Source organism: Egretta garzetta, unplaced genomic scaffold, assembly GCF_000687185.1.
Source record: "Egretta garzetta isolate BGI_Z169 unplaced genomic scaffold, ASM68718v1 scaffold656, whole genome shotgun sequence".
NCBI classification, from domain to species: Eukaryota; Metazoa; Chordata; class Aves; order Pelecaniformes; family Ardeidae; genus Egretta; species Egretta garzetta.
The window spans coordinates 469,294-522,610 of NW_009259968.1; the positions used below are offsets into that span (position 1 = coordinate 469,294).

The 53,317-nt window shown below is 39.3% G+C and overlaps 1 protein-coding gene across 2 annotated transcripts; it reads left to right on the plus strand.

Moving 5' to 3' along the window:
• The first annotated feature begins 8,175 nt into the window (after window positions 1-8,175).
• Window positions 8,176-34,122, plus strand: GXYLT1 (glucoside xylosyltransferase 1). Of its 2 annotated transcripts, XM_009640270.2 has the most exons (7): window positions 8,176-8,261; window positions 19,689-19,863; window positions 20,855-20,980; window positions 21,843-22,094; window positions 30,167-30,290; window positions 30,593-30,765; window positions 32,296-34,122. In XM_009640270.2, the coding sequence occupies exons 1-7, from the start codon at window positions 8,209-8,211 to the stop codon at window positions 32,455-32,457; spliced, it is 1,065 nt and encodes a 354-aa protein (XP_009638565.1). In that variant the 5' UTR covers window positions 8,176-8,208; the 3' UTR covers window positions 32,458-34,122. The 2 variants fall into 2 exon arrangements, with proteins under 2 accessions (XP_009638565.1, XP_035751704.1); XM_035895811.1 differs by lacking the exon at window positions 20,855-20,980 and having other exon boundaries at window positions 8,177-8,261.
• The last annotated feature ends 19,195 nt before the right edge of the window (window positions 34,123-53,317 follow it).

Below are 53,317 nucleotides of genomic sequence, written 5' to 3' on the forward strand. Positions count from 1 at the left end.
CAGCCCCGGGGAGCGGCCCGCGGCCCTGCGCCCGCCCTGTTAAAATCGGGCCGCTTTCTTCTCCCCGTCGCTCGGCGAAGCGAGGAGGGTGCGCGTTCTCCTTCCGAGGCGAGATGCTTTCAGGGTGTGACTCGGTTCTGAACCTTGCTACCTTCACGGCTGTCAAATACAACTTTTATTTACGCAAAAATATTTATTATGGGGTACTTTCAAGAAAGCCAGGCTCCTCAGAGTGAACCGTGAGTTCAGTTCCACAGTTGCAAGTGGTGTAAATCCTGCAGCTCATGCTCTACGTAGCTGCGTTTTTCTGTTGCTTGCCTCCTGTCAGCAGAAATTTTTGTGTGGTGAAGCAGTGAGTGAGATTATGGAATGAAAAAGCCCTAGTTTTCCCCTAGGTTCGTTTCACAATCCTGTTCACCTGTGGCTACCAGAATGCCAATGCCAGGAAAAGAGGGGTGACAAGAACTTGGTTACTAAAACTGGAGGAGAAATCGGGACCGGGCCTTTCTGGGCCAGCCTACCTCTCTCACTCTGCTTAGATCCCACGGCAGATTAACGCAATGTAAGTTTGGTTGGGTGGCTGCCCCTGCGGGTGTTTGGGCAGTCCCCACACCTGACACTGCTTGTGCCCCTCTGGCCAGGCGGGCGAGGTGACCTGGCGTGCTGACCTGCCTGAGGACCGCGAGCACTTGGCCAGCCCGGCGCTCGGAAGGGGCTCCTCACGTAATTACGACAGAGTTGGTGCAAAGGAGTTATGGAGGGTGGCACGACGACAAGAAGCTCTGACTTTAATCATCATAAAATACCATGAAATAGCATTCTGAGTTGCTAGGGGTGGAGTCAGCTGAAACGTGAAACCCAACTTTTGACTGGTTTAACTACTTCAGAGAATGTTTTGGGTCCGCCCCCACCCCCCCATGCTTTTGCTTTAGTTCACATTAATACGTAAAGCTTGTGACTTGAAAAAACGTGGGAATGCTTGTTCCTCACTTGTAGTTCGTGATTAAAAACTCATTGTGAGAAGTTGAAATCTACCAGTTTTAAAGAGCGTGGTAACTGCAATAAGGGAGTTAACAGGTTTATGTAAGATTTCATTGGTTTAAGAAATCAGTTTTAAACAGAAACATGAGGAAAAAGTCATATGTATGGTATTTGTTTTACCAAAGAAAATACGCAATTTACATGAAGCAGATTTGTTGGGTAAAAGATGATAATTAAATAATTTTTATTAGTAAACATTATTAAATGTTAGTAAACAAAAATTACTTTCAGGTGCATCATGTGCCTGATTAGCAAAAGAAGACCCAAGTTTATTTTAAAAGCTGTACTTTTTTCTATTTTAGTATTTGTACTAAAGCATGGGGTTTAAGTCAAAGATACTGGTGGGGGAGAGCCCCAACAAGGTGCAAGAAGCCTCTTGCTTGCTGGAGTGAGGTGGAATGAGAGATAAATCTGCCCTGTGTTGCAATGTGGAAAAGCTTTACAAACTGAGAAAGTTATTTTCCAAAGGTCTTAAGTGCTGTGAATAATTCCTTGTGCCTAATTCCTTGTGCATACAGTTTCATGGAGGCATATCTCCTTGCAAAATCAGTGTCTGTTTGACACCTATGGGGGAATTCTTTGCCTATAAGCTGCTGTCAGGCTGAAGGCTTGGGATGAACATCATCCTGCTGTAAATTACTGAAGTTTTGTATGCTGGTTTGTACAAACAGTCCCTTAGAACAGCCCCTAAAGGGCTTTTGTTGAAGGAAAAAATCTGTCCTGTGGCAGTTCAGAAATGCCCTGCTGAATGTTCCTTTAGATGCATGTTTCAGTTATTCTCAGGTATTAAATGGTGTTACGTTCACTCGCGTAACTGATACACACACCTGGCTGAGTGTTTCGGTGGTTTTCAGTTTTTATACTCCAGCTGTTTCTTTGCTGGAGGCTGAGCGTGACAGCCACATGGCCCTTTTACACCCGCTTCTGACTGCCTCATGATCGTGTAATATCCTAAAGGGTTCATAACCCTACAGAGTAAATTGTGTTCCGATAACCTTCTAATTCCTTTTGAAGTTTAACATTTTGTGGGCGTTAGTAGGAACTTGCAGCAGTGAGTTGCTTCAGCTGTTTTCACTGGTAGCTTTAAAATGTAGTTTGGCAAAGCAAATGTAACTGCCGTCTGAAGGCGTTTACGTGCTCAGCAGTGATTTCCACTTCTCTTTAGCCAAGAAAGGTTTTCTTTGCCTGAATAATCTAGTTTAGTATACATAAGGGCAAGAAGATATCAGTCGTACTCTGTGATGGGAGAGGGGCGGGAAGTCAAGATTTTCGGTAGTTTTCAGAAGCATGCAAACATGAAAACTGCAAGCTTTGAATCAAGCTTAATCATACCGCACCTGGAAGAATTTTGCAATAGGGATGATGCTTTTAAGTAGAAAATCCTTAATTAAATAGGAAGTACCATATTGAAACTAGAATTACAGGTTGAGGCAAGATCCTCCAATAAACATAATAATTCAGGGGAGCCTGTTGAGTAATCGCTTTGGTAAGGAGTTGTTTGTTGCAAAGGCTACAGTAGCCTGAGGAACAAGATGACTAGAAACTAAAGGCTTGTATCTTGAAACTTGATATAAATAGCTGACAAACATTTGAAGAGTTTATTCGCTAAATCCTAAGGTTGGGTTTTAGCTGTGAAGAAAGATTAACACTGAAGGGAAATTGTCCTCCTGCTTATTCATTCCAGTGAGAATAGTAGTAATGAATAGTCAGTACTGTCATATGTTAAGAGCTAAATGAACAGTGGATCTGAACTTGAAAAAAAAAAGAAAATATTGAGGTGCCTAATTCCAGAAGATACAAAGTCAGTCAAAAGCCAGTATATGTAGTCAGCCTTTTTGCCTTTGCTAGTGTTATTTATGGATGGGTAAGGCGGCTGTGAAAAAATGAAAAAAAAAAACAAAACAAAAACAACCCCACAGTGTATTTGCTATTTGTATGAAATGTAATAGTTATATTATTATCTATAACATATATTAATATATTACATATGTATAATCTGTTTGTGGAGTATCTTTTCAAGTCAGTCTTTTCTCCCCATGCTTTCAGATCAGTTAATTAGCAGACTGTGCTTATGAGTAGTGAATCTTCCATTAATTTTATCAATATTGCCATTTCACTTAGGAGATAATGTTCATCTTTTCTATTCAGGTCCAGAAGAATACTATCCTAATAGCAAGGTTGAGAAGTAGGGCAGGAATCAGTCAGTTCCGTGAATTCAATGAGGTCAAGGAGTTTGACCCTGTTAAAATGAAACATTTTTCCATCACGCTGTAGTTCAGCATTTCCATGCAGCCAGCCATGCTGTTTTGTTATGTGTGATGCTGATGCCTGACTGTACCTGTCTTCCTTTCTAACTGTCCTGGCAAAGGGAGGGTTAAGTGGATTATAGTGCATGGAAAACTGTAGGAAGTACACCCACAAGCTCAGGCAGCAGGGGAGGGTGGTTGTAACAGGTAGTTTGTTCTTGCCTTGCACTGTGCGCAGCTGCTGTCGTCTGTGCCAGAACTTAACCAGTAGTTGCACCAGTATGCCTCTCGGCTACTCTTGTGCCTTAAGCAATTAATTGGTCTAGAAACTGTCTAAGCATTTCAAAATACGAGTAAAACTTTTAAAGGGATGAAACATTGAACAATTTGAAGTTGAAACTTCATGTAAAAAAAAAAACCTGCTAATTTGTCAAGCAGTTACGTTGACTAGCAAATGTTATTTTACATAGAAATGTTGTAAATTATTGAATCATTATCAAGATTTTTTCCAGTTAAAGAGTTTGTCCTGGGTCAGACATCGAACATGACATCCGCTGTCTCCTAGCTAATAAAACCATTGCTTCTCTGACAAAATACATAGTAACAAATTTGTGGTAGGGCTGCAAATGTTCAGGAGAAGCTATTCAGAAGAGTTGGAAATTCTCAGGACATTTGGGAGTTGAACTGAGCATCTCTTCTCTTCCCAAATTTTTACTCCTGTGATTATGAGCAGGAGGGAACTAAAAACCATGTCCTTCCTGTTTCACTGCTCATTGTGGGTTATGCAGTAGGAGAGACAGCACTCTATCTCTGTTGCTTGATTCACACTGTTGATTAGATGTTGGTTGCTATTGCCTTCCTGTCAGTATTGCACTACTCATGACTGCAACCCTCACTGTTTGGACATACTCCTAATTTGCTGTGAAGTTACAGTAGTAAAAAAGATGCCACACGGACCAAAAATTATACTTGAAAACTGTGATTTCCATTAGTAGTACTTAACAACAGGACTTTTTTTTTTAACCACTGATTGTTGAGGGATTCCTTATAGAATTCCTTGACTTGCCTGACATGAATGTAACTTGTGCATTGCTGTGTATTTTGCACACGAATTTAAAATTGTCCTTTAATTCTGAAAAGTATTCTTTTCAGGTCGCAATATAGACACCTTTGCTATGTCTGCAAGACTAACATTTTTACTATCGAGTGGTCTTGAAGCTAAATTACCTGATAATGATGAAATGGCTGGTTGCCTAAGGGAGAAAGATCTTGAACTGGCAAGCATCTTTGAGAATGCTTCTCTGTGATACCAATGATTTTAAAAACTTTGTATTTCTTTGTTTTCATATTTTTGACAGTGATCGGTGTTAGGAGTTGTCCAACCTAGTAGTGTGATCGAGGCAAGGTGCTGCAGCTCCGTGTCCCTGGGTCCAGCCAGTAGCAAAGCTGAGCATTTATTCCAAGCGGGCACATGTGGCCACAGTGCATACGTACGTGGCTAGCCACAGAGATCAACGCAGAGCAAACAGCGCTTGCACAACCACAAACAACACAAGCGGCCTGATCCTGTTCCCTTCTCTGGCTGATCAGGGTGAAAGGCTTTTAGTGAAAAATACATTAATGTATGGATCCCTCCAGTAACTGGCCTTAGACACTCAGTCTATCCAGGAACTGGCTTCTGATCCTCTGGTCTCCCTTGTTGCTGGCCTGGGTGTGCAAACCCATGAGGCTCACAGCCCCAGTTGAGTTGCTGGTACTCAGACCCTCTTGGACATGCACACACACGCACAGATGAATACGATATGGATGCTTCTAGTTAGTGGCCGTAGCCTTGTGGCAGCTGGCCACGGGAATGCCTCCTGCAAATGGGTCTTGCGGAGAGCTGGCCCAGACCTATGGCCTTAACGTTAGCCAGCCCTCAAACCCCTTAGGCTTAGGCCTTCTGGTCCTTCCAGTAGCCATCCCTCAGATGTGAGGATCTCTTGTGGCTAGATTGAGAGAGGTTCTGTCAGTAACTCAGACCCTGTGATCTCTGCAGAGTCTGGCCCAGCCTTGTGGCCTGTCTGATACCTGGCTCCCAAGCCTCTTGCTCTACTTGCAGGCTTACGTGGCTTGATGCTTGCTAGTGATTATGTGCACCAACATGCACACCCACATGCTGTGTGCACACGTGTCTCTGGTTTCTGGCACTGCAGGCTCATGGGCCCCTATGATCTGTGGCCACCTTTTAATTTGCTGGCAATCTGACCTCTGTGCATCCACGTGTACATGGGCTGGAGCCCCCTGTCACCCAGGAAAACAGAAATTGAGTTTAATGAGGAGACTGGTGATCAGGCACATAACATGGCCAATCATACTGACTGGCAACCTGTTTACATGTGACCAGACCCTCTTACCATCTTCTGTCAGTTTTTGCATTCCTATTCCTCCCCAGTCCACCTTGATCCCACAGTTAGCCCCTCACCCCTGTAGGCAGTCAGTGACGTGGTCTGGAGAGCCTCTCCTGTTGTCCCACCTGGTGGATCTTCTGCCTGGCCTGTGGGCTGACTGCTCTCCTGCACTGGGACTGGGTCAGAGTGCTCCATGTGCCTGGGTGAGATTGCTGGGATCCCTTCATCTGTCATCACTTTCTGCTTTCTGTTTGTGGAGACTGGCCTTTAATCACGTAACCTATAATAGATGTGAGCAAAGTGTCCCTCCCTAATGCTGAAGGTGACCATTCCTGTCTGACTAGTAACCTCGCTCAGGTAACAATGACTATGCCTGTTTGATGAACAGATGCAGTGCATCTCCCTAGCTTTGTAAAGCACTTCTGGCATGTATTTGTAGTCTAAGCTTTCCTCAAGTTTTATTTCAAGTAAAAAAAAAAATTATCTTTGCAGGTGGCATTTTGAATGATCTCATCGGGAATAACAAGAAGGAAATGCTGTCCAGTGATTCCAATCTCTTAATCCTTTGTATGCGAAAGCTTTATGGAATATGGTAGCATGTGGTCAGTTGAGAGAGACTTCTGTTGGCAGGAAAAAAGTCTTAGTCTACCATTAGGTAAATTACATACATATGTATCCTAGTAACATTTTTTTGTTTCAAACGTGAAATTTATAAATCAAATCTAAGGCTGACAACCTTGTCATCATGCTTAATGGGATATTAGAAAGGCCTAATGTGTTGGAGAAATGATTTAGGCATTAATTCAAGCTTGTCTTTTGCCTTGGTAATCTGGATAGGGTAGTAGCTCAAGGCAGCTAAGAAAACACAGCTCTTGACAGCTGGAAGAGGAATTCCCTGAAGAATAAGATGATGATAATTTTCCAAACCAGAAAACTGTTTTTGAGAGAGAGTCAGTTTATCCTAAAAGTAGTGAGAGTGAGTTACTTCAGAAAGGTACACAGTGGAGATCGTAAAGATTGTTCTTCAGATAAGCACAAGGTCTTAGTGTGCCTTGAAGTTTTTAAGAAACTTCAAAAGCCGCAAAGATTAATGTAAGAAAGAATCTGCCAGAGAGAACTTGTTTTTTTTCATCATTTAGATTTCTCAGAGGAGTGCAGATATCCCAGTCACAATCTACGTTATCCTTTTTTGTACCTGGATATTTATTTGTGGAGACCATTGTTAAGTCATAAGATAGAATTACTTGACTAATTCTTGCAAACACGTATATCTACAGGATATGAGGATTTCCTGCGATCTCTACCAAAGAACTGTTCCACCCCCCCAACGCTTACTGAGGCTTTGTGGAGCATTGTGTTTATCAGGTTATTTTTCTCAGTGTTGAATAAAGAAGAAATTATACAGCTTGCCATTTTTGGTGCTACATTAGTCTATTAAATCTGGGATTCACAAAACATTGGCCTTTACAGATACCAGATAACCCTACCAAGACAATGCTGATTCATTTCAAACTTGGAAAGCCAACTTCCAGTAGAGTTCTGAGCTGTGGTTCTTAAATACCTTTTGCCCATCAAGCTTTTGTATGGGTTTTCTTCTTGCATGTGTCTTTCATTCACAGATACCAGCTTTGAAAAGAGCCACTGAAACAATGCCATTGGCCTTGTGTCACCAGGGCAGGAAGAGGGAACAGAGGAGGCCACTCAAGAGTATACCCCTTGCTTTGCAATATTCTACTTGCTCGTTTAAGATTTTAAATCTTGATGTTGATTTCCTCACCAGAGCCTTTGAAAATACACTTCTGTTGCTCTTTTAAAATATTTCCTATATTACTGTTGCATAAAATGTAGTGGTAGACTAGTAAAACCTGCTTTTTTAGTTGTTAGTGTAGTGCAAGTCAGTAAGTTATTAGTCTTGTCATCAGTATGGAGAAGGAAAACTTGCCAGACGTGGTGATTATTTCTGTACTGCATTAACCTTTTGTTAATTTTGGAATTAGTTGGTGCTGCAAAGCCCTGTTTTTTGTTAAAAATCAGCTTTGCACCTAATAGTCATGGATGAATAGGGATTGCGTTTAAATGGACAATGTAACTTTGAAAATGAAATGTTCTACTTGCTCCTCTGCTTGAAGTAGGCAAAGGTGTTGCAAAGGTGAAAGAGTTCTTTCCAGCAGTAAGTGTTGCCATTCTCTCTGTTACCTATGGACTTACACTAAACCAAGAACATAGAATGACTGTCAAAAATCCCTGTTTTTCTCACTCTGAAAATATATGGAGGGGAAAAGCTAAAGGATGGGGACTATTCTTCCTTAAAAGAATCTTCCTCGTTGGCACCTAATACCTCCTCTTTTGTATTATCCAAGTTCCATTACATAGCCAGTCTTCTGCCAGGTAATTAACTGTTCAAGTTATGTTTGAGCTAGAAAATAACCCGTTTAACTTTGTCGTAAAATCAGTAACATTTATATAGGTTATTTTTGTCTTATCCTGTTAGGTGTAAGAATTTGTCTGTATCTTTCTGGAATTCCTATTGGATGCTGCCCTCTGATGTTTGTGGAATGAACTGCTTTTGGGAAGCTGCTTTTAGGTAGGATCTATTATTAAATAGTACTTTATTGTTTGATTGCAGACAGGTGTAGCCGATAAGTATTTTTGCCTAGTTAGTAAGGTGACAAAGCAAAATATTTTGATTGCTTCACATGCATTTCACCTGCTTATATTATGGCTGCTTTTAGCTGGGCTTTCTCCTGTTTTATTATGGTTTTAAAATTCTAAACTCAAGTGTTATTACAAAGAGTAGATTTTTTTTCAGTTATGTTGCTTCATTAGAGACTTGCTAACATTGGTAAACTGTCTATCTGAATATAGCCGGAAAAGTTACTGATGAATTAATTATTTTTGATAAATAAAACTTGCTGCACAGTAATATCCATGATGTAATCTGCAATAAAAATTGACAGATAAGTTTAGCAGTTAAGTTTGGAGGTTTTTTTATTCAACTGACATGTTTTACAGAATTTGAGGAGGGTACTGCATCCAAAAGCACTGAAACAACCATTTTAGAATGTGCTTTAAGGTACAGTCTGTTAAAGCGTACACAGTCTTTAAAGTTGCATCTTTAACTTTAAAGTTTAAATGTTTTGATGTGGTTGTTCAGACGCTTTAGGCTGCCAGATTACGGAAATAGTTTGAAAAGAAATGGAAGAAGCCTTAAGCTACTTGACAGATATGTTCTCTAACCTGCATAGTTCTCTTCAGTATATAGCTAAAGCTGTAAGTCAATTTTTTTTGTATTTAAAATTTTACTGATCATCCTTTAATATGGTTATCTCTTAGTCTGAAGCTTGAATATTTCTAGGGAAGCAAAGAAAAAAAAAGTTTAGCTTCACAAGACTTAATGTATTTTTGAAAATTATGATTGTGGGAAAGACTTTAGGTCTGCCCTCTATTCCTCTCTGCTTGCATGCTGTCAGTGCTTTTTAAGCTCATCAGTTGCCAAGAAGTTACTTAAAGAGATAGCTTAGATTGGTTTTTAGTCTGTTGGTGAACTTCACCTGTAATTTGGGTCTGCTGAGTTTCTTGCTGCCCTTGGTAGCCACTGTGTCAGTCCACAGGGATTCATCTGACTTTCCCTTTGGCGGATTTACCTGTCTGAACGGACTCAATTAACTTTTTTTTTTTTTCCCCTTAAAGGTCAGCTTTTGGGGGTTTAGCTTTATGAAGTTCAGTGCAGGGGCATAAACCAAAGCACGTCAGTGCTGTTGCGGTGAAGGACGTAGGGGCTTTAGCCTGAGCTTAGTGGAGGGACAGGATGTGACTGCAAGCTTCATTCACCCCTGGACATCTGAGCCAGTTGCGTAGTGCTGAGAGAGGAGAGGGTCTTGCTGTCTTCTGATCCCATTGACCATGATGATGTCCATGAAGTCTCCACAATACAATGTAAAGCACTTAAGGAGAAAACTTCCTTTCTGGATTTTCTGCCAGGCTTAAGGCAAGTGGGGCCTTGGAACCAGAAGCAGAGAAACCCCGTGCAGTTCTGTGCACATACCTTAAGCTGTAGCTTGTATTATTCTGTTAAGGATGCAGTATGTGGCTGTGAAGACAAGTCTGTTGAAGCATGCATTGATTATGACATTTACTGGGTGAGTGCAGCTTCTTTCATGGTGAACCCCTAATATTTGCAAAATTTAATGTTTATACATTTTGAAACAGAAAGAAAAAAAGCTGCTTAAATGTGTAAAGGGGATGTGGTTCAAATTAATCATTTCAGGTTGAGCTTGATTATCAATATATTACTATTAAACTAATCCCCGTATGTTCTGCTGACTCTGGTGCTTGTTGAATTCCTCGGTGAGGTGCTCTAACTTCAGAAAGGGCCCCCTTGCCAACCCCAAACTTGGTTTATTTCTTGCTCTGTTTAATAAGTTCAGTTGGTTTCAGAGAGATGCAGTGAGTGTGTAAGAGAAAAGGTGGGGAAGATGGCAGAGAGGAGGAGAAAGCACTCCCTCTTTGGATAGCAGCAAGCAATTACAGTGGCTCAGCATCTCAACCTGCTACCTAAGCCTATTTTCTTTGTATGTGCTGGAATAACACAGAAGATAGTTGCAGTTTGGTTTCAGCTTTGGATATGAGTTAAAATTTTGTTTAACTCTCAAAAAAAATATGTGCACTGAGAAACTGAAGGGTTTACACCTTTGATATCATCTTATGCTTTGAACGTGATACTTGGTAGTTGTTCTGAGGCTGCAGTCAGATTTTTGGAGGAAGAGGAAGGAACTGAATTCCATGGAATTTTATTAACCACAGCAAATGAAGACTAGCATTCTTGTTTTCTGAGGTTGTATGTGTAGGGCCACTTCAAGATTCTTCATGAAGATAAAGCCTCTTGAAAGGTTGTTCTGTAAAGAGGCAACATCATGCTTCTGAATTTGGGATCTTGAAATAGAAAGGAGGGAGTTCTACCATAGTGTCTTATTCCAAATAATTTGATCCTGTGTTGACTAAGCCTTTGTGTTCTTGCTAAGTGCAGTTGTTTTAGTGAGGTGCAGAATAAAGCTGGACTGGGACAGGGAGAGAGATATGAGAAAAACCTAAGAGTTACAAATCTGACTAAAATCTTAGGATAGCTAACTCCACTGCCTGTAGATGTGCCAACAAAATAATGGGAAATCCAGTGAGTTTGCCCTTAATAGAAATGTCAGTTTGGTCATAGAACTGCACTAACACTTATTTTGAATCTTCTATTGGGCCTGGTTTAATTCATAAAAAGAGAGCAACACTATTTATCCAGATCATAAATCAGTTTGGGAATGGAGATTCTGGTGTTCTCTTCTTGCTGTTTCAATAAACTAACCAAATGAGTTTGTTCAGAGGAGCAGAGCATATAGCCAGAATTTCTTTGCCAATAGTAGATTAAAGTAGATAAAATTTAACTCAATGTTAGGATGTCTATTTTTTCCCTTTACCTGTGAAGTTTTTCAAACACTGAAATGTAGTCCTTCAGCTCTGGGGTTTTTAAGTCTTTTATTTGAAATAACTTAGGCTGCTTTCTCTCTGTTTTTAACTTGAAATTCTAGTTGGCTTTTTTCTCCTGGATATCAGAATCACAGGGATTTGTTTATCCATGAGAGAAAGAACTTGACGTAGACATTTTTGAAATGCAGCTTGCTACAACATTTCCTCTGAGTAGCTGTAAGTGTATAAAGTGTGAAGTGAGAACTAATGTTCTGTGGATTTGCAAGACTCAGGTTAGTGTAATAGAAGTGTTGGAGACCTATAGACGAATCTGGAATTTTTTAGGAGAGAGATGTATCTATAGACTTCAGTATGACTCATGCTGCAGCTAATTCAACATCATTTGAAATCAATGACCTCTGAGCAGTTGCTGATTCTACTAATGGATAATAAGGATGTTGTTTCTTTAAGTTTAATCAGTATAAGATCTAATGCCTGTGCTGTATGTGGGAAGGATTTTGGAGCTATTCTGCCCTCGTATTTTTTATCACCATTCTGATTATCAACATTATTGAGATAGAGGGTCTTGGCTTGTGCTTTTGGTACAGAGTATTTGTTAGCTTTCGCGTTGATAGAGGACGTATGAAACCACTTTTACATACGGTGGTATAGATTTTATAAAAAAATTGTAAAAATGCTGATAAAGATAACATGAGGCTCAGGTTTCACCTGATCTAGATGATGTATGCCTTTTCTAGTATGTCTTTCATCTAGCTGGTTTGGCTGCTTATTTCCAACTGGGACAGAAGAAATTCTTAGCGGTCATTACAACAGCTATCTGACCTGCCTGATTTCAGTTGCTGGATGTTGCTTCTAAGTGGCCTTTAACTTGCATTGCTTATTAAAAAAACCAGGTTTCACTATTTCTTGAAAATACTGAGGTCCCGGTGGTGTGGATATATTGAGATGAATTGTGACAGTCCTGAAAAACGTGACTTCTCCTCTAAACTAGCTAGCTCATTGAAGGATGGGGCTTTGGACTTTTATAGTCAATTTTCAAATGACTAATATATTGTAACTTCAAACCTAATCTACTAATTGAGTTTGTAATTGAATAGATGACATTTGGACATCATATGCACTGGTATCATTAGCATACTTTTGCAACATAAGCTCTGATTAAGACCTATTTTTAATTCAGCACAGTAGTAGGATGTTAAGAAGCTCAGTAAAAACTAGAGTTTTCATCAGTTACAAATCCAGATAATTTCTGTAGTTACCTTGATCCTATTTCTAATAAGTGTGGGAATGATTTAACGGTTGCATTTTAATCAGTGTAGGCTTTGTTGCCTTCTCACTCCCTATTTGCTTTTTTTTTTTTCTGGTGACTAAAGGCTGCTGGGTTAGGCTCCTTTAATGATCAATTGATTCAGATGAAACAGAAAGCACTAAAAGAAAAAAGGATGCAATAAGTAAGCCATCTGTATTGTATTTACATATCTACCATTTGTTTTTCTGAGGTACATCCTGGGGCCAGGTTTGAAATAATAGAGGTTGATAATATGAAAATATTTTCCCTGCATATTATAATGAATGCAATTTGCATTTTCCATGCTAATTGTCAAAAAAATTGTATGAGTAAAATACTTGCACTGATAATGCGGTTAGCTTCTTATACTGAAGAAGGAAGCACTTTTGCAGTAGGCTTCTGTTTGTTCTTTTCGTAAGCATAAACAGCTTTAACTCATCTGAGCCTGGCATCCTAGTCCATTTGGTTATAATATCAGGGAAAGTTAGTTTAATGATCTTGTGGAAGGACTGAGAGACTTTATTAAGCAACCTTGTTTAGGAAGGTGAATATCACATGCCTTGTGTTACAGACCATATGGAGAAAAGATCAAAGAAAAACAAAGCTATAGCTCTATCAGAACCAGTGTAGAAAAACTGGGTTTGATGTAGAATAATTTTTAAAATGTTTTTTGTAACCTACAAAAGAATTTTTACATCCTTGTATTACCGTTACATAGTACGGTGGTGGTTGTACATAAAACCTAGTGGTGCAAGTTAGGATGATGGCAGTTTTCTCAGAAAATGACAAATATTTTTACATTGTTCAAAACTCATGCGATTATCATAAACATGGTAAATCCTCATGGGCCAGAGTAAAATTTGAAAGGACAGCTGAGGTCAATTTGTTGCTTGAGCTATTCATACCACTCTGTGCTCTCAGTACCTGTGATGGTGACTAAGTCATAGCTATCCTGCTGCATGGTGGCTTCCAGCTCCTCCTGTTTGTTGCCCATGCTGCGTGTGGCTAGTAGGAGTACGGAAGTGATTGTCCCCCTGTACTCAGCACTGGTGAGGCCACACATCAAATCCTGTGTTCAGTTTTGAACCCCTCACTACAAGAAGGACATTGAGGCACTGGAGCGTGTCCAGAGAAGGGCAACTAAGCTGATGAGGGGTCTGGAGCAGCTGAGGGAATGGGGTTTTTTAGCCTAGAGGAAAGGAGGTTGAGGGGAGACCTTGTTGTGCTGTGTAACTGCCTGAGAGGAGGCTGTAGCCAGGTGGGGGTCGGTCTGATCTCTCAAGTAACTAGTGATAGGATGAGAGGAAATGGCCTCAAGTTGCATCAGGGCAGGTTTGGGTTGGATACTAGGAAAAATTTCTTTAGTGAAAGAGTGGTCAAACATTGGAACAGGCTGCCCAGAGAGGTGGTGGGGTCACCATCCCTGGAGGAGTTCAAAAAATGTGTAGACATGGCACTTCGGGACATGGCTTAGTAGGCATGGTAGTAGTGTTGGGTTGATGGTTGGACTTGACGATCTTAGAGGTCTTTTCCAACCTTAATGATTCTATGATTCTACTAATCTTTCCTTCCTTGGCTTCCCCAGCCATGTTAGGGGAATAGGAGAGGATAGCTTGTTTGCCAGTGAAGTCAGGCAGGGGGCTTTCTTTTGATCCCTAGGCATGCTCTTAGTAGCACATCAACGGACAGGAGAAAGGAACTTTAGTGCACAGTTTGTAACACAGAATTAAGGCTGACTGTGGTTCCTTTGTAGCTTTCCATAACAACAGTGCTGCTATACCTGAATGCAGCGTAAAAAAAAAGGAGAAAAATAAAGTTGCCCTTGGTCACACTGACAACTCTTTGAATGGAACCCAGGTTGCACTAGATGCTGTAACACTGGCTGCTCTGGAAGGCTTGGACCTCGGAAGGCAGCGTGTGCGTGCACTGTGACCTCAGTAAAGCAGGCTCGGTTTTGGGACAGGCTTAATGATCACAGATTAGGTGCAGGATTCCTTATGTCTGTCTGGGCGTTCCTGAGTTTGGTTTGGTACCCTCTCACCTGTGCTCTTAATGTGTTGTGTAAGAATAAGAATAGGAGAACCATACCTTAAATGTATGCAGGAGACCCCCTGCTGCAGTACCTTGGGCCAAGTTGAGAGGGCAGAGCTAAGATTTTCGTTGAGCTGATGAGTATTTCAGTGATGGTATCATTTGGATTTTGTTTTTTTTTTTTTCCTAAGAAGTTCAGCTGGAATGCAGTGAAGGTTCTAGAAGAATACAACCCGTCAAAATGTACCTCTGTAGCTTACTACCAAATTATTACTTCATCATTTTAATTGACCTAGAAATGCTAATTTAATACACAGTGTGCCATGGTATATACATCTTTAAGCATAAGGCAGTGTCTTGACAGGCAGGCTCCGGAAAATCTTGTTGTAGCAGATTCATTGAGCATATCCAGCTATGTTCCTCTGTCAGAGGTTATTAAACCCACAGCAGAATTAATCAGTACAAAATGAAGGTCTACACTTCAACACAGAAATACTTCAGGGCACGGCTGGTACCTGGCCTCGCGCTGCTGCTGAGCAGCATGTTTCAAAGTTACATGGTTTTGCTCTCACAGCGTCAAAGTGGATTGTTTAAAATGTGTTTTCTAAAGTCAGTGGGAGTATGCATGGTGCTCTCTCTCGAGTGTTTTATTTAATTTATTTTTACTGTCCCTACCATTCATGTAATTAGTATCCTGAGACAAATAAAGTTCTCTTATTTGTCCCTAAACACCCAAATCCTGTCATGGCTTCCTGCTCAGTATCTTCTATTGGATTACAGATGCATTCTTTACTCTTCCATTTTAATTACCAGAGACTTCCCCCCACCCCCAGGAGCTAGGACTCCCACATTACTGGAGATTTTTTTTCCTTTAGAAATTAGGGCTGTCAAGTTTTCCTTGTTAGTCTATCCAAACCACTTACTAAAATACAATGTGTTTCACTCTATTGTTGCTTTTTTCAGCTTCTCCAGTAAGTTCTCCCACACCAAAACATCAGGCTACTAGTAATTAGAAATGTGCATATAAAAATTTGCATTTGTATTTTTGTTTTCCACGTTGCCTCTCAACATTTTTTTGGAAGTATCTCCTCACAGTTGAAAGTCTGAAACTCTTCAGAACTTGGATTTGAGGTTCAATAAGGGTATTGCGCTGATACCAGAGCTTGCTCAGGTTCAGACAAGTTCAGGGAAGTTACACTTCTTATAAGATACATTTTATTTTGCTCATGGTGAACTCAGATACTGAACTGCTAACAAATCATCTGCATTGCTGAAAAAGCTTGTGGCATTAGGTCATACCAGACCCAGGGCTGTCTAAATGAACAAGGGCTACAAAAATGATCCGAGGGCTGGAGCACCTCTCCTACAAGGACAGGCTGAGAGAGTTGGGCTTGTTCAGCCTGGAGAAGAGAAGGCTGCAGGGAGACCTGATTGCGGCCTTTCAATACTTAAAGGAGCCAATAGGAAAGACAGGGAAAACCTTTTTAGCAGGGCTGGTTGTGACAGGACAAGGGGTAATGGTTTTAAACTAAAACAGGGTAGGTTTAGACTGGATATAAGGAAGAAATTCTTTACAATGAGGGTGGTCAAACACTGGAATGGGTTGCCCAGGGAGATGGTGGAGGCCCCATCCCTGGAAAATTCAAGGCCAGGTTGGATGAGGCTCTGAGCAACCTGATCCAGTTGAAGATGTCCCTGCTCACTGCACGTGGGTTGGGCTAGACTACCTCTAAAAGTCCCTTCCAACCCAAACCATTCTATGATTCTGTGATTCCTTTCCTGGTCTTTTGGTGTGACTTGAACTGCAGTGGAGAGCAGCGGAGGGAAGATGGGGAAAAGGGTTACAGAGGCTGGAAAATTCAGGAAGGAGAAGTAGAGAAGGGAGCAGTTGAGGGCAGGTGATTTGGAAAGGAAGTAGGGGAAGGACCAAAGTCATATGTAGACATAATATTGAAGACGGGAGTGAGACAAGTCATGGCATAGAGAACTGGCTCTGTGGGTGGGGCACGTTAATACTGAAGGTGAGATTGCAGAGCTCAAGCTGATAAACTCTGCTGGACAGCTTAAATTTATGCTGCTTCTACTGGGTGGAGGAGGAAAAAGTGCTGAAAGGTGCTGGCAGCAGAGGATCAGCCCCAAGAGGTGAGTACTTAGCGTCCCTGGATGAAGATGGGGCAATGATTTCCCTCTGGGGGTGGGGAGAGATGTATATGTAGGGTGAGGAGCAGCACTGAGTCCTGATTATTAAAAAGGAGGCTGAGATTCATAATTTCTCCTGCTGTAATATGTCTCTGAGACCTAATATATCTTATCCCCTTCTTAGCGGATAGTCCCCAGAGGAAATGGTGGCCTGTTCTTTCCAATGGCTTCTTGCTCCATCTGCTTCAGGGATAAAGCTTTGTGTTGTGGACTTAGAAATCTGAGTCCAGCTGTTCCTCATGTTGTGCAAGCTGAAATTCAGTTGTTGTTAGCGTTTTCTAAATATTTCTTTTCCTTTTCAAAAAATTATTTTTAAGCACAGATTTAAAAATTTGAACTCATGAAGTCGGAAACTTGTAGAACAGAGATCATGTGAATAAAGTGACTGTAAAAGCATTATAATATGATCAGTCTGTTTTTTGTTGTGTGGCTTGATGTTATTTTGTTTGCAGATGTCACTAGATGTAGACATAATAAAATACAGTCCTTAAATCTCAGTGCCTTTTAGAGTTGCACTGGCATAATTTTCATCATACCTTATTCATGGAAAGCCATGTGTTACATGTGGTTCAGGAACTTGGCTTTCAGCTATGCAGTTTGTGTAGGTTGTGCCCTTATGACCTTGCAATATCACTGTAGGCTTTCATGACTTCAGGGCTTAATTATTGTAATTCCCTTTTCAGTGGATTAGTGATGAGGCTAATCTGGTGCTTGCAGCTTGTTCTGACTGCAGCAGCGTATTTATTTGTGGGTTTCAGCTACCCTCATCACATTCAGCTTGCTTTGTGTTTTTTACATTAGCTACTTATTACATGGTGTAATGTTTAAATTAGCTTTATGTCTAAAGGTCTAAATGGGCATGCCTCACTTACATTTAAAGATTCTTTTTTTTTTTTTCCTTTCCTATTAACCTGAACTATTTTTTGAGGTTTTGCTGCAAGATTTATAATAGGTTTCAGTCTCCGGATTAAATCATCTGAATATAGATGTCTGCATATAGGTGTCTGTGTCAAGTAGGTCTTAAGCGGTCATTAAAATTGAAAGAGCATAGAGAATGATCTGGGTGACTAGCCATTAAGTTGCTGAGAAATAAATGGCTGGAGTTAACTAAGAAGCATTTGGGTATCCTAGACTTCTCCCTAGGACTAGTCGATACCACATGATCTTTTGAGACACCTGGTCCTTTTGGACTGGCACCTGGAGGTCAAGTGGGATAGTCTAGAGCTTATTAAATGGCACGATACCTGTGTTAAAAAATTGAATCAAGCCCTAGGTATTTGCTTTGAAATAAGATGAATTGCTGTCTACGCTCCATGTCCTGCTCACTAGGTCTCCGTTGGCTTTAATGAGACTTTGGACACAATCTTGTGTATCAGTGTCTTCATTTAGATGTCCTATTTTGCATCTGAATCCTCCCTATGAGATCTTTCATCCATGTGATTTTTAGTAATACCCCAAACCTTGATTTAAGACTGATTGCATGTTCTAATTAAATTTTTATTAATCTTAAATCCCTGGGATGATGGAGTTTTTTTAGTTCCAGGGCATTAAACTCTTCCAAAACTCAGGCTGTTTTTTTTAAATGCAGCCATTATTTATGGTATTAAACTCAAAATAATGTGTGTTGCTTTTCCATGCCTTGAAGAAAAAAAAGGTGTATTTGCATAGTATCTTTTGTCAAACTAAAGGAAAACTTGTACACATCTAAGTGTTTTAGTTACGTAAACTGGGTGGAGATTATGTGCTAAGAATCACATCTGTTAATTTCTGGTTTGAAGTTTCTCTCTCTTTGGCAAGTTTCTAAGAATGGGTGGTATGTTTGCCAAACATTTCTTTACTGTAGTTTGGGAAAGTCTTTTCTAATGTCAGAACTTGGAATTAAATGTGTAATTTAAGCCTTCAGATACTCTTAGTTCCATTAGCCCCCTTCCTCCCATAGTCTCTGCAAATAGCTCAAGCGCAGAATATTGTTTTGAAGATTGGCTTTGAGCTGACATATGTTTAAAACCTTTGAAAGCTTTTCTGACTAAATAAATATATGAAATCCAGGAGAATGTGGTTTTAGGTTTAGTATGCCCACTGTGTTTGCCACCAAGCTAATGGTATTTACCCGATTGTATTAAAATAATGAAGTAACTTTTAAATGCACCCTGTATAACACATACCAGGCACTTCTCACCAGAACTGTTGGACAGCCGTCTTCAGGAAGAAAGGACTTCCCAATCCCCACACCTTGCAGTGGTTTACCCCCAAGGACATGGGCAGTGCATGTGATCAGTCCCAGAACCACTGGGAACACCAGGACACCCCAAAAGGCCATTTGAGCTGTCAGTTTTCCCCCGCCCCCTAACCCAAGTTGTAACCCTGCAGGATGGAAAGGAGAGGAGAAAGCTGCTTGCATTTTGCTGGTGCTTAGGAGAAGCCCTGAAGCATGGGTTTGACAAAAGGACTTACTGGAGCAGAAAATGGACAAAACATCTAGAGCACTCAAAAATGGGCTTAACAGAACTTAATAAAAGTAGGGGTTATCTCACTTTTGTTGTTGAGTTTAACTCTGCTATACTTATCATGTTTACCTATCTCTGTACTGAGTCCAGGGCAAGAGGAGAAATGAACTCACACATAATCTTAATGTGTTGTCAGCCTTTCACATTTCAGTGTAACTTCATGTGATCTTTCTTTTATCATCGCTATTTTCATGGAATTCCTTGCTAGTCATGGATAGTGAGATTACTAAGAAAATAAATGTTTGTTTGTTTAGTTTCTGTATAGCTCTTCCATACCTTGTTTTTCCCTCATAGGCTGGGATGGTGGGAGTGAATACGAGAATTGTTCAGGTTAAATGGAAGCTTACGTATATGAGGTGTAATGCTGTAGTTTGTATGTTCTGTTTGAGTTCTCCTTTGCTGGTTTAAATATGATAAAGTTATTTTGGTAAATGACATGCTGCAGTACATAGTAGAGCTTTTCTTCAAGCCTGTGCTAGAAATAATGTCAAATGAAAAAATATTTTTGTATCAGATACCATTCTATGAAAGCACATCCTTCTGAGAAAATGCATCTAGCAGTGGTTGCCTGTGGTGAAAGACTGGAGGAGACTGTTACGATGTTGAGATCAGCCATTATTTTCAGCATCAAACCTCTCCAGTTTCATATTTTTGCTGAGGACCAATTGCATGAGAGTTTCAAAGACATAGTAAGTACCCAAATAATTTATTTAATAAATTTGTAGTACAATTTGAGTAGCATAGCATTTTCTCTGTTTCTTGGGTAGTAATTGTTGGATATAGCGGCAGAAATGCAGGGGTCTAAAAATAAGGTATTATGCAAGTCTTTCATAATGTTGGGTGGAGATTTTTGAATTTCTTTTTTCCTGTGGAAAAATGCCAGTTGCTGATATCAAAGCTTTTCATAGAGACAGACCAAAACTTCCCGATTTGTCACCTTCAATCTGTTAAATACAAACCTGATGTTCTGAACACAAACCACTTATCTTGTGTGAGCTTATTTAAAGTTGGTTTTACAAGAGAAGAGACCTGTCCTTTTTTGCCCCTGTACTTGCAGTATGAGTCAGCCTTACATTGTCTAAACAAAGTGAAACATCATTCTTTGAAAATGGTAGATATGGTTATGTCTAATTTTAGTAAATTCCTGTTAATAAATATCACATTACGACTGGAGTAGCAGTATTAGAAGCTGACTAGTACCTAGCTGTGTGGAGGGGTTTAGTTTTTTCGTGCTTAAAATGTCATACTAACTGTGAAATTAGTATGTTACAGATACTAGTTTATATACACTAATGTCACATGAACAGTAACTGTGGCAAAAATTGGATAAGGTTATTTTAAACTGAGAAAGACTTCATTGGTATTTCTCTGGTGGAAACTAGTTAAGAGGAGAAGTTTTATTTGATGTATTTAACCTTTTGGAAATCCTAATCTATTTTACTTGCTCTTACTTTTGTAGATGATCTGATATGATGTGTTTTCTTCACAGTGGCCTGCAGGTGCCACTTTTTGTTCAAGTATTTTGAATAGTTGCCAGATTCTTGTAGTTCAGGAAGCATTTCTGTTGTGGAAGAGAGGTGTTGCAGTTGTATTCAATTATCAATTTGAATGGGGGATTGATTTCTTTTTTGTAATAAAATTGAACGGAAGTAATTATTGTGATCTCTTCTTTTCACATAGCTTGATGACCTCCCCTATGAAGGAAAAGTTAATTACACATTATATCCAATAACGTTTCCAACTGAGAGTGCAGCAGAATGGAAGAAATTGTTTAAACCATGTGCTTCACAAAGGCTGTTCTTGCCAGTAAGTTGTTCTGTAATACGGCAATACAGAAGTCTCTTTATGAAGCATCAAGCTGCCCTTGTTAATCTAATTTCTGCTTAGTTTTAAACTAAGAACTACTACTACTCCTAAAAGTTACTTTTATGACATCCTAAAAAACCCTCTGAGTTTATCTCTCTTCTGTGGCGCTAAGAGACTATGGAATAAAAGCGCTTTTCTCACTGGCTGCCTTATGGCACAGTATCCTCAGTGAGAGGTACAGGTCATGTCATCCTCTCAGAGGAAAGAAGGATTGATCACGCCTCATCTCCTCATTTAGTTGGAAAGTTTCCTGCATGCGTGGGTCTGAGAAGTGTTAGAGAAAATGAAACAAGAAACGGGCTGTTGTTGCCAGAGTGTTTTGTGTTTGTGCAGCCTTTTCTTTGCTCATCTAAGACACTTCAGAAATCCTAATTCAGGCTAGGTGAATTATAGCAGTGGTGGCTGTCTCCCAAATACTGTCTCTTCTGGGGCTCCCTTACGCCTCTCCCCTGTTTGATTAGATGCATAGGAAAGCAAGGGAACAGGAGCAAGGTAGGAGCCCCTGTTATAGCAATGTTTCACCTGGCCCCCAACCTACTCTTGAGGAGCCCCGGGGTATAGGATATAGCCTGAGTGCCTTTGCGTTACTATTCTGTATAAAACCGCTATTTTGCTCTACAAAAATTCTCCAAAATGAGAAAAGAGGGAATGATGACAAATTTATGGACTGCAAGCTGTCAGGATTTATTTGCATGTGACAAAAATGTATTAAACTTTATTGTGTAATGGCAGCAACTTCTGTTTTATGAAGAGAAGCTCAAGAAAACTTAAAAGTTTGGTTTTCAATTTCTTTCCCTCACAGTTAATTCTCAAAAATGTGGATTCACTACTGTATGTTGATACTGACATCCTGTTTTTGAGGCCTGTTGATGATATTTGGTCTTTTCTGGGAATGTTCAACTCCACACAAATTGCTGCAATGGCACCGGAACATGAAGAGCCTCGTATCGGGTGGTATAATCGCTTTGCAAGACATCCCTATTATGGAGTAACTGGAATAAATTCTGGAGTCATGTTAATGAATATGACACGGATCAGAAGAAAGTATTTCAAGGTATGTGTGTTGCCTTTACTGCATTTTCTGTGGGTTTACATCTTTTAATTCTAATCTTGTTTCAAACTCATGTGGGACGGTATTTTTCAAAATATTTTTCTTGTAATTGGAATAATGCTCTAAAAATACACTGTTTAAAATGCTATTTAACTTGTGGGTTTTATATGTCATTCACTGTAGAACTTGGAATTCCTGAATTTCAAGTGTGCTTGATTGTTTTAATTTTTCTTAGTTCTGAGAGATCCTGTGACTTGATACAGTCTGCTGTAAATTACATTTGTCAGTAGATATTCTGGTATTTTTTCTTCACTGTAGAGATCACAGAAAATGGTTAATGTATACTGTAAACGAACTTTAAAAATGTGTACAGTAGTATGACCAGGAGGTGGTGCTAAAACATTTAGTAAGTTACTTTTAACTGTACAGTTTCCAAATTTTGTTCTTTTACATTGTAACCAGGTGATTATCACCTTAAGTATCTTTTGATTTACTTTGAAGTCATAGTTTTTGTAAAGAAATAAGTTCATTGTGGAAGTAGTTACTAAAGCAGTGCACACAGCAACAGAAATGGTCATTGCTTCACAAATGGGAAGTTTTTTCTTTTGGACTTGAAACACAAGCACAAAAGCAGTGCTATGTGATTACGCTAGGGGGAAAAGTACTTCTCTGTTTAAGAGAAGTTGTTTAGGGAAAAAAAATCAGTCAAAAACGATTGGAAGGTGCACCCATAAGAGGGGTAATATAAACTTGCAATAGATATTACTACTTCTCCCCCATTTCCAATTTAAGAAAGATTTAGCTTTCATCTTAACATTCTTGCTATGTATTTTTGTTATGGAAGTACAGCAAATTTAAGAAAAATGGAGAATGGATTATCTCAGTTGTAGTTAAAGTAGAAAGCTAGAGTAGCTATATTATACAGCTGTAGTTTCCCCGAGAAGAAAACTTCTCTGTATATATCCTCAGTAGAATCTTGCATTGTCTACTTTGTTATTTGTTTGTTTTCCTGATTATAGCATCTGGAGAAATGAAAATAGTTGAAAAGTATAACGTGAAAAATATGGGACTAAAAACTGTGTGTATCTTAACCTCTGACAATGCATTTCTGTGTAGTGAATTATTTCTAGTGTGGTAAACTCTTGAGATAAGGTTGGTCTTTTATTCATAGCATGCCAGAATGGGTTTCTCAGTACAATGTAGGTTATCAATTTGTTGGAGACTTTATGCATTTTTACTAACACTGGAGTTAAAATTTTCAAAAGTATACATGTTATGTAGGTTACTAAAATTGTCTTTCAAATTAACTGCAGTTTTCCAGAGGACAATATAAAGTCCTTTCTCCTTGACACCTAAACATGGTGGTTTCTTAAAATTCAAGTCTATATGTACAGCTTATATACAGGTGAAATAATTCATGAATATTTTGAAATTCGAAATGGAATATTGCAGCTTTCCCTTGGTACTAGTGGGCTGGATTGTTTTCCAGGTCTTGAAAACATCTGCTACATATTCCTGTTGTTGCCATGTAGTCGTATTTATTATGCAATGAAACATGTCAGATAGCTAAACCAAAACTAGCCTTGGAGGAAGTGATTTCTTATAATTGCTCGTTATTATGGGGGTGAATACGTGTGATTTAGAAGACCTCAGCTGTAAGGCAAGGTGCAAATCCATACACTTTTCTCAGGGTCTTGCTGGCTAACTTCAGTATACCTGACGTGATGTACAGTTTCTGGCTAAGTGTGCCACTGAACGTCTTTCTGTAGTGAGGAAGATCGTGTGTCATAGCTGGTATGGGGAATGAGAAAAAAAAAAGTCTTGAATTGTCCTGAAAACATTCTTCTTAATGCTCTTTCTCAAATTGTTCAGTACATACTGTACTAAGCGAGTCTGCTTGATGAGTTGTAGGCTTAGCATGCATACAACTGAGGGAAAGGAATGGAGATTGGAGTGAGCTACCCAGTGCCGTGCAAGTGTACTAAATGTTGAGAATTATGAAAGGGTGCTTCAGAAAGAGAGGCAGAAACAGAGCAAAGCTTGCCAATAGCCAAGCACATGATTCAAAGCACTTTTTGATGGCTTCAGTTAACAAAAATTAAAAGAAACTAGTTCCCCTACTCCAGTTGTTTTAAATGTTAGAAATGCAGCATTTCTGCCCTTAATCGTTAGTCATCATTCTTTGGCATCCATCCCGGGGCTTTACTTCAAACTGTCACTTCAGACTTGGACTTCCCCTTCCATGTCTGATGCATTTATTCTTCTGTCCCTTGCTTTCGCATGTCTTCTGAACTTTATACTTGTCCAGGAATGCTCATGTGTGCACTGTGGCTGTTTCTCAAACATTTGAGACTGGTGGTGCACATGAAGAAATATTCTTTCACGCTTGTTTGATAGTAAGAAGTAAAAAAGAAATAAAAAAGATGTTTTGTTCTGTATACCTGGTTTTTGGGGGGGTTGTTTGGTGGTTTGGGATTTTTTTGTGTGTGTGTGCAGCTTTTAACATGGTTTCTGAGAACTTATTTCCTGCATGAATGTAATATTTTTCCTTTCATTCCTGTACTTTTTTTCCCTACTGTTTTCATCATCCTGTACATCCTCCCTCGAGTCTTTGTCCCACTATCTTGAGCAAGAAACACAGATACAATGTCTGGATGCATCAGTGGAGACTTTTTGGTATTGGAAGGCTCAGAATTGTTTTTGACAGGAGACTACCTCATGATTTCTAGTCCATGCTGCTGACTTAGTCCTTCCACCTATTGGACACATTGGAGAAGTGTCCTACAGTATCAGGCTTGTGGTAGCATGCTCAGCCCAGTCAGAACAGTTTGACGATGTCTAATCGGAGAGCTACTAGGTTATCTGAAACTTAGGAATGATAGTGCTTGATTGTCTCCTCTCATATAGAGTCATAGAATGGTTTGGGTTGGAAGGGGCTTTTAGAGGTAGTCTAGCCCAACCCACGTGCAGTGAGCAGGGACATCTTCAACTGGATCAGGTTGCTCAGAGCCCCATCCAACCTGACCTTGAATGTTTCAAGGGATGGGGCCTCCACCGTCTCCCTGGGCAACCCATTCCAGTGTTTGACCACCCTCATTGTAAAGAATTTCTTCCTTATATCCAGTCTAAAGCTACCCTGTTTTAGTTTAAAACCATTACCCCTTGTCCTGTCACAACCAGCCCTGCTAAAAAGGTTTTCCCTGTCTTTCCTATTGGCTCCTTTAAGTATTGAAAGGCCGCAATCAGGTCTCCCTGCAGCCTTCTCTTCTCCAGGCTGAACAAGCCCAACTCTCTCAGCCTGTCCTTGTAGGAGAGGTGCTCCAGCCCTCGGATCATTTTTGTAGCCCTTCTCTGGACCTGCTCCAACAGTTCTATGTCCTTCTTGTGCTGAGGGCTCCAAACCTGGTTGCATTACTCCAGGTGAGGTCTCACCAGAGCAGAGTAGAGGGGCAGAACCACCTCCCTAGACTTGCTGGCCATGCTTCTTTTGATGCAGCCCAGGGTATGGTTGGCCTTCTGGGCTGCCAGTGCACATTGCCGGCTCATGTCCAGCTTTTTGTCCATCATATGATCATATGATAGCTAGATAGTGCAGCCTGGGTAATGCCTACACAGGGAACGAGTTTCTCTTATACAATATTATTATTGAGATCTTGGCTTAGAGAGCACTTAGCAGGGGAACCATTTAGTTTATGCTCCCCTAGTACAAGTGTGGTCCCACAAGCTTGTGGAGCACCACAGGGCCCCAAGATGCACAAACTCTGCTGTTCATGGAGACTTGAGGAGACTTCGTTTTCATCTTCACGTTCCTTGAATGGCTTAAAAGGATGATTGGTCAGCATGAAAAATGCTCACACAAATACAGTAGAACTAGAAAATGGTTCATTGTCTTATAGGAAGGTCCGCATTTGTTTATATTCATTCAGGAGACTTAACAAATTAATCAAGGAGTATATAAGTTCTGGGCATTTTTGTATCTTTAAAAAGCTGCCTGTAGACCTTTTTGTGTGACTCTCTAGTGGCTAGAGCACTTGTCTAAACAGTATAACTTTTGCATCAGGATATTCCTCCAGTATGATAGATTTAAAACTGTGGGTTCTATGTCTATTGTAGTTTCTTCAGCTCAAAAGTACAAGCTGAACTGCTTGAAGCCTTTAAGCATTTTTCTTCTGTTGTCACATTGATTTGTAAGAGTCAGGAGGAACCAGGAGACAAATAAATAAAAAGGAGAACTGGAGGCTTTAGCCAATGCTTATAGTGCTCACCTGGGTAGCAGAAAACCTGTAATTCCATTTATTGCTTCAGGATTAAGTCTTCTTTTATCCACTTATTTATTCAAGCCTCAGTCTTCTCAGGACTGTCATGTCTATTCATTTCAGACAAGCATCCTTGCTACTTGGCTATCTATGGTGCCTAATGGAAGTTGTCACTCCTGGTCCCAACTATCTTACTTGTCTTGTGTGTTCTGAGACTCTGTGTGTACATACAGTACAAATAAATGCACTGTATATATACATGTATATGCACACATATGTATACATATATACAGATACAAACACGTGCACATATATGTTATTGAATATAGTGTGGTCATTAAACAGGGCATAACTGGACATAAGATTAGAATCAGTAATGAAGCTTCTGATGGATAGTGCCTGCCTGTTGTCTTCCGTAAGAAGCAGTTAGAAAATGGGAATGTAAACCGTGCAAGAGCTTTTAGGAGATGGAAGAAGTAATACTAGGTGACTTTTTATATGTTCGTATGCATATAGATACTTTTAAACTCAAAGAGATGTAGCAAACACAGCAGATAGGGTGTTTTAACACAAAGTCCTGGATCAGTGAGGCTTTGTGAATAGGGACCAATGAACTGATTCTAGTTCTTTGCCTGAGACATGGGCAGTCATGGAAAGGAATGAGCTCTTAGAAAATCAAACAAGCCCCAAACAAAGTAACTCCAGATAGTGTGTGCAAAGGAGAGGTTCATGGGTATGCTTTAGACAAAAAAAAGATCAAAGTTCAGAGAGTTTCTATGGCCTAAGCCATGATACACTTCTCTTTTTACCATTCAGTATTGCTTAAGGCTATCGTTCCGAGAAATATGGTGAGCCTGTGCAAAAGCTAACTGCTTCTAAAAGAAGGTGCCCATCTCTTACCATCTGCTTTTCCCTGCTTTTCTTATTTACTTTGTCCTAGCCTCTGGTGTTTGTTGGTCCCTCCTATGATTCAATTAATTTTGGAAACAGCAGAAAAAAGAAATACTTCTGCTGCGTTAGTGAAGTAAATCAGCTCACAAGAACAGCTAGTGAGTGTTAGCCCTGCACTGTTAATACAAAAACTGGGTAGAGTCACGTAACCAGAAGGAAGAGGGCTTGCTCTCATTTGGCATTAAGGAAATTTAAATTGCTCAACTGTTTGTGGGACATAGCTGCAGTTTCTTTAGATATTGCTGTATGATTTGAGTATTTTTCCTCAACTTCATATTTCCTATTAGAACTTAGAGAGGGGTAATGCTAGGTTGCTACAGGCTATGTGTGACAGTAAGTCTGACTTCAGCCTTGGCCAGGCAGACGTCTGCTGGGACAGAAATCAGTAATGACCCAACTAATTAAAGCACAGCATCTAAACAAACAAAAAAAAAATTAGGAGAATTATCTTGATGCCCTTAGGTATATTTTGTTCTTACACATTTTCTTCCACTCAAAAAAAAAAAAAAAAACCCTGGAATTTTGAGGGTTCCTAAGAGCCTGTCTGTATCAGCTTGATGGCATCACAGAAATGCCCGCTACCGTTGTGGGTGTTTTTTCTTCAACTTCTTTAACCTTCTTTGCAACTCGTTGAATATTGGAGAGGAGGTTTATATTCTGGAAATCCTTAAGTTATCATAGAGTTATTTTTCTCATGTTTACTTGAGTAACTTTTGAAAAGCAATTCTAGCATCAATTTTGATTGAACTTGAGCATTCTACTTCTTGTGCTGTTTGACTTCATTACAAGTTGCAGTAGAATTTTAAAGGAGGAGGTTGTATAACTATTCAAATAGTTTCTCTCGCTCTGTGATTCCTACACTGGTTTCATTATATATCCATGTTAATAAATTAATATATAACTCTTTTATTTATGCAAGGGTTATTGAAATATTACAATTTCCAATTCTTAAATCTGATAGCACTATTTGTCAAGTGTTATTGCTTCTAGACATCTAGCAATGTGATGTATGCTGTTACCTGCTTTGCATCTCCTTGGGATATACTCTGGATTTCACTGCTGTTAAAGCTATACAAGTTAAATGAAAATTACACGAAATAATGACTTTAACAATTTCAAGTAATATTTCTCTGTGTTGCTCTAAAATTTTATTTACTACTGTGTATTCTTTTATCATGATTATCCTGGTATCAGTGAGCTAATTTAATTCTGCCTTTAATTCTTAGCACTGAATCTAAATTTAAACCTTAGATCAATATTCTGTGGATGGTAAAGTTCAGGTGAGGGGAGTAATCTTTACCCACTGTGATTCAGTCCGATCGATTTGCTTTTTGGAAGGTTTTAGCTTGGTGTTAAGCCTATGTTTTCTTTTGTTTAATCACATTGCACTGAGCCTAATGATAATTGTTGCTAGAGAAAAATTCTCTTCTGTATTTCTTATGCCTGCTATCATCAAATACTTGCAAGCAATCATAGTAATAAATTTTTTAGGACAGAAGGGACTGTTATATTCCATTTGGCTTCTTACATAATACAAGCTATAGATCTTTTTTGTATTAATTCTAGTCTGAAATCTGATAGTAGTTCTTTTTTTAGTCTTCAATTCTGAAGGCTCTTCATATTTGATGGCTGAAATGGTTTGAGGAAAGACTAAAAACTGAACTGCTAATTTTTGCACTTTCTAGTTTGTCAGTGGAAAGCTTGGAGAAGAAAGTCTTTGATACTATAATTCTAAAACTGAATATTTTGCTCCTGGTAATCCTTTCTGTTTCTTCCTATAGTGTTTCTATATACAGATCCCAAACCATACTGGAGTTCTAATTTAAATTTTTTTTTTGGCAACGTGGTTAAAAAGAATCAAGGGTACAATCCTGTACTTGTTCAGGAATTTTCTCTCTTTGGGACTTACTGTTATTCCATCCTCACTCTTCCATCTGAAGTAGAAGGTACAGGGTACAGAGTGAGCAGCATTGTTCCTTTTCTGTTCTAGTTGAGCTCAAATGTGGTGTAAAGATAAGAAATCAGCTTTGGAATACGTAACCTGTTACACTGCAGATGATAAGCCCTTTGGTAATGTGGAGTTCAGTGTAGGCCAGCTTTACTCCAAGCAGCACCTCTTCAGCCAAACCCTTAGAACTGCTCCTTCTCCTTTTCCATTGAAGTGATTTTGCTAAATCAAGAATTTGGGAATTAAGTAGCAGCTGTTGGTTTAGAGTCTTATTGCCTTTTGCTAGTGAGCAGTTGTGCCTTTGCTGTGGAAGTTCAAGTTCAGTAACTAAAAAAAATTAGTTCAACTCAATGAAAATGCTTTTGAAAACCTTTGAAGGATTTCAGTATTTTTGTACGCTACTTTGTAGCCAAAATTTTTAGCTGTATGTGTTCAGAACAATTTAATAACTAATTTTCTATTGATGTTTTGAATTTTTGAACTTTAATATTAAAACCTGTGTGATAGAGAAATTGCATGAAGTGTGGATATTTAAATAGTGCCCATCTACTTGCACTGATCACTTAAATGCAGTTTTTTTTTAGATCCTACTGCTGTATAGAAACCCCTTGCTATTTCTTAGAACTCTTGGTTTAAGATATTTGAGGGAAATCTTGAAGACAAAAATTTAATGTGGCAGTTAGATAGAATTAGGAGACGTATATAATTTTCCTTACGAGATAATTGAGAAGTAAAGCATATTGGAAATGTCCGTAACTATTTTCCTTACATATGCTTATTTGTTTAAAAGGAAGAAATTGTCTATACCTTTGGGACTTGTAACTTTGAAAAGCAAATAATTCTGATTCTATAGGGCATTTCCTTCTTTATAGGTATAATTGTCCTCAATGTGTGTTGTTTTCCTTCATTTTGTTTAACAGAATGATATGACACCAGTCCGGTTACAGTGGGGAGAAATTCTTATGCCACTGCTGAAGAAGTACAAGTTGAACATAACATGGGGGGATCAGGATCTATTGAACATTATGTTTTTTCACAATCCAGGTAAATCCACATTGATTCTAAGTCTAACATGACAAAGTTGATCTAATCTATGATGTTCAAAAATCCAGGAAAATACTCTTTAGCAGACTTTTCAGTGAAAGTATTCAAGGGACTTTTCACTTCTTCGTTTTATGAAAGTATTTGCTTTGAGAGACAGCATTGGAGCTTGCTAGAGTGTAACTAGCTGCTAGGTTTCAAAACAACTGTACAGCAATCTATGAAGCAGCCTTGAAAAAAAATAATTAATGTATTTCCTGAAACACTTTTGATACTTAATCCAGAATTCTCATTTTTCTGCATAGAAAGTCTTTATGTCTTCCCTTGCCAATGGAATTACCGGCCTGACCACTGCATCTATGGAAGCAATTGTAAGCAAGCTGAAGAAGAAGGTATATTTATTCTTCATGGAAACAGAGGTGTTTACCATGATGATAAGCAACCGACTTTTAGGGCTGTCTATGAAGCAATAAAAAATGTAAGTGTTTTCAGCATTGTACTTGTGCAAAGTTTTCTTTTTTTTTAATGTGTTCTTATCTACAGTGCTACATGTATTTTGCAGGTTTTGTGGATACTTACCTTGACTGCAGCAAAGTAATTTCTTTCTCTTGTAAGAGACGTTTCACCAATTTTTCATATACTGTTTGGATAGTATTCCAGTATATTCCTTTTGTGATGAGCATATTTTGAAACACGGTGTAGACTGTGTCTAGGTTAGGATTCTAAAAAATTGCCTGTAGTTGTAGATGTCTATTTAAAAGGCTTTGTTCCCATTCCTTTAATAAATACACCTAGTAAACTGTTTGTATGAGCATTTGGAGATCACCAGAAGTCTTACTTTTCTGAAGATTTTAAAATGCAGAAAAAAAACCTTTCTTCTTCCCAAAGTTTGTGTGTATTTTCTGCAACATTTTAACATTTAATTGTAGCTAGATTTTAAGTGTAGAATTTTTTTTTATACTGTGTTTTGACCTTTTCTAGAAATTCAGTGTGTTAATATGTTGCTGTTCCTTTAAATACAAAGCACAGCGACTTCTTTTCATTCTGCAAATAAGTCATCTAATAAACTATTTATCACTACATCAGTATACTCACGGAAGAGCTGTAAAATTTAGCACTGATGCACATTTTAATGTAGCAGGCTATTGTGTGTGTATAACCTTCAAAAATCAATAGTATATTTTAATGGTGCTTTATTACATGTTGTCATATGGATATAAAAATGAAGAAAAGTACTTTTGGGGGTCTGAGAATACATTGCAGGGAAAGTGAATGTGTTTCCATAAAAATACGATTTCTTTGTTTCCTTTGAGCATTGTCAAAAACAGAAGAAAAAATTATTTCTTTTTATTTATGATCCCATTTGGTTTGTGAATATGTCAGAGAAAGTATGGAAAACACTGTTGATTCAGTGGTAATAAGATGAACGAAATTATGTTACTTTGAAATGCTGGTTTAGCTTATCGTTTGTTTATAAAAAATACTGCACTGTTGAATTAATGAGTTCTTTATTTCATGTCCATGTTAAACATAGTATGTGCTTGACCATCATTCAGTTTAATGAAACTTCGGTAGTACCACTTTTCATACTGTTGTTTCATTATAATTTGATAAGAACTGTATTCCTGAGAAGTTATAGGTCATTCAAGAAAGTTACTGTTCAACGAGCAAATAACCAGAAATCATTTTAGATCTGTAAATTTTTAACTTAATAAGGTAATTTTAAATTTCCTCCTTGCATTTCTGGATATGTTAATTTTCTTACATTTTTTAAAAAAATAAATCTCACTTGTTAGGCTTATTGAAAACATCAGAGAATATGTCTGTAATTTAGAGGTCGTTTTCAAATACTGCATTCAGAAGCTCTCTGAGTTTTTGAAAACATTTAATAAACCTATAGAAAGCAAATACAATGTTCAAAGGTATTTTTATAAACCTCTTCAATACCTCTGAATAATGACACTCTTCCATATTGACCTTAAATCTTCTTTTCTTAACCTCTTTACAGTATTCATTTGGAGATGATCTGGTTCATTCCCTGTTGCAGCCCCTAGAACTGGAATTACAGAAAACCATGCATACATACTGTGGAAGAGTATACAAAGTGTTCATAAAGCAGCTAAGAAACAGCATAAGAGACTTGTATGCCAGAAGATCAAGGGGAAGGTGATCTTTACTCCACGCTGTTAAATCAAGAGACTGAAGTAACATACTGGTCAAAAGGCGCAAAAATTCTAATATGCCTTGAATCGGCTCTTGATGTGCCCAGATAGAAGTTTACCAGCATACATAAAAATGAAGAAAATACTATACATAACGTAATGAAGAACAAGAACTTTTTTCTGCAATGGTGACTATTTGCTCTTTTGAAGTTTAATCACTGCTAATGTTTCTCTTGGATCTGATGATTTGGGTGTTACTGGCTTCTATGGTCAGTAGTTTTAGTCTGCATAATCCAGTTACCTAATGATCAAATGAACATGGAAGAAATGAAGATGGCTCTATTTGGGAGTGTACCTCACGAATTGTCTAAAATTCTGTTAAACTGTGAATGTAGCAATAATTGAGTCAGCAGCACTAACCTCACTTTAAAGGTGTGAGCCTTTATGTAAACAAAGTTGTTTACAAGTGCAGGAAATACTCTTGTTTTCAAAGAAATGTGATGTAATCATTGACAATCTGTATGTGCCTTTATATGTTCATCTCTTACATGTTGAAGTACTGTTTTGACAATCTTGTTTTGCTTATCTTAGATGTAAACTGCACACTATAAATACGATTTTCTGAGAAATTAATAACTAGTATGTGATACTAGTTTTCTCCGTCGGTAGATACAGAGACTTTAAGATACAGCATTTGTTTCAATGTTGTTGAGTCATCACGGCCAAAAGATAGAGCAGAGTTGAGGGGGTTTTTAGCAAAAATTCAGTCTGAAATTCTCTGTCTTACAATACTTTTCAAAAATTACATGGTTTTGACGCTTTATAGGGCATTTTTAGAAGTTTAAAAAAAAAAAAACCAACAGTGGAAAGCTGTTGCTGTTGTATTTCCTTACTAAACATTATTACCTGATGATTATTATAGAGTATTTAGTACCTAAAAATGAAGAGCTGTAATAAGAATTCTGATGCTTCATCAGACTGTATATTAGATGGGTTTCTTAGAGAATATATCCTGTTACCATATTTTTTTAATAACATGGCTTTAAAATAGTTGTGGGGCACACCCTCAACAATAGTGATTTACAACAGGTAAGGATTAGGCTTTCTTTAGTTAGTGGAAAAAAAGTTCTGTTTATGTAATACAAACTTTTCAGAGAAAAACATGAAAAAAAAAAAGGCTGAATTCTAGTGTTACAGTAACATATTTAAACTTGCATGGTATAGAATGTATTTTTAAAGTATATTTGAACTTGGATAACCTTGTCTAACTGAGATGAAGTCTTCATAAAGTGAGTTTTTTGGATTTCAGAAAAGTTCCTGTGTGTTGATCATGGAGGATCCACTCACTGACTTGCACCTTCATCCCAACCCCATTTTAGAAGCTTAATTTTTATGGCTGTTTCTTTGTCAAAGGCAGGCTGGCTCTGACTCCCAGATCCATGTGAGCTGGACGAATGCTTTAGCAGCACAAAACCACACTCCACTGTAAGCAGAGTTTATATTCTGCTCCTAATCTCCCTGCTGGCTCGGGGTGTAAATGTCTGGGATGGAAACTAGGAAGCAGTCTGCCTCACCTGTAGTTATAGTCTCTTTTCCTTGCTATGTAACCTTTTGAAGTCTGAAAGTCTAGAAATCTGTGTGAAGGTGAATACTGTTATTGACTGATTTTTACAATATGCAGTACATTATTTTTTTACATAAATACTGATTTTTTGTATCAATTTGTCTTCAGCTTTTTTTACTTGTACTGTGTGTTTGTATTTAAAAATTCTGTCTTTCAGCATGTTTTTTGTGTTTGTCTTTGCAGAAACTTTCAGTTTTGAATTGATATTTAGCATGTTGCGTGCATGTGAAGATACTGCTTAAAACCCGGTGAACCATTTTAGGAAAAAAAGTGGAATGCAAACATTAGCAGCAAGCTTTCCACTTAAATTTCAGTTTTTGTGGGGGATTAGAACAAAAAGGGTTAATATTGAAGTTTATCATAGGTAAAAATTCTTACTTTGTGCTTATTTCAAGAGAAAATACCGAGCATGTTACAAATAGCAGAATGTACTGCCTTATGCCATAGACTTTGTTTAATTTGTATTAATGTAAACTTAAACTGCTCACCTCAACTGTCTGTTCCCAAGTAACACTCATGAACACCTTAGAAAACTTAAAAAACACCAAGTGCTTAGCAGCTTCTGTGAAGTAACTCTCAGGAGTATTTGTTTCAAATAAATTTTTAGTTCTGTAATCCCTATGTCTTATATTTAGAAAGATGACCTACCTTTAAAAACAAATCTGACTTTCAGAGAAAACATTTAGAGACAAGAAGACTGGAAAACCAAGTAGTGTGATAGACACCAGTTATACTCCTGAACATTTCGATACCTGATTTATAAGGTTATATGCATGTAAGTGTAGAACCTTTACATCTAGCCTGCAAATCTTTATTGCTCTCTAGTTTTAGAAACATTGCCTTTTCTGCAGATGCAGTAAGTAACCGACAAAATAGGACCTGATGAACTATGGAACTTCAGAAATGCTATTTTTACTGATTTATTTATTATAAAATTATTTAGTGCTAATAGAACTGTAAAGTTTCATAGAAAAATGTAAACATCAGGAAATGCATATTCAGGTTAAATTAAGATAAATCTGTCTTCATCATTCTTGATTCATCTTTATATCACGGTACCATTATTCTGTCTCTGTTTAAAGGGATCCCAGTCTCATGGTAGAAGAGATCTATTTGAAAATGTGTAATCTCATTTGTATGAAATTCTGTCTCTCTTTGTAGGTGGTATGAAAGGCCAGCTATCCCTTAATGAGACTGAAACATCCTTATGTATGATACTTGTACCTCTGTGTGTTAATAAGGCTGTCTAAGCCTTATGAAAACATCTTTCCAGTTATTTGTAGTTTTGCCAAAATTTAGACTGAAGGTGACCTTAAATGCCAGTTGCATTGGTTTTGGTAAGCTTTTGATTTAAATTTAGAAAGATTAAGAAAAGAGGTTTAGAACAAAAAAAATATTTTTTGTATTCTGATTTTAAATGGATTTTAAAGCAACATGGAGTTGCCTTTTGCTGGTTTTGACCTAAATTTGGTCAAGCTCTAAACTTCTGGCAAAATGTTGTTTGGAAAACTGAACTGGCACCATTTTTGTTAATGAGTACCAGGTTCCTGTCCGTACTAGACACACTCCAACCACACAGGCTTTCCACGCTTCTGTCTGCACGCTTCCCATAACAGGATGACTGAGAAGCCAGTTGTCTTTCGTTTCCTCCTTTCGAATCATATTTCCCATCTTGACAGCACGGAAAAGGAAGTAACTGCAGTGTAGTGGTGGGAGGAGGGAAGGGTCTGGGTCTGCTCGGAATGTTTAGAAGCAGAGCATGTAAGAGGCAAGGCTGAAGGTGTAGTGAATTATCTGTACGTGTATTATTGGGATCTCTTACTTTGAGTGAAAACAGGAATGAAGCACCACTACTCACATTTATGGCTGTGATGGTATTTGTGGTGCATTAAATGAGGTGCAACTGAGGGCTGAAATCTACAGTCTTCTACTTTTTTTAGCTTCTCTGTGGGAAAACACTAGACTTCTTGTTCCTCCTACCTGGTTTATAAGGGTGTCTCCAAACGCATGGACATATCTAGAATTTCCATTTCTTAGAAGTCTTAAGTTCTTTTTCATTAGCTAGTTTCTGTCTCAAATGAAAATATTTTCAACTATCAAGCAAGTTTTTAACAATATCCATTTACTGACCGTATAATTGCTATTTTTTTTCTTACCTGGGTAAGTGGGATACTGTATAATTTAAATGAGTATGTAGGCTGTTTGTGTCTCCATTTTTTTTTTTTTTTTAATAAACTATCCATTTTGAATAGTTATTATTTTTATGTTCTCTGCTGTGGTATCTAATGTGATTACCATCGTAGCTTCCCTGCCCACTTCACTGCTTTGTGAATGGATGGCATTTGGAATAGCTCCAGTAATTTTGTGTGTTAAAAGAAGTTGCAGAGAACTGTAATGTAAGGGTATGGCTTTTTTCTGTACTAGGAAGAAGTGGATTCTTTTGTAGCCTAGACAGTAGAAGAATGAAGTAACGGGGAAGGTGCTTCTCATCACCTTGGATCTTAGTTGTGTCTTATGTGGCTGTTGCTGTCAGTCTGAGCACTTCTGTGCGCAGAAACACTCAGAAGTGATGTCGTAACTTGTATTTTTCAAAGGGAGCCGTAAGTATTTTCCTGTCATGTTTCTAATTGTTTTGGATATCTTCTGTTTCTTTTTTGACACTTCAGTTCTGTCCAGTTGAATTTATCTATAGAAGTTTGAGAAGAATACCTTAAATTCCTACAAAGTTTTGCAAAAATAACAGCCAAGTTATTTCTTCGAGTTGCCCAAATGCCCAAAGCATGAACTCAGCAAGTCAAATTTTAAATAATTAACACACTAGTGTTATATGCTTTAGGTGCCCTTAGAAAAAAGAAAAATGTTGTTTGATCCAAGTTTAGCTTTACAGAGAAACACAACATACTTCCTGTATTTAACTGCCAAAATTTAAATGATGCAGGATAATTTTTTGTAGAAATGCAGGTTGCCTCACAGTTGCTTTGTCGTCCTAGTAGACTACTAGAAACTAGTAGTCAGGTTTAAAAACAGGAGATGTTTTCAGGGAATATAGTGAATTTTCCACTTCAGGAAGTGAGGAGAAAATTTCATTTCTAAAGCAGTTCTCAAAATCTCTCTCTTGTAACCACTTAGTGAATCTATGTAAAAACAGCTTGTCCTCCAAGGTTGTCATAAAATAAAAGATTTTTGGCTCTCCAGTGCATTTTTAGGACTTTGTGGGCCTATTCAAATTTTAAGTTTCTCGGAGGAATATTAAGTAATCAGAAATCCTTGCAGTGAAGAAGTTGAGCTGTTCAGTTTTGTTGTTGCTTTACGCATAGCTGTGACCTCATTTATACTTACGAATGTGCATCTTCCTGTATATTTGTTAGCAAATTTCTACAAGGCTTCTTTCTTCTGCCCTCCCTTTTCCCCTGCGCCGCTTTTAAAAGATAATCACAAAGCTCTTCTTTCATTTGAATGCTTATAAAAATGACAGGAGATATTATTACAGGTCTCTGCAAAGAGACCTGTAAATAGAGGAGGACCTGTAGTCCTACTGTGGTTTGATTTTTTTTTTTTTTTTTTTTTTTTTTTTTTTTTTTCTTTCTTCTCCTTGAGATAGCTATTTGAGGATGTTCGGGTAGGAGTAATTTTTGAGCATTTAGTAAAGTTATGTTCCTTGAGTGATCATCTAGTAGTTTCTTCCCTGAATCAATTAATATTACCCCTGTCCTTTCATGATAGATGCTTGGCTGCTGTCTGCCTACTTGAGCTATATGATTGCAAGTTCCTTTAATCAGAGCAGTGACTGTCACTTCTTCTAGGTCTGGATTTTAAATGTTCATCCCATATCTGGGTGCCACCTTAGTTGCACAAACCAGGGACCTAGCCTGTTTCCATGTTTGACTGTTTTATTTTCCAGTTGGACCCATAGGGTTAAAGTAGTGAGATAACAAGGAATGCAGAATTTTTCACAACAGCCTAGAGAACTACAGATTTCAAAAAAACAACAATTTTGAAATGGTATTCTATCCTTGAGTCTAATTTCTGATTTGGTAGGTGTAAGGGTTAGCATCAGGTTCAGTCAAATTGTTTGACTTTTCCTGTGTCACCTGCCTGTCCCTCCACATAAGGGGCTCTCTCTTAAAAGGCTGGTTCCTCTTTTTCTGTGAACTCCAAGGAAGGGAACTGTTAAGTCATCACCGTAGATCCTCGGTATCACCCTATATAAACTCTGAAACCAATAATAACGACCCACTTGCTTCTATCTAGTGATACTGGTTTTAGTGGTTTTCTAATGGTTATGTTGAAAACCGGGGGGGGGGGGGAGGATGCAGTTACTCAGATCTTGTTAATTCCTGCCCCACTGTCTTTAGAATTCCACATGATACTTAAAAAAACCCCAGAACAACAAAAACCCCATCAAACCCCAACTTTTTGCATCTGGGTCAAAAGCCAGAGGAGAAGAAACTTGATGGCTTCTCCTGGCACTTTCACACCTTCATTTGGGAACAGGAACACCTTCACTGGTCACGGGCCTTACTCATAGATCAAGAGTCAAGGCAGTCCCCTTGCATTGTTTCTCAAAACAGGCCTGCAGGAGCAGGACTCATCAGGTTTGATGTAGTTTATTGCTGTTTTAGGAGCGCCAAACTTGTAAGAAACAGGCATGCTGTGTTCCCAAAGTAAGTCCATTAGAAGCCTGTAAGAATATAATCAATCTTAAGTCTGAAGCCTTCAAGACTTGTGACTGCTTTTCAAGCTACCCGTTGAACTAATATTCTCACTCAAATTCCCCTTTCTTTCCTCTCTGCTATTTTCCACAGATAGTATATTGATTTATTTGTCTTTTTAGAGCAAAGCAAAAAATGTAGGACTTTGCTTCAATAAATGTCCTCTTGAAACCAAACAAAATTTTGCTAGGGAAGGAAAGGGACCGTGAATTTTGCTTGCTAGTGATCGTTTCTGCACTTCGGCCTTCTATAAGGTCATGGAGTCCAAAGGAACTTACCTGCGGCTTCCTCACTGCTTGGAGAAGTGCTGCTAGATTCCGCTGCCTTTAATTTCCTCACTTCTAGCATTGAACACTTCATTTCTAAAAGTGCTTTTTGTGTATTCCTAAATGGCCTTTCTATTATATCTAGTTTGTATTAAATTATTAAACCAACTGAGATGAACAATTTATTAGAATAGCCTAATGCATTTTCTGCTGCCTTCATATTCTGGGAGGTCACTTTTCTCTCCTGTTCTTCCTTTGGGTCATTTAATATCATATCCTCATTCTCAGAATTATAATCTGGGTACAACAGGTTCACTTTTTCTTTTATGTTTATGTCTTATGAATCCTAATGTTCTGCCAGTCATTTGTGTACACATTTTACTAGAGCTTTTCACATTAAATCAGTCTGTAATATTCATATGAATTGCTTTGAAATTCAGAAGTAGACGTAGAAGTTATCCTAAACTGCAAATCTTTGTTGTTGAATTAATGAGTATTTAGAGCAGCTTTTTTTTTTTTTTTTTTAGGCTTCCAAGAAAATGAAAGCAATATAATCAGTTTTAAGTCCTGATTTAAGACTTGGAAATTAAATTTAATTAAAGCTGATGTTTTAGCCTTACAGTGCTAACCTACTGTGTCTTGCTGAGCAGCTGGTGCCTGGGAGACGCTCCGCTTGCCTGTTGGATATTGTGAAACTTTGGAAGTATGATGTGCAATTTCTGGCTAGTCACTGGTATTCCTGTTTTTTAATTTTAAAATATTCTGCTTTTATTTTATTGTTTTGTTTTATATTTTTATGCCATGGTTAGTGTTTTCCAAGGTGAATCGGGACTGCAGGTCTAAACCCCAGAAATAAAACCCACTTTCGCTACCCAGCGTGTGTTATATACTGTATTTGTCTTTTGATTTGATATTTTTCACTAGCCTCGTGGGTAACCTTGATGTATGGGGGGGTTACTGTCTGTCATGGGCACTCATCTTTCCTGCTTGCTGTTCCTGCCTTGCCTCCTTTCTCTACTACCCCTCCGGTTTCCTTGCTGCCTGTCTTTTCCAGGAGTTGGTGTCACTTCCATCTGTTCTTCTCGTGATGGTCTTCCTGGATCTTAGTGGCCATTAATGCCCGTTAGCCAATATTGCTTCTGCCACCCGGTACGTGCTATCAGAACCGGCCTGTTTGCTGTCATAAGCTGACTGTACCGTTCCAAGCCAAAAGGGTAGCCTGGAGCGGGCATGCTGCTTTCTCCACAGCACTAATGGATGAGCATGTCTGGGCACGTAAGCGCATTCTTGACGCAAAGTAGTTCCTACGCAGTGCTGTGTGTTTCTTGGCTGTGGCTCGGAGAATAAATTTAGTTTTCCCTTCAGCTTTGTGTAGGCTATTCCAAAATTTTAATCTTGTTATTTTTCTGTAGAGATAAAGGCTTTTTACTAGAGGCGTGCTTTCAGGAAGAAAGCTTGGCCGAGGAAGCCATTCTAATTAAACAGAGGTGATCTGAGCTATTCTGCCTGCCTGAGGCAGGCAGGCTCAGCAGGGCTTCGGAGAGCGGCATGAACAAAAGACAAGAGGCAGGGTACCTGGTGTGCCGTGAGGGGGGCTCGGTCCCTGCCCTGCTCCTGCAGGTTCTGGGTGACCTCTGAGGGAAAAGTGATCTTCAGTCAACTCTTCTTTCTCTGCACGTACAAAGGGAGAAAATTGACGTATGACTTCGAAAAGCCCAAGCAAAGTATTAGAGGGATTGCAGAATGCGATAGAGAGTGCACAGTATGTAAAATTGTTTTAGCTGGCAAATTAATGCCTGCAAATAGCCCATTGAAATGCGTAGGGGCTTGAGAAGTACCTTCTTCACTGGTCCCTAAAAACAACAAATAAAACAGCAAAAATAAGTAAGGTAGGATATTGCTTAAAAAATAGACCAATATCATATTTTTGCCGTAATCCTGTTTGCCTACCTTGATCTTTCTTTGGCCAGAAGGATAGGGTGTAATTAATGAAAATTGATTTACCTTGAACAGTAAAGTGTTAATAGTTTGTAAGAAAAATGAAAAACCTAGAGAATTTGCTGTATTTTTGGTGCTTTAGACCTCAAGCGGTGTCTAAATTAATTAGAAGCTGCTATGTTAATGTGCACTTGTCAAATAGTACATTGGGAAGAACTTTTGGACAAAAAATACTTTTGCATTTTTATCGTTTTTAGCGTCTAAGGTTGAATTAATACCTTTTTGCAAAATATATGTATTTTGAAGACACTGCATCCTATAGCATAAGTCTATAATTGTTAGATACGAAAATCCAATTGCTTTGGAATGAGGATGTTGTAGAACAGACATGTTATCCTCTTAGTGTGGTATCTTGTCTCTGAAAACATGTAATTTTTAAGGACTAGATTATATGGTGCATTGGGCCTTCTACTACTCTTCCTTTTCATCTAAATTATGAGTCTTTGAGGATCCAAACATTTTTTTTTCTTCGTCTCAGCAAAGCAAGTGTCCGTTACCCTAAACAACACCGAAAAGCAGAGCTCTGAGACAGTTCTGTCGTGATGCCCACTGGCACGCTTGCAGGTGTTAGAGGAGACAAATGTGACCATGCTTCTTAACCAGAACCATTTATCAGTACTGTGCCTGACTGAAATCACGAGCTCACTGCTTCAAAATGCTGTATAAACACAAAGGAAATACAATAATATGCAGCCTATAACACGAAGGGTAAAGACAGACTTTCTGACCACCTCTAATAAACCTCAAAAATCCTCCGCTAATTAGTTTTACTCCTAAAAGCAAAAGTTCCAGAAGCCCCTTGAAGTCCACGAGGGATTTCACTATTGCTATTGATTTAATACGAAAGTGCTCAGATACTGCAGCAATGGATGGCAGCATAAAGCACCGATAAATCGATTAATAGAGTTTAGCCTTGGGGTGTGTGTTAGTTCATCTAGCCTCATCTGTCATATATCACAAGCCATTAAATTTCTCCGTGTTACCTCTGTACTGAACCTGGTAATTTGACTGAAGCATAACTCGTGTCCAGCTAAATCAAACCTTTCGGAGAAATGTCCGGTGCTGGTACGGAGGCATGAAGAGGGAAAATACTTCCCTTTGCCGGTTTGTTGCAATGGCTCATCGTTCTCACGGTGATGAGTGTGTGCTTTGTGTCTCATTTGAATTTCTCTGGCATTAGTTTCCAGCCATTGATTCTTTTTATGCCTCTCTCCACTAGGGTAAAGAGCTCCTTAATATCCTGCAGTCTCTCCTTGTGGAGGCACTTAGGTGTTGTAATCAAATCACTTCTCAGTTTCCTCTTGGATAAGCCAAATAAATTGAGCTCATGAACTCCCTCTCACTAAAACATATTCATGTGTCATTGAAGTTTTGTGGCTCTTTTTTTCTACCTTCATCAATTTTCCAGAGTCGTCCTTAAAATAGGGGCACTGGGACGGTATACAGGATTTCGGGATAGTTAAGGACTTGGTAATTTTAATACATAAGTCAAATTTTCCTAGACCTTTCTGAATTTAGACATTGAATGCTCGTCTTAGCTTACTTTCCATTCCTGGGATAAGATCTACATTCCTCAATGTGGTGGCATTTGTCCTTGTTAAAATGAGCTCAGGCTGATGCCATTTCACCACAGTAATGCAGATTCATCTGTGCAGCTGCTGGCATTATCGCTGTTTATCGTCTTGCCGGGTATTGTTGTCTGCAAACTTCATCAGCCATGATTTTATATTTACTTCTAGATCACTGATGAAAGCTTTTAATAATGTTATGTCCTTTATAACATCACTGGAAACAGCTCTTTGGTAATGCTTTTCTATAAAAGCTTATTTGTTGAGAGTGGCCAGTAAATCTTGCAAGATTTTGATGTCTCCGGTTTTTTTATCTGCATAGCATAATTTCAACTTCATGGAACAAAAAAATATATTCAGGAATAAATATCAGATTTGTTTTACAAGCTTTATTTTCCTGGAAACCACATTGATTACTTTTGATTGTAGTATTTTCTTTTAATTATCTTCCAGTTAATTGTGTTGCAACTTTTGTAATCTGAAATGATGTTTCAGATAGGAACTACAGGCCAGTAACCAGAGTATAAAATAAGAGCATTCTATTGAGATAACCCTCATTTGTAGTTACCCAAGAAGCCTGAGATATTGCAAGAAACACATCATTCTAAGACATAGAATGTCTTAGAATTTGTAATTATTTTTATGTGGGAATAGTCTCGTAGAGTCTGACTACAAGTAACTTAGTATTCTGAATAATGCTATAATTATTTAGGTTATCTTCTGGAGTTTTCTGGGAATGCTAAGATTTATTGGAACTAGTAACAGCAGCGTTCTTCAGGAAATTCTTTCATGGTTTCCTACTGTGAATTGTCTAGCTCTGCTGGTTTTGAAATATTTATACCTGGTCAGTGTTTGTTTAACTTTCTTCTGGTTTGCTAATGGACAGGAAAGTATTTCAACATCCTCATGTGATGCAAATGTATTTTATTTCTGAATGCAGAAGACTTAATTGGTTGGTTTTGCATTGTCAACAATATTGTCATTAGTAGTGAAACCAGTTTTATTTCTTTTGTTCTTAATTTATTCCAAAAATTACAGCATTGTATTCTTAGTCCTTCATTCTGTCAGCTGCAGGGATTTATTCCCCCCCCCCCCCCCCCCGATGTAATATTTCTCAGTTGTGCAATATAAACATTATGGTAATTCCTACACAATGGAGTAATTTCTAATTTATACCTCTTGTTATTTTTATCTTGCTGAAACTTCACTTGGCACCGTCATCTCTGTACCACTCTAAGATGCTTGTCTGCCAGACAGAGGACTGGACAAAGCCGGTGTATCTGCTGTTACTCTCTGCATTTTTTCACCACTGTCATGGTTTAACCCAGCTGGCAACTCAGCACCACGCAGCCGCTTGCTCACTCCCCCCTCCCTCAGCGGGATGGGGGAAAGAATTGGGAAGAAAATAAAAGGTTAGAGCCGAGGGCTGAGATAAAGACAGTTTAATAAGAGAAAATAATAATAATAGTAATAATGAGAATGATAACAGAATATACAGAATATACAAAACGAATGATGCACAATGCAATTGCTCGCCACCCGCCGACCGATGCCCAGCCCGTCCCGAGCCGCGATCAGTCCCCGAGCCGTGAGCAGTCCCCGAGCAGCGATCAGTCTCCACGCGACCGACCAACCGAACTAACCCCCCCGAGCATGACGTTATATGGTATGGAATAGCTCTTTGGTCAGTTTGGGTTAGCTGTGCTAGCTGTGCTGTACTCCCAGCTTGTTATGCACCTGGCCGAGCAGGAGAAGCTCAAAAAGTCCTTGAGTAGTCTGAGCACTACTTGGTAACAGCTGAAAACATCAGTGTGTTATCAACATTCTTCTGGTACTAAATCCAAAACAGAGCACTGTTCTAGCTACTATGAAGAAAATTAACTCTATCCCAGGCGAAACCAGGAAAACCACCAGGTTTGGTGAAACTTTCATGGACTGTTCCAGAAGATAATGCCTTTGCTTCCAGACTTTGACCTTGTGTGTTCACATAGAGAATATGAAGCAGGGTAACCAACTCGGTATAGGAGATTTCCCCCAGGAGAATCCACAAATTTCAAGCCTGCTATAGTCAGTGGGCAGGAGGGAGGGAGATATGAAGGGGGACGGGGGTGGGGGGAATGGAGCGGGGAGAAGAAGCATTGCCTGGTAGATGGTTCTTTCAAGTCAGCTCATATTGGTAAGTGCAGATGCCATAATATCATCTTAGAGCTAATGTCTTGGAGATGTGTTGGAGTCTGATATCTTGTCAAAAAGAGGAAATACCCCAGTCCTTTATTCCCTTTGAGGTCATGCTACAAGGTTCAGAGAGGCTGTGGTATGGTATTAAATAAAAAAAAAAAATAAAATTAATGCCTCCTACCCCTATCATCTTCATTTTGTGCAAAAAGTTGCCTGTACATGTGTAGGATGATCAATACAAAGACAGAAGGAATAAGAACACTCCCTCCCCCAGCTTCTAATGTTTTAATATCCTGACTGAACATAGGCATGACAGAGAAAAACTAACTTCCGAGACTTGAATGACTGATGTTGGCAAATGCTGCACCCACTTCTTATGGATGTAAAATAGCTGGTAAACTGAATTAGAAGAAATACATCTTGGAGCCTAAGCAGCAGAGACCCAAGCATGGGTTAGGAATAGTAACACACAAAGTAGCTCCTAGAACTTCTGAAAATTCACAGAAGGGTTGAGATTGGAAGGGACCTCTGGAAGTTATCTGGTCCAATCCCCCTGCTCAGGCAGGGCCACCTAGAGCCAGTTGCCCAGGACCATGTCCAGACATCTTTTGAATATCTCCAAGGATGGAGGCTACGCAACCTCCGTGGACAACCTGTGCCAGTGCTTGGTCACCTTCACAGCAAAAGTGTTTCCTGATGTTCAGAGGGAATCTCCTGTGCTTCGGTTTGTGCCCGTTGCCTCTTGTTAAACGGTTGAAACCCAAAGCCTTCGGAGAGCATGCATGGTGGCCATTCCCTTCAGACTGCAACAAGGAGAAACCTTGCTGGCCAGGCTAGTACCTGCTTCAGAACAGAGTTTGTGTCTTGCAGTTTATTTTCTCCTTAAAGTTAACAGTCTAATTATGATATTTCAGCAAATTATTAGGAAAAAAAAAACCTGATGATGAACTTTGGAGGAACGAGATGTTCTTTCCATGCAAACATTTCTGCTGCAGTGAAGAAAAAAATCCTAAAAGTGGTACGGTCAGAGTTATTGCCACCAGTGTGCCCTAGCCTTTGTCTGCAGTGTCCTTGAACTGGCCCATAAAAGATTGCCATGTAAAAATCTTCCAAGTAGCAACCTTTTATTGACACAGAAATATGTAATGGTCTATATATAATTATATTGGATAACCTGTTCTGAAGTAGCCTGTAGTTATTTCTGTTCTTCCCATGTAAAATTTATCTACCACTCAATTCTTTTTTCTCACTTCAATAATATTGACACTCATAACTTTGTAATGGAAGAGAAGCCTTTTTAGACATTATTTCTACAATATGCCAGGTACTGCTTTTCAAATAGTCTTTGGTGCTACATAGTGAAGTTGTCCATGCATGAGGAAATGTTATAGTTCCTTTACTGAAGACCTGTGTTGTATTCATAGCATCAAACTTCTCTGAACTAATGGTAGTGGACCACCATGCAAATGAAAGGAGGAAAATAGCAATTTCCAGAATTCTGCAGCATGATTCATCTCATCCTATGGTAGACACATAATGTAAATGACCTAAATTGTGCTCTAAAAGTAGTTGGTTTTTTCCCTAGTGATAGAGACTAGGAAGTTAGCTCAGAAGCAAGTGCCACAATGCAGACTCCTAATGTGAGCTGAGGTGAATCCCAGCCAAAGCTGGATCCATTTAAGATTTATTGCCTGCCAGGCCATCTACTTGTCCAGCAAAGAATATTGTTTCTTCTGAAACATATTTCTTTGAAATTATTGCTTGAATAATTTAATTGCTAAATGTTGGTCTGTGGTTAGTCTAAGAGAAAACACTAGATAGTAAGTGATATGTGTTCTGTTTCCTGGCTGAGCAGGAAAACATCCTGTAACAGGGTTTCTGATGCAAATACAAATGTAATTCTAATTTTTTTTCCCCCTAGATAATATATCTTAAAAATATACTCTGTGTTAGTTTCTCTTGTTAGTAACCTCTAAGGTGATCTAATAATGATTGAAGAAGTTCAGATTGGACATTAGGAAAGGCTCTTCACTGAGAGGGTGATCGGTCACTGGAACAGGCTGCCCAGGAAGTGATTGCAGCACCAACCCTGTCAGAGTTCAAGGAGTGTCTGGATGATGCTCTTAGTCATGTGGTTTAGTTTGAGGTAGTCCTGCAAGGAGCAGGGAGTTGGACTCGATGATCCCTATGGGTCCCTTCCAACTCAAGTTATTCTGTGATTCTAAAGCAAATTCACTTTAGTCAACTGACTATTACAGCATCTGCACATTGCACGTGTAGGGTATTGTTGATATAAAAGTTTTGGCTGATAAGTGAATTATGGTTACCTCTACTTCTGCTCCTCAGTCAGCAGTTCTAATTCTGGCTGCCAATGTCAGTTTGCTAATACCATTTTGATCATAGAATCATTTAGCTTGGAAAAGATCTTTAAGATCATCAAGTCCAACCGTTAAACCTAACCCTGCCATCCCACCACTAAACCATGTCCCTAAAGATCAGAAAAGAAGGTCTTTATCTAGATGTTTCACCATTAAAATAAAAGGTTTGAAGCTCAGAGACTGGTATAAGGCCCTTCTGTCTTTCGTTTCTGGGAATGAATCCATCTAGCCCAACAAAATCGGTTAGGAAGTTTCCAAAAGTTACTTTCTGTTCACTCGTGCTCTGTGTGTGCTCGTAAGTACTGGCAGACAGCAGCTTGAACAACTCTCTGCCAAATCATCATATTCAAGATCTGCATTAATTTTCAGCATTGTGGAAACAGTATTTGCTACTTCCCACCTACCGTCTTGTGATCCAGGACTGAGCAGAAGCTTGTATCAAATAAGCTGTGGAAATAAACGTTGTCTCTCTTCTTCAGCTTGTTGAAAGACGGTAAATGTCAAGGCCATATAAGGGATTTATTGAGTAAGTAGTTGCAAGGACTTTACATGAAAAACAAGAAGACAACGATGAAATTAATGACTTGAAGTCATCCTTATCCTGAAAAATTCTTGATGATGCAAAAATCAGTAAAAATAATGCCATTTGACTTATGCTTGACATGCTCTTCTGGTCAGTTGGGCTGTTTAAAATTAGCCCACTTCAGTCACCTAAAAGCCCAGTACGTTTGATTGCTCATACATCAATGTTTGCATATAAATGTCCTCAAAATACAGCAGAGTGGAAGGCTCTCCCTTACCCTTCTGGCAAATCCAACTCAGCAGTGACTCTGGGGTAATTTCTTTGAGACAGAGAATCTGGATGTGACATGGCTGGAGCCAAACCCTTCTGTCAGTCATCACCTAGTGGGCAGCCTCATGTTTTACCCGATCAGATCATCAGTGGGTAATGACACAGTACTCTGAAGATCATTATGGAGCCCTCAGCACAAGAAGGACATGGATCTGTTGGACCGGGCCCAGAGGAGGGCTACAAAAATGATCCGAGGGCTAGAGCACCTCTCCTATGGGGATAGGCTGAAAGAGTTGGGGTTGTCCAGCCTGGAGAAGAGAAGGCTGCAGGGAGACCTTATTTTAGCCTTTCAGTACTTAAAGGGAGCCTATAGGAAAGATGGGGACAATCTTTTTAGCAGGGACGATTGTGACAGGACAAGGGCTAATGGTTTTAAACTAAAGCAGGGCAGATTTAGACTGGATATAAAGAAGAAATTTTTTACAATGAGGGTAGTGAAACACTGGAACAGGTTGCCCAGAGAGGTGGTGGAGGACTCATCCCTGGAAACATTCAAGGTCAGGTTGGATGGGGCTGTGAGCAATCTGATCCAGTTGAAGATGTCCCGGCTCACTGCTGGAGGGTTGGGCTAGACGACCTCTAAAGGTCCCTTCCAACCCAAACTATTCTATGATTCTCCATATGGGGATAACCTCATATCAATTTCTTTGCAAGCTGGGAGGTTAAGGTCTTTCTGCTGGCACTTGTCTTTGAGACCCCTTGGGCACTTTCCTGGTACCAGGGTGAGACTATCTGGGAGGAGCCTCCACCCTGTCCCTCCCAGCCTGAGGGCACTACAGAAGGTGAGGAATTAAGGATCCTAGTTACCCCATGTGCCCATGAAATTCTCTTTCCTCTACTTCCTTCATTCCTGTATGCAGTCACCAGAATTTCTGGCTTTTGATAGCAATCTCTATGGTCTTGTCCCTGAAACTCAAGCATCTCCATATTGTGGAAAGGTTACAGACTGGTCCAGGCAATGAGAGTGGGTTTGTTCACTCACAGTGAGAAATGCCTGTGTCAATAGAAGTTTTGGGGATAGTGTGTGGGCAGGAATCTGCTGTCCCTAGGGAAACCTTCACCATGCCAATTTAGGATATACGGAAAACCTAAAAAATTGGAACCTCTCCATTAACTTAGTAAAAGTTATTTTGGCAGTCATTTTTGTCTTTATGCCTGCTTGTAGAAACAGTTTTGGTTTTTTTCTGTGCTTCTGTAGTAGATTTGCTTAAAGGCATCTGCTCTTGCCTCTAGAAATCCTGTGCCACAGTAAATCTGAATTCTGTGTTTGAGTTAAAAAGCTTAAAGGGATTGTTTTGGCTAATCCTTCGTATACCAGATTTTTCCAGGATAAGGTCTCCATCCACGCTTGTATTCATCCTGAAGGTTGGTCCTTCTGTGTTTCTTCGCAAACTCTATTCGCCTCCAGCAGAGGACTTTGCATGCACTAAATACTAAAAATCCCTTCCTGAGGACTCCTCCCTCCTGTAAAGTGAGTTGTCATTGCTTCTGCCACAGAAAGGGCTTTGAGATTAGCAGGTTGTGTCTAAGACCATCCTCCTGAATCACTCATGGCATGAAGACTTGTCATGATACAGCAAAGGTAGAACCTGCTTGTGTAGTTCATGTTTGTAACCTGGTACAGACTCAGTATGTAAATTACTTCCAGATTTGTAAAGCTGCTAGATGGAGTGCTATTTGAGCACAGTCTTTCACCTGAAATTTTTTAGACAGGAGGTTGGTCCAATATTGCTTTCCCCAGTTTTCTGAGTGAAGGCTCTGATGACCATGGGACCACTGTTCTCAGCATGAACCTGCATGTGGACAGCCGATGGAGGATGAGAGGAAGGTTTCCTAGAAGTACCTGTATAATCTTCATGGTGCACCGTGCATAATTACCTTCAGCATCTGCCCACTCCCCTCTCTGACCTTGCTTTCAGTGTTGTTTACGCTTGGGCCAATGTTGACGGGTTCTCCCACCAGTTTATACTGGGTGGGAGAGACTTACGCCATGTGCAGGGAGAAGGAGATGTTTAAAGGTCTCTGAGTTTAAGCATGGCTGTGCTCTTGGCACAGTGTGAATGTGAATATAAACAGCAAACAGGCTGTGAAGAACAACCATTGAGGGGTAAACTGTCTTCCTTTTCCATCATTTAAAGGACTCACTGAAACAGATGGAAATGCCCGTGAGGTTGCTGTGCTTGAATGAAAGGCACTTTTTGACAAGAGATTACCACTCTACCACAGGCTGCTTTTCTTCTGGTCATTTTTCTTCTCATTGCAGATTCCCTTTGCAGCTGAAATCTGGAACTTCTTTCTGACGTGATAAATGTCATAAAATGTGCATAAAAAAGAAAACATCGACAAAAGCAAGACTCATTAATACTGAGCAAGCAGATGCCTGTGTTAAAGGATAACACAAGATCTAGTGATGGTAGCCCTCCCTCACCATTTCCAGTCCTAAATTTTGTAAGGGGGTTGTAGAACTAGTTTATGGGTGGATTAAACTCTGTTTAATGTTGTTGGTGTGGAACCCCAGCAAATTATGGCTGTGAGTACTGAGGGTCCCCGGCTCCTAGTGGCTTTGTGAGGAGGCAGTGGTACCCACCATATTGCAGCCCCACGGTCCTATTTATGTTGTCCATCACATGCTTGAAGACATCCTTGTGGGATCTCGCATCGCAGCAAGGTTATATTCTGTGCCATTCCTTTTGCATCTGGGATTGCAATAAAACACTGTTGGGTTTTTTTACATTGGAGGATGTAGCATTTATATTGTATCACTAGAACAGTTGCCAGCAATGCCTGTTTGGGTCTCTTTCTATGGGTCTGTTATGTGCCAGACAGACTTGCGTTGTAACAGCATCTGCATTGGTATCTTGCCGCTTTGAATAGCAGGGTTTATTTGCTTTGTGTTTTCCGATAACGAAGTAGCCGAAAGTCACCTTTAGTGCTTTCCTTAAAAGTAACTAATCTTTTGATACCCTAGGGCTTTGAATCAATGGGTTTAAATCAATATTTTCTACATAAAGTTATTGTTTATCTTCACCCCGCGCTCTGAGGACTGAAAATCGATGAGGTACGTTTGTGAATTGTACAGAACGCGGGATAGGCGAAGAATTAGATGTTCTGGTCTTTTTGGAAATGCATGGAATTAAGGAAATTAAGTGGCACTCTTCTCAGTAACACCTCTAGTAACTATTGCTGTTTTCATGCAGTTTTGTTCTTGAATATACCTTGGGCACTAATTGAAAAGGAAACAGAATTTTATTTTTCAGGATGCAGTGAATCTTGAACAGCAATTAAAATACAGAATGTCTTGGCAATCTTTAATAATGTAACTGGTTCGGCGGACAGGAAAAGTTCAAGAACTGCCTTGCACTTCTTTCACGTTTCTTAATTTTAAGAGACCATTACTGCTTACAGTCACCTGGGAGCGCTGGATTCAGCAGAATCTCAGGGGAAAGAGAGCGCCACAGTGCAATTTTAATAGCATCAGATGGGTGTTATCACAGGCTTTTTGGGTTGCTTTCTGAATATCCTGGATTCAGCAGAATCTCAGGGGAAAGAGCGCGCCACAGTGCAACTTTAATAGCATCAGATGGGTGTTTATCACAGGCTTTTTGGGTTGCTTTCTGAATATGTTATATTAACAGTGCTACTACGAGCTGTGTCTTTGAACTCCTTTTTCATCTCTATTTTTAAGAGAGGTTACTTGGTCAGAAACTGAGTTTTCTAAGAAAACAGATACTAATTTTATGTAACATTAGTTTCTGTTATTTTATGAAATGAACACATTCCTGTGGTCTGGAGTAAAACAGAAGGAGCAGGGGCATGTTTTTGATGTCCCCAAAGCCTTCTTTTTGTTAAAGGTTTTCACAGTGGGTTTTTTTCGAAACCATTTGGTAGAATGGAGTACAGTTTCAACTGGTCAGTCATTTCAGTGAGGTGTTTGTATCTAAGAAAAATGAAAACAATGTCAATTCAACAGCTATGAGAAGTAAGACGTTTCTAAGAGGCTCTCCAGCCTCCGTAGCTGCAGATATTTTGATTTGGTTACCTGAACAAAAGAAAAAGTTTTCACCCCAGACTGGCGTGAAAGGTCCCAATGCTGCATTTCCCCAGGGAAGGAGACTGTATTCCCTCTTGGACTTAATGAACCCCATGACGTGGGAGAGACAGAAGGGTGCTGAAATGTTCTGCTTCCTTCGTATGTCGGGGTCTCAGTTTTAGGGTGAAATCTGCCTGCTTTTGGTGTTTGGTTTTTTTTTCCTAGTTATCTTCACTATGACCACTGACAGCTTAACTGTTAAAGTAAAATCCAGCTGTTAGTCTCCCCTTGACTGGCTGCCATTCCTTTTAATCTCCTCTCTGGGTTTAACTGCCTGTTCCCTTGTTCCCGCCAGCTGACTCCGGGTGCTGCTGACTGAGCCACTTCCACGGCCAGCTGCTCCTCTCAGGATTTTTGGAAGTGGTTCCCCCCCTGGCAGCCTGTGACGAGGGCTGTCCCAGCAGAGTGCCCTGTCACCCTACGCCTGTGGCTTCCCCAGCATGGTCTGTACATGACTGCAGCCCCAGCACGACCCCCAGACCCACTCTCCTGCCCCTTAGGTCTCTCCAATGGGAATGTTTCCACTACGTCCAGACCTGCTTGCTCAGAGGGTGGGAGGCTGCGATGGAGGCTGCAAACCTTCCTGGCTGCTGCTGTCCTCTCTGCTCCTCATTTGCTTCAGCCTCTCCTCGTGCCTTGCCATCAACCTAGCTTGCCCGTTCTTCCTGGCAAAAGACAGGTATTTACTGCTTTATACAATTTCAGCTGCTGGGCCTGAATTCTGAGTAAAACCAACCATCATGTAATTAGTATCTTGATGCAGCAGCAGCCCACGCAGTCCAAATGAAATGGTAACAACATGAAGGCAGCTCCATCCAAGCTGGGATAGTGATCACAGCTCCATCCTGTAAAAGGTTCTCTCTGGACCAGACTGTGACTGCATTTTCATTCTGGGGTCTTATTAAGTTGCTTTTGTAAGCTGGACCAAATTGTGGTCTGTAGATCTCTTTGGGTTATAATTAGAGCTGCCAGGCTTGGTAATGATTGATATGAAGTAAGTTATGCGAGGAACTCTAATTTCTTATTTAGAGAGGCCTGTAGAAGGACACAAAGTACAGCTTTTTCCTCTGAGAGTAGGAGTCTGAAATGCCTTGTATTTCTTCTGGCTGGTCAATGCAATAAAAACAACTCTTCCCCATCAAGGACTTGATTTAGTGCTCAGTGAAAGGAATGAAAACATTTCAACTGCTCTTAAGAGTAG

Bases quoted from the DNA above. Each gene is read 5' to 3' on its own strand.
- GXYLT1 (XM_009640270.2), top strand. From the start codon at position 8,209: ATGCTGCCCTCTGATGTTTGTGGAATGAACTGCTTTTGGGAAGCTGCT. The intron at 8,262-19,688 runs GTAGGATCTATT...TTTTTGTATCAG, and splicing joins TTTTGGGAAGCTGCTTTTAG to ATACCATTCTATGAAAGCAC. The intron at 22,095-30,166 runs GTATGTGTGTTG...TTTGTTTAACAG, and splicing joins TCAGAAGAAAGTATTTCAAG to AATGATATGACACCAGTCCG.